Raw genomic sequence first — 72,089 nt, 5'->3', positions numbered from 1 at the left:
AGGCCGAGCCTAAATTTTAGGCTTTAGGCTAGACCTCCATTTAACACACACACACACACACAAAAGACTATAAAATCATAAAAATATCTCTGTTGCCTTTGCAAATGATACAATGAATTCAAATTAAAAAATTTTCGGATTCAATTTAATAATAAACGTTAAAAAAGAGAAAAAAAAAAGAAAATACCCTAACGAGAAAATATAATATTTTAAAATTTAATCACAAAAAAAATTGTTAATATATAAATAAAATATTTTTAATATATTTCTAAAGAGTGATTTTACTTTTGAAACTCCCTTATTACAAATAAAAGTTTGGATTTTCCATATTTAGTGGATATTAACTAGGGAATATAATAAACCTTGGGTGGGAATAAGTCTTTTGGCCTTTTTTATATTATCTAATTAATTCATATTGATAGTTAAAGCTTAATAGAAATGAAAATAATCCAAATTTGGCTCTTGCACCAGAACCAGACTCGCACTAAAAGAATTTACCGGGCACGGAACCTGCAAAAACTTTCTTATTTTACCATGTTTAGCAAGCCTCACCAAATGTGTCACAATGAATCCTCTTGCACCTTAGAACAGGTAGACATTGCAGTTAAATACAATGCCATCCCACAAGCAGGACTGAAGCATTCGCAATGGCACAAACCCAGAAACAAAATGACCCAACTTTACACCATCTCTCAGTTTATGATGATTTACAGTTCAGGCAAGTTGGATTGAAGATGTATGACTGAGACTGATGAATGTTCTAACAATGGTACGTGAGACCACTGAACTCTCTGTATCGTGCATCGATATTAAGCTGGGATGGCATATGAAAATGAACATCCTGTGTTAGCTCTCACCTTAGATCAATTCACTAAAAAGTAAAATATGCATGGAAAACATACATTAAAGCCTTTGATACTGCTAAAATACTATATTTTGAAAGACGATAAAGAAAGAAAGAGTGATTGTGAAGCCACACTAGATAAAAAAATCTGTACATCTGAGAGTACATATAAACATGAGGGCAGTTCACCTGTATAATTAGAGAAGAGAGCCTTACTACCACATGAACAATTATTCATATGGGATTTAGCAATTAGTCAATACGTTTGGGCCAACTGGGCTAAAAAAGGGAACTCATGAGCAATTGCTGCAAAATTTCGATAACATCCAAGAAAGAAGGACGGCTGGTGGGGTCACTGCAGTATGATAAAAGTGCATTTATCAGAGAGGTAAAGCATCAAATTATTGTGTAAAATTGTGCCTAATCCAGAGAAAAAAAAAATTGAAGATGAAAGTTTGGCAGTCAATTCAAGTGGCTGTAAACTTACTCTGCCCAGCAACTCTCAATCAAGGTAGCCAGTGCAGGATGCACGCTGTCTGGAATCTCAAGCCTTTGACCCCTGAAGGCAACAGCTCCAATAACCTGAAAAAATGATATGCCGTATTTAATGAGCTACATTTCTATGACAAAACAAGTTGACTCTTCTGCATCACCTCACTTTCACAATGCAGTACTTTGAAGAATGGAAAAGCTAGATGGATAACTAATTGATAAGTCAAAGCAGGTAGAGTTGGATCCCTCTCCACTGACAAGCCCGATTTATCAGTTGTTGAGTCAGTTACAGTCGTACTCTTTTGAAATTACATGCTTCCATTTCAGTCTGGGCCAAGATTTATCAGCAAGTTGCGGAAATGGTGTTCTAGTTTATTTTCTGATAAGCCATGTGACATCAAATCTTCATACAGATTGAACCTATTGTTTCTACAGAATCCATTTTTGGCCATCAGCTTCCAACTGCTCCAAAGTAACAGTTAATGACCTAGTAACTAATCTCCCTTTAACTCCAGTGGATTTTGTTTCTTACAGTGCCACATTTATATTACAGTCATCTTCAAAGAGCTTATTTACACTGATTATTGGTTTATGAATCTAAAATCATCAATGGAGATCAATTTCTGCTGGTTTCCTTTGACCGTAATATATTCATTAAGAAATTATGATTAGGAAGCCACACGATAGATGAATGACCTGCATAGGGGTTAAGTTCTTCCAAGGTTGCTGAAGAGTTACAAGTTCCCACAAGATCACGCCAAAGCTGAAGACATCTGATTTTTCATTTGATCTCTCCTCACGGAGAACTTCTGGTGCCATCCACTCCGGCTAATAAAAAAGGCAGGTTTCAGTATCTGAACTCATCCATGCTTCCTTTGTCTAACAATTACAGAAATCTGAGAGTAACATTCCTAAAAGCTTAAAAATAACTTACAGTCCCTACAGCAGTCTTTGATGAGAGATAAGTGTTTGCCTTTGAACGAGAAAGACCAAAATCACAGACCTGGATGATATATTCACCATATTTAAAGATAAGTAAATGCCCAAGTTACCATGTTTCAAAGTTCAGTTTAAAGAGCATTTGAAGTTCTCCATTTTCTACTGAAACAGACAGACTAATTAGTTGACACATGGTAGAGCACCATTTAAGTTTCAGCAGTGAGATTAATGGATTATTTCCTCAGATCATAAAGACAATATTCATGAATGAACTGTAAGCATTTTCGTCGAAAACTTCTTCAAAGATCCTAAACTCTGTTTTAGAGGCCAAAAGGAAAGTTAACAATTGAATTCTATTTCATGAAATATTAGTAATTTCCTCAGAAACTTCTGCAGTTCTTTCTTTGAATCAATAGATATAGTTGGATGCTTTTAGTGCATTTTCACATGAACAATATTTTCTCACTTAGCATTAAAACTTCTCAAATTCAAAGCAGAACAAATTTCCCATATTGTGATTCAATCTCACAAACAATAGCAAAAACTACTTTTATAGTTTTTACATTTTAAAAATGAATTTTGGATCCCAAAATTTTTTAAAACTCCCAACCAAATGCATTTTCTAAGAGACAGGTAGACATGCACAGGTTGGATTCCCTGTTGAATTATCAACACAAACAAGAATTGTTTCACCTTATCTACACTGTATTTTGACTTAAAAGAAAAAGATAAAGGTCTGAAGTTAGAATGCTTTTCTAACACTCACCTTAACAGTGTAATTACTGCCAACCAAAAGATTTGGAGACTTTAAATCTCGATGTACAAAAGGAGGCCTACACTGATGAAGATAATTCATCCCGTTTGCCTGTACAGACAAATAACCATTCTCAATTTAAAGGAAACTACAGATTCATGTCTAATGTGAAACAGAATTAAACAAATAATATAACATACCACATCATAAGCCATATTTAAGCGAAGCTTCATATCCAACACTTCGGGCATCTGCAATAGATTAAACAAGCTGCCCCTGCAATCCAAAATATAAAATTCAATCAGTGATAAATAAAACTGATATAGGAGCTTCATTTCTGATGGCATAAATGAAGAAAATATAAAAGAAAATCATTACAAAAAATCTTGATACCTTGATAAATATTCTGTAACTATTGACAAGTTTGGGGGCTGGGTAACAGCACCCATAAAGAGAACAATATTAGGATGTCGTAATCGTTTCATGATTGCAACCTAACAAATAATTACAGAAATAAATGATATTAAACAACTGGCAAAAAGTAAACATTATTAAAAAGAAGAAAAGAACTAGAGTTATATCCACGTTCCAAAGTGTTTCCATATTTCTTATATATTTTCCCAAAGCATAAAGTAGCTTCAGCATACCTCCCTTAAAAATTCCTCAAAACGATCTGCATGGAATTCTTGCTCCACAAGAATTTTGACAGCAACATCCTAAGAGCATGAAATGTAAAATTAAACAAGTGAATTCTCTGCTGCACTATAACCAGGACAAAATCTAAGCCTTATTATTCCACTCTCGGAAAACATCAAAATGCATTGTCTAAACATCTGCATTCATTATTACAGTAAACAGATAGGCAGCATCATGAGAAGGAACATAAAAAGGAAAATCATTTGGTAAGCCCAGAACTTTGTAAACTACTCCAAGGATGCAAGCAAATAGAGAATATTCACTACAGTGTTTAATCTCAAATTTAAATGATAAGTAATTTGATATCACCTTAGAATTAACAAAACAAATAAAACAACTGTTACTTAAAGAAAAATAATTTAAGAAGACATGCAAAGATGGAACCATAAAAACTAGATAAACATTCATGGATGCAAGTAGAGATAGAAAGTGTCGTGTTGTGCCAGCACTGCACTGCCTATACAATTCATCAAACATAATATTAGACATCACAAATAAAAGAAATATATAGTTTGTTTTATGCTTACAAAATTACGCCATTCAGCAAGATGGACAGTTCCATAAGAACCTGAAAAGCATTCCGAAAAAATCAGAATCCTGCATGTGAAGTCTCTTACAATATTTATGCATCCTGAAGCATAGTCATGCATGAAAAGTTATTTGCATGCATCAACTATTTCTATAGCCTAGACTGTTGATGTCAATGTAATAACACAAACCTTTCCCAATTTTCTTCTTTAAAACAAGTTCACTCCATGGGATGTCCAAGCCTTCCTCAAGATAAAGTTCACTATTTGATGTAGACAAGACTGACTGAGTTGCTTCCAAACTTGGCGGAGCAGGACCTCTCTCAAAGTGCAATGACTTAATGGCATTCGAATTAAATAAGTTTAGTACCTGCATATCTCTATTAGGGGTAACATTGCAAGCAGCTCCGTGGAACAGCGGTGACACTGAAGATACAAGATTCTTGCCTGAAGCAGAAACAACATTATGCTTGTCATAAAATTTCAAGTCAAATGTTTTAGCAAACCATGGATGAGTTTTATCATCTTGACCACTAGCAGCACCTGTCATGATGAAAAGAAAGGGCAGAAATATATCACTAGTGGAGCATGTCAACTATAGGTCTCATTGTTCATGTTTCAGTTAAATCTTTGGCTGCCAAGTGTTAATGCTTCAAGCCATAAAACACAGAGACATAGGGCATGGCAAAAGCAATCAAAGATTCACCTGACAAAAAATCATCCTGTGCAATGTCGAGTGATTGGTTGTCAGAGAAATACAGTTTGGCTAATGTCCTGAAGTTCCCGGCGGTCTTTACGGCTTTAAACCTTGGATGACATAAGGGTGAAGAAACTAAGACAGAAGCAGAACCGTTGAGAGAGGAATCAGGCTTACTTAAGACTCCAGGCTCCCCAAACAAATCAACCAAATACTCCCTAGAAAGAATATGCATTAATATACTTCCACAAAGAGACAAACTAAAGTTCCTATTAAGTCTAACTACTTCATATGTTTAGCCTTTTCTAGAAATTTGGTAACGGATTTAAAATACACACACACACACATACGTATTATATTACGATTATAATAGTCAAATCGTGTATTAAAAACCTAATTTTCTATATCGTATATCGTATTGTATCGTATGATATATCTTTTAAAAAATAAAATGATAAAAAAATTATAACTAACTCGCTATACCTTATGATACGTATGGTTTTTCACCTGTATCGTATCATAGGATACACTTATCGTAAGATAATAATGACTATGATTACAATTGTATTGAATTCTTGTTCATGCACATAATTTGTAACCTTTATCAGCTAATAGACAATTACTTCAGCAAAATTAAAAACCAGGCAATGTTAACACAGTTCTGAACAGATAGGTCTTTTCACATATATGGTGTATCTTCAATTACTTTCGATAAGTAAGTGTTTATTCCCCTTCAATTATCAACCTTTATCCTCCAATATGGTAAACAAGTCAATAAATTAAGCTTTATCATCTTATAATATGGCTCGGGTGAAAATAATCACAACCTAATAATCTGTATTGTTAACTTCTCCAAAGCAATATAGCTCTAAATATCACCTATTCAACTTCATAAATTGCCCTTAGATTTTTTTAACCTATGAATTTTTCAACAGCTGTAAACCTTTGTTGTCATGCATTTTTTATATGATTTAAATAATATGCACCCTTTTAACTCATCACAGTTTAGTCAATCAAATCAATTTTATAAGTTTTTTTTACTGATTGTCATCCTAATTACCTCTTCATTCCTATATGTTTAAACTTCCTTCTTGTACTTTTGAAGCATCTCTATTTAATGATCAACTTCCCTGCACTGCCTAAGCTCGTTGCTCTGAAATGTTCGGATACTTATGATGAATTTCAACACAACATACCTGTTACAACCAATTTTTACAAGGCAGGAGGAAGCATGATCCCTCCGACAATATTTGCAGCCCGTAGCAATTCGGCAAGGTAAGTTAACTAAGTCAGCTAACACCTGAAAAATTAAAATTACTGGAAAGTTTCATCCCATAAGACCTCTTCTTGAGCTATTAGTCATAAAGAAATTGAAACATAGGGTGATACTCATGAGCCGGTAAATAAAAGTTAGGATTTACTTTAAATAACAGTGCACGATGGACACAGAGGCCAACCGACAAGCTTCCAATAGGAAGTATTACTGAGCTTAGGCAGTCTTTCAGAGTTTCAGCATGCTCTTTCCACTGTTTCCCAATTTCTTCTTCATTAGACGCTGCACCCCTTATGATAATAATGAAAGCTTGTTCAGAAGAAAAGTAGGATGAAGAATTCAAGATGAAGTCAGTGATAACAGAAAGCAGACAACTTACCCCAGCTGATTACAAACAAGATTTGCGAGGTGATGAACAACATCTTCAGCAGTGATCCAGTTACACGAAGCAGACAGCACTCTGTTATGTATGTCCCTCAAACCAGTATCCCTAGATTTATCGATCAAAACCACTTTTATTGACAAATCGTTACCAGGATGAACAGCCTTCAACGATTCATAAGATGGGATAAGACCAATGTCGTGTTGATCAGTACTAATGGTCCATGCATATGGATCCATCCCATGTATCAGGTAAAAACCATCTGGTATTCTGTCAAAATATGACAGACAACCATTCACCTGAAGCAGACGACCATGTAAACAGCATAAATATGAAGCATAGAAATTGCCAAATCAAGGCAAATGTTGATCACCAATCATAACCATTGTATTGAAAATCCTGCTGTACCGTTTTCCAAACATTATAAGGAAATCTTAAGAACAATATGATAATGGCTATAACTAAATTTAAAAATCATATGTTGAACAATCTGGCGATACAAAAAATCAATTAGAGCAATGAATACAGTTTATGTTTCTTTGTCTTACATGACAAAAATCAAGTCTATGACTAACCACGGTTATCAAACCCAACATTCAGCTGTCCAAAAATTGTAAATTCAAAATTGTGATTCTTCATTTGCTTCATTTTTTACATTCAATTACTGTCTCTTCCTTCATAACAATTCTCCACAACACTCATTTTCTTAAACGGGACCACTTAAATCAAGAACTAAAGACAAGCAACAATTAATAAATAATTTATTACCACTTGCCAGACAATGGAAATTCAACTCCCCCTCACTTTCCCAGAATTTAAAAAAAAAAAATGGTCTTTCTCACCAAAAAAAAATCCAAAACTAGAAACAAAAACACAAAAATCACTTTAAAAAATGTCATTTTCCGAGTCCAGATTTTCTCAACATTCAACATACTAGAAATCGAAAAGTATTCTTGAGTCCTATGCAATAATATCCCACATCTTCTCGGCTAGCCAAATAGCATATTAACCCAAAAAAATTGGGGAAAAAAAAAAACAAAAACAATGACAAAACTTCAAAATTACAGAAAAAAGCAAATACCCAGAAGCGATGAGAGAGAGTCTCAACAGAGTCAGTTGCATTTTCAGCGGAATCAAAAACTAAGAAATTAGGATCAACAGCAGAAGCAGCTTGAGCGGAGAGCCGAAGAGCCAGAGCCAACTGCAACTGATAACTCTCTTCAGTCTGCAGAGCCCAGCTCTTAAACGATGACGCGGTAGTCGTCTTCCCAACCCCCTCCAGAGACTCCATCAACAATCAACAATTCAAAATTCAACAATAAGAACCCGTTCATTCTTCAGCCAACCCCCAAAGCCAACCATAATTAAAAAGAAAAAGTGCTTTTGGAAAGTAAAAAAGGAGACTTTAATTAGTGTTGGCGTGTGGTGAGGAACGATAATTTTAGAAGAGGGAAAGAATTTGGCTGAATAAAGGAGTTTTCATTATGATTGATTTCAAAGCAAATGTAATGAAGCATATGTCTTGTTTCCGTGTTAAGGTGAGTTGAGTCCAAGTCAAGTGTCCAATCTGAACGAGTTTGTCAGGGACCCAGCCAGCTTCAAATCTGTCTTCGTGCAGTGCATCAGGATAGGATTTTATCTGCTGCATCTCTCCCCATCTTCCTCGGTTGCTATTAATTTGATATCACCCGTTTGATGTCAAAATTTGTAATGGTAAAGTTTTGAATGAGATCTGCATATCACAATTGATTTTGTGTGAATCATAACCCCAAAGTATAATTTTTTAAAGAACCAAAGATTATTCTACTTTTTAAATTGTATTTTAACGTTGAAAATTTATTTTCAAATTAAAATTTAAAAAATGTAAAAAAAAATTATACCCCCTAATAAATATTTAAATAATTTTAAACTAATAATAAAATTATATAATAATATTTCATCTAACGAACTAATTAAAAACTCAAAATCAAGCATATAAAATAACACAAAAATATTATAATAATATCCTTAAGCAAGATAAAAATTATGTGTACAGTGTTATATGGTAATTAGGGGGAAATTAATTAAAATAGGTAGTCGGTTTGCCGCATAAACTTTTTTCAATAGCAATTCTTACTTTTTATCTTTTTAAGTAAATTATACTTTTTATTCCAAAAATACTCATCATTTAATTTCTCAACGTTTACGTAGTTTTTCACCGATTAATTGCTTACATTTCAGACGATACGCATTAAGATTAAGTTTTCTATAATGAATAAAATCTACAGATGAAAAACAAATTAATTTTTTATAAAATAATTGATTCTTATATACTTTTATAAGAAAATACAAACGGGTGCGTAAAAATATAAATGGGTACGTGAAAATGTAAAGGGGTGAGTAAAAATACAAACGGGTGCGTGAAAATACAAAACGAGTGCATAAAAATACAAACAGGTGCGTGAAAATGTGAAGGGGTGCGTAAAAATACAAACAGGTGTGTGAAAACATAAACGGGTGAGTGAAAATATAAAAGGATGCGTAAAATATAAAATGGGTGCGAGAATTATAAAAATGGTACGTCAAAATAATGAACACAAAACGAGTGCGTAAAAATATGAATGGGTGCATGAAAATACAAACGAATGCGTGAAAATATGAAGGGGTGCATGAAAATATAAACGGATACGTAAAAATACAAACAAATGCATGAAAATATGAAAGGGTGCGTAAAAATACAAACAGGTGCATGAAAATGTGAAAAGGTGCGTAAAAATACAAACGGGTGCGTAAAAATGTGAAGGGATATGTGAAAATATAAACGGGTGCATAAAATATAAAAAGAGTGCAGGAGAAACAAAATGGGTGCGGGGGGCGAGGGATCTCCCGCACCCCTTTATAATTATAAAAGGGTGCGGGAGAATATATATTATATTATATTAATATATAATATATATTAATATAATATATATTAATATATATTATAACTCCTGCACCCTTTTTATAATTTCTCCGCACATTTTTTATATTTTACGCACCTGTTTGTATTTTTTCGCATCCGTTTTGTGTTCATTAATTTCACGTACCCTTTTATAATTCTCATACCATTTTAGAAATTGTTGCACCCTTCCACGCACCCGCAATGCTTGTCGAACCCTTTCAGAAATGGTCACACCCTTCTACGCACCCATAATACTTTGTCGCACCCTTTCATGCACTCGCACTTGTGTCCCTTCCCGCACCCCTTTCAGAATTCTCACACCCATTCTAGCACCCGTACCCCTTTCCAAATTCTTGCACCCCTTTCAGAATTCCCGCACCCATTCCCTTCCCGCACCCCTTTTGAGAAAACGCACCGTTTATATCTATTATTTTCCATATATATCAATCAATTATAAATTTAATTATTTTATAAATTTATAGATTTTATAAAATTTATAGATTTTATTCATAGATTTACATTTTCAATTTGTAGATTTTATTCAATCTAACCTTAATACGTATAGTAAAGCATAAGTAATAAATCGGTGAAATACTATGGTAAACGTTGAGAAATTAAACGAGGGTACTTTTAGTATGAAAAATTCAATTTGCTTAAAAATGTAAAACGTATGAATTGTTGCCGAAAAATGTTTAAACGGGAAAGCGGTTGCCTATTTTAATTAATATCCCGTAATTAGGAGAATGATTATTGCCATGTTTTTCTGTATTAATTAAATGGGTAAATTTGATAATAATTAGAATTACAATCACATACATTAATAATCACTATATTAGATAAATTAAAATTCTATAAATATGAAAAAAAATTAAATTATAATTTCTTCTTGAAAGTTTTAACATTCTACTAGTTTTGTTAACTTATAAAATTATTTTTATTTGCAATGCGTATAGTGAAACATAAGTAATTAATCGGCAAAATATTATGGTAAATGTTGAGAAATTAAACGAGAGTATTTTTGGAATGAAAAATTTAATTTGCTTAAAAAGGTAAAACGTATGAATTGCTGTCAAAAACTGTTTAAGTGGGAAAACAGCTGCCTATTTTAATTAATATCCTGTAATTAGGAGAATGATTATTGCCCTGTTTTTCTGTATTAATTAAATGGGTAAATTCGATAATAATTAGAATTACAATCACATACATTAATAATCACTATATTAGATAAATTAAAATTTATAAATCTGAAAAAAAAATTAAATTTAAATTTTTTTCTTGAAAGTTTTAACGTTCTACTAGTTTTGTTAACTTATAAAATGATTTTTATTTCCTATTTTAAAAATAACATTTTCTCACCTTTCGTTTAGGTGTGAATTTAAACAAAATTAAGTTCAAATTTAGGTATGTTTGAACTCAAATTTGATAAAAAGATGTCGAATTTAAACTTAAATTTAAGTTTGATCAATTTTAAAAATCATGGGTTTGAGTTTAAACTAGACTTAAATATAATATAAAGAATATTTTTTAATTTATTATTTTTAAAAGTTTATATTATTTAATAAAAGAAAATATCATATAAAAAAGTTAAAATTGTATAAAAAAAATATAATTCCTCATTGGAGTATGAGAAGGGGGATTGAGTTTGTTAATTAAAATAAACACACAAAAAATTTGCTCCTAAACCTGTTTAGATAAATTTTTAATAAATTTATATTTTTAAATAAATTCAATATTTATTCTTATAATATCTTCACTATATGGTAATTACTTTTCTTTAGTCATATTTTTTCTTTGGTAGTGTTTTTTTTCAGCCTTTTTTTAACAGTATACTCCAGTATCATCACATTAATTATAAGTTTGACAACTTATTAATCGAAACATTCATAGACTTGTTTTAAAATAGGTCAATTTTTTGTTTGATTATTAATATGTCTAGATTAGAACGAAAAACAGAAATAAATACAAATAAAATGCTAGTGCGAGTGTAAGTAAGAGAAGGAATGAGAGTGAGAGCGAGAGCACAAGTGTGAGTAAGAGTGAGAGTGGGAGTAACTCACTCTCACTCACACTCCTCTCACTCTTACTCACACTCGCACTTTATTTACATCTATTTTGTTTTTCCTCCTGATCTGGATATATTAACAATCAAACAAAAAATTGACCTGTTTTAGAATAAGTTTGTAAATATTTCAATTTATAAATTACCAAAAATTAATGTGATAATGTTGGAGTGTGTTACCGAAAAAAAACCTTGTTGAAAAAAACATGACTAAAAAGGTAATTACCAAAGAGTAAAAGTATTATTAAAATAAATAGTGAGTTTGCTTAAAAAAGTAAATTCATTAATAGTTTGTCTAAAAATGTTTAGGCACAAATTTTTTTTACCTATTTTAATTAATATTTCCAAATACTATAATAATATTGTGTGAGTGAAACATATAAGCAATTATAATTCATTTATATATTTAAGGTCAAAGGACTTATTCCCACCCAAAATTCATTGCATTCCCAAATTGAAACATTTTAACTATTAAAAACTCAAACACCCATCTATGAACGGTTAATATTAATGCACAAATTATATTTTAGGGGTGAAATCATCATTTAATATTAAAAATAATAAAATATTATCCAATTTTCTCTTAAGTTTAAAAAACTAACAATTTTTTTTTATTTTTTCGCTATCATCACCAATCGATTCTCTCTCCCCCCCGTTTTTTCCTTTTTTCTAACAGCTTCTCCTCATTTTCATTCAGTAACGAAGTGACAATTCTTTGCAGGACAAAAATCCAATGGCAAAGATGAGGAGAAGCCAAATGACAAGGGGAGAAGCCAAATTAAACTGTGTACGACGCTTAATTTATTTCTAAATAGCCTTATTTAAAATGTATCAAAAACCACCTCAAAAGATTGCAACATTTATCAATAAATATTATTTCAAGCAACCTATTTATATATCACTGTATGAAATAAATTAAAATTTTATAAATATAACAAAAATTTAAACTCAAGTAAGTGATAAGTCAGAATTTTATAAACATAATAAAAGTTTGAACTTAAGCCTTTTTTTTTTAAATTCTAATACTCTATCGATTTTGTTACTCTGAAGTTAAATAATTGTTTTTTTGTTCTAGTGAGAAATAAAACATCATAATCTCCACCAAAAATTTCTCAGCTTTTATCACATATAATATCAACTCACTCAAAACTGAAACCGTATATCGAGTGAAAATCCAACACTAGAAATTTCAATTTTTGACAAAGAAAAGATTACTTCCTTCTCGTTTTACATTCCTCTCGTCCTACCAAACTAGAGGTTGAATTCAGTGTTAAAAAACACTTTTTATCATAATAGAGGAATTAAAGATTACTCTGATAATATATTTTTTACTACTTGTATTATTTTATTTTATTACCAATGATAGTGTGACAGGTAATATAAAAAATAATCTTCAACCTTAGATATTAAAAGATTATTAAGATAATTTTGATTTTATTATAACTGTAACATTATTTATTAATTTTTTTGATAAAAATAATCTCTTTTTCAATTAATATAACAAATCGCATAAAAAATATTTTGGAATAATTATACTTAAGAAAATTTAAGTAAAATGATATATTAATATTTTTTTATTACCTCTAATCAAATATAATAATTATTTATACTTATCAAATTTATCAAACATAGTAATATTTATACTCAGTAATCTTTAAAGTAATTTTTTAATTTTGATAATAAAATATTTCCTAAATTGAACGCTCTCATAGGGTATTATGTTCTTATGTGAAAAGAAAAAAAAAATTCCATATTTGAAATCAATAAATCTATGGATGCTTATAATTAGACCAATTTAGGTACTAAAAGTGATATATTTCTATATGATTGGATGAATTTAAATAAATAAGTAAATAATTATAATGATACATTATTATTAGTACATAAATTAATATTCATTTTATGCACATAACATTATTCATCCTAAATAGTACGTGTAATATATTTGTCTAGATAAGATCACAAGGTGTACAAAACAAGGATCAAAATCAATTATTGATGCCCCTGAGATAATGTTATCCCTTCCGCAGTATAATAACAATAATACAATCCTGGCAAACCCTAGACAATGTGAAATCAAAACAAAGATGGGCAAGCACTTTGTTGGGATTATGACTAGTTCCCACCCGAACTATGTCCAATTGACATTTTGCCACCCTTGAAGTTGAAAATGACATTTCTCCACCTTCCATTAAAAACCAAATATTGGTTTTGATGATCAAAAGGTATTTTTGTCAATCTGTACTATATAAAAAGTATAAGATTAATATTATATACACCATTTAGTGAATTTCATATAAATGACAATCCTATTGTCTATAAAACAAATTTTCTAATAAACAACGGTGTATATAATCCTTAAATTTGAGATCATCAAAGTGTTTTGTTCACCAATTACATAGTTTGATACTATTTAATATAGTCTTTAAGTTACAATTATAAGAATGATAGTTTTTTGCTACATCAATAAGTGTATTAAAACTATAGTAGATCAACATAAGATTCATCACTTACTAGTATAAAAGATGATATCTCATTGTTATTTGATGAATGACAATAACCATTTAAATATGTGACCACAATGGAATTGAATTGTTATTCAATCTAACACTATTCTATCGTTTTTCCAAAAATCAAATTATGTAATTCAAAGAAGGCCAAAGGACTATTTTCCATCCAAACTATGCTGAATTCTTAAAGTTCCCTCCATTAACTTTGAAAATCTCATTTACCCACTCATACGCTGTTAAACTTAATTGAGCTGTTGGTCATATCATTTCCCTCCCAAACTCTAAAAACTAACACTTTGCCCTTGGCCTAAGTTTTTAAAAACTACATTTCCCCCATAGGGTTTCCAAACTTCAGATCTATTTTTTTTGACGATGACCAGTGATCTCCAAGCACCTACTCTCCCTCTCCGATAACCCCTCCTTTTAGTCTTCATACGATTTGTCTTTGTCTCAACGAAGACGTGTCGTCTTTGTCGACGATGACGCCTATGAGGGGAAGACGTCGCACGATCGAAAAGAGGAGACGTCGAGAAGGAAAAGACATCGCTTGGAGATCGTCGATCGTTATCAAAAAATTTAATCCAAAAGTTTCGAAACCCTAAGGGGAAAATGTTGTTTTTGAAATCTTGGGTTGAGGGAAAATTGTTAGTTGTTAGGATTTGGAGGTAAAAAAGAAATTAAATTTAAGTTTATTTTTAATATTACAGATAAAATAACGATTTTGCCCCTAGATCCGTCAACGTGATGTTTTTTTTAACTGCCCATGGGTAGGTAAATGAGATTTTCAAAGTTAACGGTGGGAATTTGTAGAAAAAACATACCTTGGGTATAGTCCTTTGGCCTTCAAAGAATGTTATGTGGTAGGCACTACTTTTATACATTAAGTTTGATGAGATATTGGTTGATGTAACTAGATTATTGATAAGTTCATTTCTTCCACTAACTTTCCATCATTTGAGTGGTTATGAACTTTGTTGGAGGTCAATCTCAGTATATGAATGGACGGTTGATTGATTATAGATCAATCATGATTTTGTTCGTTAACAATATGACAAGGAACTTGTGGATCACATAGCTTTGGGTTTGCATAAAGTGAACAACATTTGGTTTCTAGAATAGTGATTTTGATCTAACTTATTGACACAAAGTGAGATTTACCCTTATTTTTAAGGGCCAAATTATAATCACCCAATATAAGAAGATTGGGATGATGTTACAAGAAGTTGACTAAGTTTTGACCAAAGATTAAACTTATTTAGGGTTAATGAATGCCCATTCTATTGATTGGAATGTCAATTCCTTCTTGTTATTTAATCTAACAATTTTGCCCTAGTCACATATTTTTTTATATCACTCAAAGTACAGTACATAAAGCCCTATACTCTTCAATTCTTTCTCTTTAGATCACCTTATTAGATGTTTATAGTCCTTTCATGGCTTCCTTCTTCATCAAAGATTGTTTTGTTGCTTCCATGTGGTTGAATAGACATCGTTCTAAGCTTTAACGAACAAGTGAAGATTCCAATAGGGCTCTTTTAAAAAGGAGGAGCCATACATTTCAATATGTTATTCCAAACACTCTTATGAATGTTTTAAATGCATTTTTTATTTGATCTTGGATGTATTCAGGTGAATTTTATATTATTTTAGCTACAATTCAATAAGACTCTGATCTCAAGTACCAACATACTATCACTGAATTCATTTTAAACAGACACCCAGAGAAGCAAGTAAAACAGACAATAAATAAAAACAAAAACATGATTTAGCATTCGTATTCAGCTGATAATAAAAGGTAATATAACATCACAATCATATGCTATGATCTCATAAACCTCTGAAAGTATATTCTTATCCAAATGGTAACAAGGAACCTTTATAGAGTATAAGAAATAACTTAAGTACCATATTCATTAGGATGTGCAACTTCAGATGATGTGCTTCAGCTTTGTTATGATTAAATTTAGATACAGGTAGTGTTGTGGTTCAACTTAAATTATTAAGGCTCTCAAATTATCTTACAAAACATGATTAACATTTTGAAATTACATAAAATAAATATTATCAATAAAAGAATCTCCCCAATGATTCTAATTGTTTTGAAAGTAACAGTAGCTCAACAAAGTCATTTACATACTTAGGTCAACATGAAAATGCAGCAGGCCTGAGACAGGGAATCATAGCTCCATATCTTTAGTCTAGCTTACTGTTAGGGTGAAGGTGTATACCAAAAAGAAGACTAAAAGAGAGAGAGTGACATGTGGCCGACAAACTGGAAGAAAGGAAGACAACCAAACAAGTTTGAAGAGTCCTTTAAGTTAGAAACAACAGAGGACAAAAGCAAAGGAATTGCATTTGATCTTGGGAAATTCAAGTGATGAGGTGGCAAATCCTAATTAGTAGAAAGGAGACAAAAGAGTGGGAGAGCAGATATAATCTTACAGAAAGGAAGTATGGGAAGAGAGTTTTTTGAGAAAAAAGTAATAGGTAGAGAGAGTACAACCTCTCGAAAGCTGTTGTGGTTCAGCAGTTGATTTGGTGAAACTACTGTAGGAGTGTGTTTTAGAATGTGTTGATTATTGTTTTGTGTAATTTTATGGAAATCAATATTGTAACATTGAATTAGAAAAATGTTTTTGTAATTGTAACTAAATTGCTGAATGAAATGAATCTATATTAATTCTAGGAATTTTGTTACATTGAGTGATTTACATTACACTGTTACATTGGAGCTATTCTGACTATATTGTGTAGCATACTGGTTCTAAGGGAGCTGTAGTCTGGAACCGGTATCTGGTAGGAGTCTACTCTTCTTTGAGTTGAAATCTCTCACTCACCAAGTCTGTATCATCGTAGTATCAGAGTATGACTTGGATGGAGACCAGGGTGGACAAAATAGAGGCAGAGTTAATGTCGGTAAAGGAAGGGATGAAGGTCATCCAATTGGAGTTGAAGGACAGTCATACCAGGATAGAAAAAATGGAATCTAATATAGAAACCATTAAAGAATTCTTAAGAGAAATGAGAGAAGCATCTGTTGCACGAGAGAGTAACGATAAGGGAAATACCCTAATGGGAACCAATCTATCACAAATGCAAACCCACCTACCAAGGGCACCAATGATACCGTCCCCTAAAAGAACTAAAGAGGTGAATATGGGAGAAAGGGAAACCAGTGAAGAAGAGAGAAAGGAAAAAGTAAGAAGGGGAGATAGCAGAAGAGATCTTCAGTACAAGCAGTTAGAGCTACCTCTCTTCGACAGTGATAAAGCGCTAGATTGGGCATCCAAGGTTGAACGCTACTTTCAAGTTAATAGGTTAATGAAATAGGAGAAGTTAACGATGATCGACATCGGTATGGAAGGAGATGTCTTGCACTGGTTACAGTGGCGCGAAAAACATCAACCGTTCACCAATTGGGAAACGTTCAAGCAAGAGTTGTTGGAATGATTCCCACCACCTGATGAGTACTCAGTAGAGGAAGAGTTGTTCACTCTCTGACAAACGAGATCGGTACAAGAATATCGTAGCAGGTTCGAGCTGCTTTCAGCGACCGTCGATGATATTTCTGAAGACACCATGAAAGTCATATTCATGAATGGCTTGTCATAGGAGATTCGATCAGAGGTGAGAATGTTTCATCCCTGGACATTGTTGGAGATGATGACGAGGGCGCGACAAGTGGAGAAGAAAAACCAGATTATTAATGAACGATATATGTTTCATCCTGAAAGAAGCTTAAACAAGGGACAAATGTAGACGACCCGACCCATATACCCAACACCTTCCAGCCCAATTTTCATCTCACCTAACCCAAACCTTCAACCATAAATTCCAGACCCAATATTTCAACGAACTTAGCCTCAACCCCAACAACATTTCGCACCTAGCCCAAAGACTCAACCAACCCATCATTTAACCCAAATTTTGGCCCAACAAGAGCCCAAACTAAGACTCGCCCACCCTTTTATAATAAAACAATTCAGCGTTCCACATAGACCAGCACTCATTCGCGCCCAACAACCATCACAGTTGCAACTTCTTTATTTCCTCGATGAGAGAGCAATTTTTAACGACTTTCAGACAAAGAATTTAGACTTAAGGTTGAAAAAGGGTTTTGTTTTCGATGTGTTTGAAAGATTTTGGCAAAAAAATTAGAATTTTTAGATCATGTTCACATCATATGTAACAATGGTAATATAAAATTTATATGTTGTTTCAAGAAATAAAACACAGAAACATGCAAACTACCTTATATCTTGTAAGTTGCCTTGAAGTTTGGAAGCTTGAATCACTGAAATAAGTGATCTCTTGACTTGCACCCTTCAAGGAAGAAAAATGGAAGAAAAATAGTGTTTTTCCTGACAAAAGAAGAAGAAGAAGAGAAAATGTAATATTTTTCTCTCTTTTATTAAACTAAAACTTGATATTTATCAAGTTAAAATATGCATTCAATTCTCATTGGTTGATAATTAAGAGAAATTATAATTTGACACATATTGAATAATTTATGCCCAAAATTATTCAATCTAACTTTCTAAACAATTTAAAAGGTATAAAATGTCAATTTTGTCTATTTTTTGAATCTTATTCGAAAAGCACAATTTTTTATCCTCGAAAAGTGCTAGCTAACCATGGATAAATATTTTCAGTTTCATAACACCATTTTCTTCCTTGAAATATGGGTGTGACCTTCAAGGTTTATAGTGACGTAGCTATGGGCCCCATATCGGACAATACGTTTCATTATATCATTGTATAACTCAAAATTGTTGTTAAGCAATATACTTTATTTTTTGCTACAAAACGAAGCTCCCACTGATCATGTGGTATCATCTAGCAATGTCTCATGACCCCTACATCATAATGAAGTACAAGCTTCACATAATGTCAAATGAACCTTTCTTACTCACACTTACTATGTAGTCTAATCCTTCCGTTATATTAAATCTCGATTAAACTTAGATTCATGGAATGTCGAAATCCAATATTTAATCTTTTTGAATATCAAATCGTACATCATAACGTGTCACATCGAAACTCTCTTCATGTGATTTTTTTTTTACATTGGCCAATGTATTAGATTTTCATATTTTTTGATGTTCGTATGGAAACTTGGGAGCAATTGAACCGACGGATCCTTGTATGATCATCACTTGTCTTCTTGCTCAAGCAACATATGATCAAAACGACTTCTGAATGAGACATGATTAGCCTTGTGGTATACACTGTATAAACCATACGTTTTGAAATGAAACACAATTGTGATATCTCAAGTCAAAGGCTCTATACACTAGTATGATTTACGATGTATCATTGACTACATATTAATGCCCATGTGATCATCGTTCAACGGTCACGTTCGATAAATAATATAATATAATAACCTTTGATCAGTTCTCTAACCATCAAATGGTTCTATTATTTACTCGTGTATATCCACCACGTCTAATATCATCCATTGATATACTGTGGTGATATAAGACACACCCACTATACAATACTACTACCCAAACAGATTGCCTATGCAGGGAATGATTTGATGACGTTTATTAAAACTCATCCAGACCTTTCACATGTCGTATGCATATAGCTAATATGGATGTAATATACAACTACAACATTGATATAAAAGTGATGTAGAAAACATGTGAAGTATGACAAAACTCTTCTTTTATTAATAATGTATATGCAAGATATACAACCTTTAAACCAATTAAAACGATTGGTTTTTAGGGAATATTCTAACAAGAACTTCCACTTGCACTAAAGCGAATCACTGTAGTACCTAATACCCATCTTCTCTAGATGTTGGTCTAATAGTCTTTGTGTCAATGCTTTAGTTAGTGGGTCTGCAAGATTGTCCGCCGAAGCAATTTTTTGAATAACAATATCTCTAACTCCAACTTATTCTCTCAAGATGTGATATTTTCGTTGAACATGCTTTGACCTTTGATGCGTTCTTGGTTCCTTTGCCCATGCAATGACATCAGTATTGTCACAGAATATAATTATTGGTTGACTCATCTGAGGAACTGCGCCCAACTCTGTGGCGATGCGCTCTTGGTTCCTTTGCCTGTGCAATGACACTAGTATTGTCACAGAACATAATTGCTGGTTGACTCATCTGAGGAACCACACCCAACTCTATGGTGAATTTATGCATCCAAACAGCCTCTTTCGTAACTTCTGAAGCGACAATATACTCAACTTTTGTAGTAGAGTCTCTAGTAGTCGATTGTTTGACACTTTTCCAACTGGTTGCGTCTCCATTACAAACAAAAATAAATGCAGACGTAGACTTTCTATTGTCTACATCTGATTGAAAATCAGAATCTGAGTATCCTTTGAGCATTAACTTTAAACCCCCATAACCTAGTATCAACTCATCGGTCCTTCTTAAATACTTCAAAATGGCTTTTACTGCTATCCAGCGTCTTTCTCTAGGATTTGACAGATATTTGCTTACTGCATTAACTACAAAAGTAGTGTCTGGTCATGTACATAACACGAGACTTCCTACTACTGAAACATATGACACCTCACACATTTGTTATCGCCCCTCATCAGTCTTTGGACACATATTTATTGATAAATGTGTTCCATGAGGAAACGGTAGAAGACCTGTCTTAAAGTCTTGCATATGAAAGCGTTTCAACACTTTCTGTATGTACAACTTTTGAAATAAACCTATTAATCCTTTCGCTCTATCTCTATAGATGCGGATACCTAGAATATAGGTTGCTTCTCTAAGATCCTTCATGGAAAAAGATTTCGCTAGCCATAGCTTAACGTCAGTTATAATGCCAATATCGTTTACAATTAATAATATGTCATCTACATACAAGACAAAGAAGACGACAATTTTATCCCTATCCAATTTATAAACACACGACTCATCAGAATTTTTAATAAAACCAAATACTCGAATTATTTCATCAAACTGGATATTCTAGCTTCTTAAAGCTTATTTCAATCTATATATAGATCGATACAGTTTACACACTTTATGCGTCTCGGTAGTGGATACAAAACCGATTGACTGCTTCATATAAATATTTTCTTCAATATACCCATTAGGAAAAGTAGTTTTAACATCCATTTGTTATATCTCATAATCATAGTGTGCTACGATAGCTAGCAGGATTCTGATGGATTTAAGCATCACGACTAGTGAAAACGTCTCGTCATAATCCAACCCTTGTTTTTTAGTATAACTTTTAGCTACCAATCGAGCTTTATAAGTTTCAACTTTTCCCTCCTTGCTAATTTTTCTCTTGAAGATCCATTTACATCCGATCGAAACTATTCCATCAGGTAGATCAATGAGTTTCCATACTTGATTGGTATTCATAAATTCAATTTCTGAATTCATTGCCTCTAGCCATCTGCCAGAGTCAATATCCAATATTACCTCTTGGTAAGTTTTTGGATCTTCTGGATGCTCAGTTTCTCCTATTAGAAGCGATTCAAAATCCCCTTCTGTCAGAAATCCACATCTCTTAGGAGGTCGAGACACTATAACAGACTTTCTTATTTGAGCCATTGTAGTTGGTATAAATGATTGTATACCTAGAGGATTTACCTGATATGCTTGGTTACGAGCTCTCCAAACTCTTCTTTGAGCATAATTTTTCTTCTTGCACCACTTTCCTTTAAGAACTCTTTCTCAAGAAAATTTGCATTTCTACTGACCATAATTCTTTAATCAGAGTAAAAGTAGAAATAATATCCTAAACTTTCTTTTGGATACCCGATGAATCGCCATTTTCTACTTAGGACTCTAGTTTATCAGTTCTAACCACTTTGATAAATGTTAGACACCCCTAGATTTTCAGGTAGTTTACACTTGGAAGTCTATCATACCATAATTTGTATGGTGTCTTTCGAATGGACTTTGATGGTGCTTTATTTAACACATGTAGTGCTGTCTGAAGAATATATCCCCATAAATAAACTGACAAATCAGTAAAACTCATCATAGATCGTACCATATCTAATAAAGTACGATTTCTCCATTCAGACACATCATTATGTTGTGGTGTGAATGACGAAGTCAACTGAGATAATATTCCTTTATCTCTTAGGAACTCTTGGAATCTGTACTCAAGTATTCACCTCCAAGATCCGAATGTAAAACTTTAATATTCTTTCCAGTCTGGTTTTCTACTTCCTTTTAGAACTTTCTAAACTTTTCAAAAGCTTCAAATTTGTTTTTCATCAAATACAAATACCTGTATTGAGAATAATCATTGATAAAGGTAATGAAATATAAAAAACTTTCTCGAGTCATTTCATTAAAGAAGCCACACACATTAGTGTGTATTAACTCTAATATATTTTTGGCTCGCTCCCCTTTATTCTTAAACAGAAGCTTGATCATTTTTCCTCGAAGACAAGATTCACAAGTAGGATAGGGTTCTGAACCCAATAAACCTAAAAGTCCACTTTCTCCTAATTATCAAATCCGATCCTCTCCAATATGACCAAATCTGTGATGTCATAGAACTATTGAATTTATATGTTTTCTAGTTCTTTTAGATGATTTGAAATACATGGTGCTATATAAATCAAGTTCTGCCACATACAAACTATTTGTATTGATAGCATTTCTTACTAATCTATTCCCAAAATAAATAAGGCATTTATTTCCAGTAAATGTAAACTGATAACCATTTTTACACAAAACTGGAATAGAGATGATATTCTTAGTGACATTAGTAAAATACAAAGTTTTATATAAAGTTATTACATGTTTAGTAGGTAACTGTACACTAAATACATATACAGCGTCTACAGAAACTCGTGTCCCATCGATCGGTTTCAATGTGATCTCATCATGTCTCAAAGCAGAACTATTCTGCAAATGCTGTAAACAAGCATAACCATGTGAAGTTGCAGCAGAATCTAATATCTAGGAATCAATGTTTGAATTAATATTTAATTCAAATTCAATTACATAACACGGATATGTGTCTGCTTTGCTTTTTCTCAGATCATCAAGGTATAAAGGGTAGTTCCTCTTCCAATGCCCCTATTGGTTGCAATAAAAGCAATTGCTTTTCTCCTGCTTCTTTTCTTTCTGTGGAATAGATGGTCGTCGAGGCTGAGAACGTGATGCCTCGATGTCAGAACCTTTCATCCTAGAAGGACTGGTAGTGGTTTTCTGAAAACCCTTTCTTTGTACTTTTGGTCCACTGGATCCCATCTATGAAACCTTCCACCAAGGCTTTTGAGCTTGCTTCTTTTTGCCTCTCATGGCAAAAGTAGCTAGCAACTCAGCTGGTGTTTTCCCTTTCTTCTCATTATTGTAAAATTCTTGAATATTATTGAAAAGCTCAAGAAGAGTGCGCTCAATACTATTAAGATTATAATTTATAATAAACAGCTTAAAAGTTGGAGGGAGTGAATGAAGAATCAAATTCACCCGAACATTATGCGACAAATCTGTGTCCAAAAATTTGTAACTTCCCAGTCTTGTTAATCATTTTAATAACATGATCATCTGGGGAAATACCCTCCTTAAGCTGCATGCTAAATAGTGAAGTCATCAAATTATATTCCTTCACTCGAGCTTTTTCACTATATAATTGTCTTAAAATAGTGATAATTTCATACGCACTCTTCACGTTCTCAAACCGAATTTGAAGTTCAGAGTTCATTGATGCCAGTATATAACTGCGAACTCGTAAGTCAGCATCTACCCATTCAGCATAAGCCCTTTGCTCTTCTTCAGGGGCATCAGGGTCCACTGTTGCTGGTAAAGGTGTCTTCAAGGCATAAGCTGACTTTTCAAGATTGGGAACAATGATCAGATTTCTCAACCAATCTTTAAAATTGGGGCCAATAAGCATATATGAGTCCATCAATTTCAAGAGTATATTGTTTGTTGTTAACACTTTAAGATTCTAGATTACAAGAGAGAATGTTGCAAGAAATAACAAATTCATTAGAAATTACCAATAAACCTAATTTTATTAGCTCCCACTATTTTATTCAAATCTTATACTTCCTCAGCTGAAGATTTGAAAAGTTCATTGGATCACTTTCTAGTGGGGAATCAAGTTCTTATCAAACTTGACAAACCGCACATAATAGATCTAAGTCCATTAAGCTCAATAAGTAGGAATCAATTTCCTTTTACATTCTAAATGCAAACTATGATTATTGTGAGCCTTTAGCTTTGAGCACTGCACATAATAAATCTAAATTAGTCAAATTCAACCCATTGTACTTTTCAGATATAATACCTCTTCAATCCCACACATAATAAAATCTAGGAAATGACAAAAAGAGTACACTAGACACTAATCGACTAATTTTACGTTATATGACATAGTATCCGTCACATAATGGAAATATAAGATTTCTACCTTTATGACGTAACCGTAATCAACCCACAATGAAAGGCTCAAATTTGATATTGAAAATTTGGGAAAAATTTTATTATTATTAATTAGGTTCATTTTATATATTAGGTAGTCTAGTATGTATCTTTGCATATATATTTGTCACCAAAGACATGTTACTAAATCACATTCTTACAATTTATGCCATTGAAAACTTTTCTAATATCCTAAATGGTATTATAAGAATATTTCATACCTAAAAGTTTTAGTTCTTTAAAATACAAAACTATGTGTTATCTGCCATAAATAAATTACATGATAACATAAAACATAAAACATAAAACTTAGGCATGTTATTGAACACATATCAACTATATTATTCAATAATAAAAAAAAGTCATATTTTTGTACAACTTAGCATATCACATATCTAAAATGTACATTAGGTTGATCTTGCATATAAGACATCTAATATTTTATAACTTAATTCTAGACTAGCAAACTTGAGTTTTTATTTATGTATCTACGACAACAAACATATCCAATATGTTAAGTCCATTTCAATATAGCATACATAATATTAAGCATTTAGATGCATGATGTTTACCATGTCACAATGTCTCATATATATCATACACATGTCACACATTAATACTATCACATATACCTATAATAACATGATATTTTGGGTTTCATATTAATATTTGTAATACCATAGTCAAACATTCAAACATAGAAATTAAATTTGTGATTTGGTAAACTTAACAAATAATTTACCATACTTCATATTTTTTATTCAAGTTTGCTAAAACCTAAACACATCAAATGTTTGGTGTCTACAAGATCAAACCATAACAAGTAAACAAAATAATTTACCCAAAATTTTATTTTGCATTTTTCTTGAAACCAACCGTAAAACTCTAACTCTTGATGTTTTCAAAACACATACCAAGTTCACCAAAATCTCACTAAACATGGTATTTTTCTACATTTCTCTATTTTTTATTAAACTAAAACTTGATATTTATCAAGTTAAAATATGTGTTTAATTCTCATTGGTTGATAATTAAGAGAAATTAGAATTTGATACATGTTAAATAATTTATGCCCATTTGAAGGATTTTGACAAGAAAATTAGAATTTTTAGATCATGATATAAAATTTACATGTTGTTTCAAGAAATAAAATATATAAACATGTAAACTACCTTGTATCTTGTAAGTTGACTTGAAGTTTGGAAGCTTGAATCACTAAAATAAGTGATTTCTTGACTTGTACCCTTCAAAGAGGAAAAATGGAAGAAAAATGGGGTTTTTCCTAGCAAAAGAAGAAGAAGAGAAAATACAATATTTTTCTACATTTCTCTCTTTTTTATTAAATTAAAACTTGATATTTATCAAGTTAAAGTATGTGTTTAATTCTTATTGGGTGATAATTAAGAGAAATTAGAATTTGATACATGTTGAATAATTTATGCCCATTTGAAGGATTTTGACAAGAAAATTAGAATTTTTAGATCATAATATAAAATTTACATGTTGTTTCAAGAAATAAAATATATAAACATGTAAACTACCTTGTATCTTGTAAGTTGACTTGAAGTTTGGAAGCTTAAATCACTAAAATAAGTGATTTCTTGACTTACATCCTTCAAAGAAGAAAAATGGAAGAAAAATGGTGTTTTTCCTGGCAAAAGAAGAAAAAGAGAAAATGTAATATTTTTTTACATTTTTCTCGTTTTTATTAAACTAAAACTTGATATTTATCAAGTTAAATAATTTATACCCAAAATTATTCATTCTAACTTTCTAAACAATTTAAAAGGTATAAAATGATAATTTTACCCCTTTTTTGAATCTTATTCGAAAAACACAATTTTTTATCCTAAAAAAGTGTTAGCGAACTATGGATAAATAATTTCAGCTTTATAACACTATTTTCTTTCTTGAAATATGAGTATGACCTTCAAGTTTCATAGTAACGTAGTCGTGGACCTCATATCAGACGATACATTTTATTATATTATTGTATAACTTAAAACTATCGTTAACCAATTTACTTTGTTTTTTGCCACAAAACAAAGCGTTCACTGCTCATGTGGTATCATCTAGCAATGTCCCATGAGCCCTACATCACAATAAAGTATAAATTTCACATAATGTCAAATGAACCTTTTTTATTTACGCTTATCATGTAATCCAATCCTTCCGTTATTACATCCCGATTAAATTTGGATTCATGGAATGTCAAAATCCAATATTTATTCTTTTCGAATATCAAGTCATACGTCATAACGTGTCATATCGAAACTCTTTTCATGTGGGCTTTTATTTACACTGGCCAGTATCTTAGATTTTCATATTTTTCGATATTCGTATAAGAACTCAGGAGCAGTAGAGCTGACAGATTCCTGTATGATCATCACTTGTCCTCTCGCTCAAGTAATATATGATCAAAGCGACTTCTGAATGAGACATGATTAGTCTCATGGAATACACCATATGAACCATACGTTTCGGAATGAAACACAACTGTGATATCTCAAGTCAAAGAATCTATACACTAATATGATTTATCATTAACTATATATTAATACACATGTGATCATCGTTCAGCGGTTACGTTCGATAAACAATATAATATAATAATCTTTGATCAGTTCTTTAACCATTAAATGATTTCATTATTTACTCATGTGTATATCCACCAAGTCTAATATCACCCATTGATATGCTGTGGTGATATAACACACACTCATTATGCAATACTATCGCTCAAACAAATTGCCTATGCAGGAAACAATTTGGTGACGTTTATTAAAACTCATTGTGACCTTTCACATGTCGTATACATATAACTAATATAAATGTAATATACAACTACAACATAGATATAAAAGTGACACAAAAAACATGTGAAACATGACAGAACTTTTCTTTTATTAATAATGTATATACAAGATATACAACCCTTAAAACCAATTAAAACAATTGGTTTTTAGGGCATATTCTAACAATGATGCAAAGTTTGCCCTAGTCCATCGTTGTCGTTACCGCCGATTGAGAATTATGATAGCTGGAGAAGAAGAAATTGAAGGAGAAATGGGATACGCTGTAGAAGAAGAATCTTCTATAGAAATTTCAGAAGAAGAAGCCAATTTGAATAGTAGTTCAGTGGTGGGATTTGATTCATCCAAAACAATGAAACTTTTGGGAGAAATAAACAACAGAAGGGTAGTCATTTTGGTGGACAGCGACGCAACTCACAATTTCCTCTCAAATAAATTGGTGCAAGAGTTGGGCTTACAAGTTTAGGGTGCTAAATACTTCGTGGTGCTTGCGAACGATCGAAAAATTTGAAGAGTGGGTTGTTGTGAGGGAGGCAAATTGAGGTTGTAGGGGCTCTCAATGTCGCTCAATTTTCTTTCTTTTCCTTTAGGATGCATAGATGTCATACTTGGGGTTGAATGGTTAAAACAATTAGAGGAGGTCAAAACCAATTAGAATAATCTTTGTATGAGATTTCGGTGGGATGGTAAAAGGGTGGAATTAAAGGGGGACTCTTCACTGGTTAGGCTGGAATCTTCTTTCAAAACTATTTGCAAACTACTGAGCAACAGAGGACAAGGATTCTGGGTTGAATTGGGAATAATGGCAAAGCACGATAGCGCTGAAGAACCTACAGTACTTCCAGAGATTTAAAAGCTTTTGGGACAATTTGAAACTTTGTTTCAAGAGCCTCAAAGACTCCCACCACAAAGAAATCATGCCCATGCTATCCGATTATTACCAGACTCCCAACTTCCAAATCTACAACCCTACCGTTACCCATATTTTCAGAAGAACGAGATTGAGAAAATAGTGAAAGAGATATTGGCAGTAAGGGTGGTTCGACCCAGTGTGAGTCCATTCTCCAACCCAGTGATTTCAGTGTGAAAAAAGGATAGGGGTTGGCGGTTCTACATCAACTACTGAGCTCTCAATTGTATCACCATTCTTGATAAATTTCTGATTCCCATCATTGATGAATTATTGGATGAATTAAGGGGTGCGAAAGTATTCAGTAAACTCGACCTAAAGTCTGGATGCCATTAAATAAGAGTTCGTGAATAGGATGTCGAAAAAACAGCCTTTCAAACCCATGAAGGGCACTATGAATTTCTCGTCATGCTGTTTGGATTAACCAACGCCCACGCCACATTTCAAAGTTTAATGAACGAGATCTTTAGGCCTTATCTACAAAAATTTGTCCTAGTTTTTTTGATGATATATTGATCTACAGTCGGATATTTCAAGATCGTTTGGGGCATTTGAGGGCTGTTTTACAACTACTCCAGGATCATGGTTTGGTGATCAACAGGAAGAAATGCTCGTTTGGACAGAATCGGATCGAATATTTGAGTCACATTGTATCAAAACAAGGAGTAAAAGCTGACCCAAAATAATAAAGGATATGGAGGCTTGGCCTGTTCCAAGTGATCTGAGGGATTTAAAGAGGTTTTTGAGATTGATAGGTTACTATCGGAGGTTTGTAAAGGGTTATGAAAAAATCGCCGAACCCTTAACGAAATTATTAAAAAAAAATGCTTTTCATTAGGGATTAGAAGCACAACGAGCTTTTGATGCCCGTAAAGTCGCCATGGTTTCTGCTCTTGTTTTGGCCATCCCAAACTTTTCTAAAAATTTGTAATCGAGACAGATGCATTTGGAGTGGGATTAGGGGTTGTACTTATACAAGACGACTGACCTATTACGTATTTAAGCAAAGCTCTTTCGTTAAGGAATCGTAGCAAATCTCTATACGAGAGAGAATTAATGGCAATTGTGTTAGTTTTCCAAAAATGGCATCATTATCTTCTCAGGGGGCATTTCAAAATTCGAACCGACCAAAAAAGCTTGAAGTTTCTAACATAGCAGAAGATTACTGGCTATGAGCAGCAAAAATGGCTAGTAAAAATGTTAGGATTCGATTTCAAAATTATATATCATCTCGGATGCAAAAATAAGACTGTAGATGCCTTATCAAGGAACCCCAAATTTGTCTCAGAATGGGGAGCTGTGACAATCATTCAGTTGGGAGGAGCCAAAGGCCTACAGCAGGAAGTGAAGAATGAAAAAAAATTAAGAGGTATTATTCAAGCCCTGTTAAACAACCCTACTTCCCATGCTGGCTATTCTTTAAGAAAGGGCAAATTGCCTTACAGAGGCAAATTAGTGGTGCCAAAATGTTCCAGGTTTATTCCTTCTTTGATTGTTGTGTTTCACTCATCATTTTATGGTGGACATTCTGGTTTTTTCAAAACCTATAAAAGGCTAAATTCTATTCTGTATTAGGAGGGTATGAAAAAGGATGTTAAGAGCTTTGTGGCAGAATGTGATGTGTGTCGAAGGATGAAATATGAGGCATGTTACCAGCGGGCTTACTGAAATGTTTTGACAAGAAAATTAGAATTTTTTAATCATGTTCACATCATAAATAACAATGGTAATATAAAATTTATATGTTGTTTCAAAAAATAAAACATAAAAACATGTAAACTACCTTGTACCTTGTAAGTTGACTTAAAGTTTAGAAGCTTGAATCACTAAAATAAGTGATCTCTTGACTTGCACCTTCAAGGAAGAAAAATAGAAGAAAATAGATGTTTTTTCCAAGCAAAAGAAGAAGAAGAGAAAAAAGTGATAATTTTTTACATTTTTCTCTCTTTTATTAAATTAAAACTTGATATTTATCAAGTTAAAGCATGTGTTCAATTCTCATTGGTTGATAATTAACAGAAATTGAAATTTGACACATGTTGAATAATTTATGCCCAAAATTATTCATTCTAACTTTCTAAATAATTTAAAATGTGTAAAATGATAATTTTACCCCTTTTTCGAATCTTATTCGAAAAACACAATTTTTTATCTTCAAAAAGTATTAGCCAACCATGGATAAATATTTTCAGTTTCATAACACCATTTTCTTTCTTGAAATATGGGTGTGACCTTCAAGATTCATAGTGATGTAGCTGTGGGCCCCATATCAAACAATACATTTCATTATATAATTGTATAACCTAAAATTGTCCTTAATAGACATACTTTATTCTTCGCTACAAAACGATGCTCCCATTGATCATGTGGTGTCCTCTAGCAATGTTCGATGACCCCTACATCACAATGATGTACAAGCTTCACAAAATGTCAAATGAACTTTTCTTAGTCACACTTACCATGTAGTTCAATCCCTCCGTCATTACATCCTGATTAAACTTGGATTCATGGAATGTCAAAATCCAATATTTAATATTTTCAAATATCAAGTAATACATCATAACGTGTTATATCGAAACTCTCTTTATGTGGTTTTTTACCTATACTGACCAGTGTCTTAGATTTTCATGTTTCTCGATATTCGTATGAAAACTTAGGAGCAATTGAGCTGACGGATCCTGATGCAGGCCTGAGTTCGTCGGAGCTGTTATGCTGCTACAGTGCTTCACCTGTGTCTCAGCCTAGTCAAGTGACCAAGCAGCAATCGACTGCCCAAGCCAAGTCCCCAGCCTCACTCTCACAAACAACACAATTTGTAAACAAGCAGAAGTGATTTGGAGCAATTGTAATTTGTAGATTGTATTAAACCTTAATGAATATAAATATTGAGTTTGGCTACATGTGGTTCCTGCCAAAATAATCACTGAGTAACTGTTACCCAATACTGTGGATAATCCACGAGAATCAAAATACAGATCAACAAAATGCAAAAATACAAAATAACTAGGCTCTCAGCCCCCACTAATCCAGCACTCAAGGGCTGGCCCTCCCTTCTTTTCCTGCTTGATTCTTCTTACCCCAGGAACGTTTCCTCTCCAGGTTTATATCTCTCTTCCTCTCTCTCCTCTGCTTGGCTGTCGGCTAACTTTGCATTTGTCGCCTAACGCTTCTGTTCTTCTGCTACAGTCTCTCTGAACCTGCTAAGGTGGTCGGGAGATTTTCCTTTCTTGTGATAGCTGACATTTTCCCACTCCAGTTTGTCTTTTCCTTTTTCCATGCTGGTTGAAAACTCTGTTGCCAATTGTCTTCAATTGTTGGCTGACCTGTATCTTTCTTAATTCACTGTCATGTGTCCTTCTTTTATCCTTCCTTCTCACAAATACTTTGGCTCTAACATTGCCCTGCCCATCTAGAGGCACCTTGTCCTCAAGGTGCAGGTAAGGAAATAGTTGTTTTATGTTAGAATAAAGTTCCCAGGAGCACTCAAAGTCAGGTAACTCTTTCCATTTGATTAGTAGTTCTAAGTCACCTTGAGCAGAATATCTATGTTGCAAGACCTCCTCTGGACAAACCACCAGCTCTCCTTCATCACTTAATCCTGTCGGTAGAGGTTGTGAATTGGTTGGAGCTCCCAGATACCTTTTTAGTTGGGACACATGAAACACAAGGTGCAGTTTGGCTGAAGCTGGCAGATTCAGTTTATAGGCCACTTGGCCTATCCTTCCGATCACTTCATAGGGCCCGTAAAAACGAGGGCTTAGTTTCTCATTAGGCCTCTGTGCTAACGAGCGAAATCGATATGGCTGTAATTTAAGAAGAACGTAATCTCCCTCATTGAACTCTACTTTTCGACGATGTTGATCAGCCAGCTTTTTCATTCTCTGTTGGGCTCGAAGAAGGTTATCCTTAAGCTCATCCAATACCATATTTCTTTCCCTAAGCAATTCATTCACTTCAGCAACCTTGGCGCCTTCTGTTTCCCAGCGAATGAGAGGTGGCGGATCTCTCCCGTAGACCGCCTTAAAGGGTGACATGCCTGCCGATCCATGAAATGAAGTATTATACCAATATTCTGCCCACGAAACCCACCTAATCCATTCCCTTGGTTTTCTATTGCAGAAACAACGAAGGTAGGTTTCTAAGCTCCGGTTAACCACCTCCGTTTGTCCATCCTTTTGGGGGTGGTATGCTGAATTGAACTTGAGAGAGGTTCTAGCAGCTCTGAATAATTCTTTCCAAAAATGGCTCATGAAAACGCTATCACGATCGGTAACTATCGAATGCAGGAAGCCATGTAATCAAACGATTTCTTTAATGAAGAGTTCAGCGACGTCTTTTGCTGAAAAGGGCCTTCGAATCATTAAAAAGTGACCGTACTTGGACAGCCTATCAATAACCACCAGAATAGTGTCAATGCCCCGAACCTTCAGCAATCCGGTAATGAAATCCATCGAGAGATCTTCCCATATTTGATTCGGAATGGGTAATGGTTGCAGCAATCTTGCAGGTGAAAGAGCTTCATATTTCATACGTTGACAAATATCACATGCTGCCACAAATTCTTTGATGTCGTTCTTCATCCCTTGCCAAAAAAAAATGGCTGCCATTCTACGATAGGTTCTGAAGTATCCTGAATGGCCTCCGCTGGGACTTGAGTGAAATTCTTTCCGAAGAGACGGAAGAAATTTAGACCTTTTTGGAATTACTAGTCTATTTTTATAAAGCAATTTACCTCCTCTCAACACGTAGTGGTTGTGTGCTGTTGGATTCTCCTTTAGTTCTTGCACCAATTTTTGAAGCTTCTCATCTTTAATAATTTCTTTCTGTAGCTCTTCCTCACCCACTAAGTTTGCTATTGATAGTGCTTGTAATTCTCTCGAAAATATAGGATTTCTTGAAAGTGTATCTGCTGCCTTGTTTTCACATCCCGGCGTATACAAAATCTCAAAGTCGTAGCCAAGCATCTTCATCAACCAATGCTGCTATTCGTGGCCTATAACTCGTTCCATGAGAAATTTTAAACTTCGTTGGTCCGTTCGCACTTTGAAATGTCTCCCTAAAAGATAATGTCGCCACTTCTGGAAGGCAAGGACAATGGCCATGAGTTCTCTTTCGTACACTGATTTGCTGCGGTTGCGAGGGGACAATGCCTTGCTAAGGAAAGCGATAGGCCGATCGTTTTGCATCAGAACAACACCCAATCCAATCCCCGAAGCATTTGTTTCAAGCACAAATTCTTGAGTGAAATCTGGCATGGCTAAAACGGGCACCGTAGTCATGGCTGTTTTAAGTGCTTCGAAGGCTTGTTGGACTTCCTCACCCCAACTGAATGCATTTTTCTTCAATAATCAAGTTAATGGTTCAGCTATTTTTCCATAATTCTTCACAAATCGACGATAATATCCCGTGAGTCCTAGGAAGCCCCTAAGATCTCTGATCCCTCTTGGTGTCGGCCATAATTCCATGTCTCTAACCTTTCTGGAATTTACCTGAACCCCATTTTTGGACACCACATGGCCCAAATATTCTATCTCAGTTCTGCTGAAACTGCACTTCTTTTTGTTGACCTTAAGCTGATGATCTCGAAGCAAATTTAGGACAATTTGAAGATGCCATAAATGATCCTGAAACCCCTTGCTGTAAACTAGAATATCATCGAAAAACACGAGCACAAATCTCCTTAAATAAGGCCTGAAAATCTCGTTCATGATCCCTTGGAAGGTGGCTGGTGCGTTCGTCAATCCGAAGGGCATTACTAAGAATTCGTAGTGTCCTTCATGAGTTCGAAAACTTGTCTTCTCAATATCTTCTTCCTTCACTCGTATTTGGTGCTATCCAGATTTTAGATCGAACTTACTAAAAATCATTGCGCCAACCAATTCGTCAAGTAATTCATCTATCGTGGGCATAGAAAATTTGTCCGAAATGGTTAAATGGTTCAATGCACGATAGTCGACGCAGAACCTCCATCCTCCATCTTTTTTTTGAACTAGAATAACAGGGCTGGAAAAGGGACTGATACTAGTTCTAATCACTCCAGCTGTAAGCATTTTCTGCACTATCTTCTCGATTTCGTTCTTCTGATAATAAGGATATCAATACGGCCTAATATTTGGTGGTTGGGCTCCAGGTATAAGTCTTATAGAATGGTCGCCATTCCTCTTGGGTGGCAACTCGGAAGGCTCTCCGAATATGTCTTCGAACTCTTTTAATAACTCCATAATTTCTGGACATTGTTCTCTTTCATCCGTGGTTTCATTTTTGGAAGGTATACTTCTTTCTACCAAAAATCCTTCACCACAATCTCCCACTGTTTTTATCAAGGATTTGAGTGATGTTTCTAATTTAGCCAAAGACCAATCCCCTGTCAACTCCTTTTTCTCCCCTTCCCACAAAAACTTCATGGATTGATTTTTCCAATTTACCTTAATGTCTCCCAACCTATGCAACCAATCCACCCCACTTAGTTTGAATGGTAAAAAGTCTTGCCTAATAGTGAGTCCTAACAAGGCCAATGACAACCCTTCACATTTACCTAGCCCCTGCACCTTTTGGTCGTCTCCTAACACAACAGCAAACTTGACTGATTTCACAGGTAGCTTCAATTCTTTTACTAACCTGTCTGAGAGAAAATTATGTGTTGCACCACTGTCTATCAGAACCACTACCTTCCGGCCTTCCAGCTCTCCCATCATCTTCATTGTTTTTGGGGAACTAAAACCTACTATAAAGCTAACATTCAAGCTTGCCTCCATTTCTTGGCCTTCGACGACGACTTCTTCTTCTTCAGATTCCACCCCTTCGTCTACGCCATCTTCGCTGGCGATCATAACACGAAGTTGTTTGAAATGGCACCGATGTCCCATAACGTATCTTTCAACATAGACCTTTTTCTACCTTGGAACGAAACTCTTCGTCGGATAGTCGTCGAAAATTTCCATCTCGCCGTTGCACGGAAGTTGACACACCAGAACTCGTGGAAGCCCTAGCTGTTGGGTTGGTGTTTATATGGACAGGGGTTGTTTGAGTTTTAAGGGACGAAGAAGAGTTAATAAGTTGCTGGTGTTGTGTTAGGTTTATGTTAGGTGAGCTAAAATTTCTCAGGTTGGATGGATTCCTGGCTGCGTTAGTGTCTGGGCTATTTATTGTACTGGTTTGTGTGGTATAATTGGGCTTGTGGTTTGGGCTAGATGAGTGGGTTTGGGTCATTATGGTGACTGGGCTGGTTTGGAGATGATACGGATAACGGGTCGGGTTAGGTGCTGATCTTGGGTTCAGTCGTCTGGAGCGTATTACATAGCGCTCGTCGATGATGGAGTTCTTCTTCTCTACCTGTTGTGCGCGATCCATCGTCTCTTCTAGGGTGCGTGGCTGAAACATCTTGACTTCCATCCTAATTTCTTCCGACAGTCCATTCAAGAAAACTACTTTAAGGGTCTCGTTCGTTAGTCCGTCGACCGCTGCTGATAACCTCTCGAAACGGCAGCAATAATCCTTAACATAATGGGTCAGCCGTAGTGAGAATAGTTCTTCCTCCGGGGTTCGATCGTTTGCGGGTGGGAATCTTTGCAATATCTTTTCCTTGAATTCCTCCCAACCGCGAAACGCTTGCCTTTTCTCTCGCCATTGTAGCCAATGGAGGGCGTCTCCCTCCATACACACTCCTGCCGCTGTCAACAGTTCACGCTCTGTCAGTCGGTTCACCTGAAAATACCTCTCGACTCTCGCCATCCAATCCAATGTTTCCTCTCCATTAAATAAAGGTAGTTCTAGACGCCGATATTGATAGTCCCGCCGATTCTCTGCATTCACCTCTTCCTCCCTCTGTCCCAGGTTATTGCCCCTTCTTTCGTCTACCATCTCTTCGGGTCTCTCAGGTGGAGGGCGACTCTGCTCTCCCATAGGTGGTGAATATGAGGGGGAAGGTTCCGGTTCAACTGAAGCCTTACCCTTGTCATTCGTCTCTCTACCTAGTGTGGCTTCTTTCAGGTCCTTTAAATAATCTTTAATGGCTTCCATGTCAGTACCTAGGTTATTCATTCTGGAATGCATCTCTCCCATATGTGTTTTCATCTCCCCTATCGCCTCTTTCATGGACGTCATCTCTTTTTCTAACGTTTCCACCCTCGAATCCATCCGCGTCATGCTCTGATACCAAATGATGCAGGCTTGAGTTCGTCGGAGCTGTTATGCTGCTGCAGTGCTTCACCTGTGTCTCAGCTTAGTCAAGTGACCAAGCAGCAATCGACTGCCCAAGCCAAGTCTCCAGCCTCACTCTCACAAACAACACAATTTGTAAACAAGCAGAAGTGATTTGGAACAATTGTAATTTGTAGATTGTATTAAACCTTAATGGATATAAATATTGAGTTTGGCTACATGTGGTTCCTGCCAAAATAATCACTGAGTAACTGTTACCCAATACTGTGGATAATCCACGAGAATCAAAATACAGATCAACAAAATGCAAAAATACAAAATAACTAGGCTCTCAGCCCCCACTAATCCAGCACTCAAGGGCTGGCCCTCCCTTCTTTTCCTGCTTGATTCTTTTTACCCCAGGAACGTTTCCTCTCCAGGTTTATATCTCTCTTCCTCTCTCTCCTCTGCTTGGCTGTTGGCTAACTTTGCATTTGTCGCCTGACGCTTCTGTTCTTCTGCTACAGTCTCTCTGAACCTGCTAAGGTGGTCGGGAGATTTTCCTTTCTTGTGATAGCTGACATTTTCCCACTCCAGTTTGTCTTTTCCTTTTTCCATGCTGGTTGAAAACTCTGCTGCCAATTGTCTTCAATTGTTGGCTGACCTGTATCTTTCTTAATTCACTGCCATGTGTCCTTTTATCCTTCCTTCTCACAAATACTTTGGCTCTAACAGATCCTTATATGATCATCACTTGTCCTTTAGCTCAAGCAACATATGATCAAAGCGGCTTCTAAACGAGACATGATTAGCCTCGTGGTATACACCGTATGAACCATACGTTCTGGAACGAATCACAATTGTGATATCTCAAGTCAAAAGATCTATACACTAGTATGATTTACGATGTGTCATTGACTATATATTAATACCCATATAACATTGTTCAACGGACACGTTTGATAAATAATATAGGCCAAACGACTATTTCCCACCCAAGGTTTGATGTATTCTCAAAAGTCCCCCCTTTAACTATGGAAACACCAAATACCCACCCATGGCCGGTTAGATTTAACCAAACCCTAACGCCTGAAAATTTTATCTCCTTTTGCCCCCCTAAACTTTAAAAACTGAAATTTTCCCCCCGCCTAAGTTTTAAAAAATTGCAGTTTCACCCTAGGGTTTGGTTTTGAAATCTCCGGCGACCTCTCCGGCTCCGTTGCCGACGGCCGCTCCCTCCCGAAGCAACCTCTCCTTCCGGCGATCTCTTTCCTCCCATTTGGAGGTCCGTTCGTCTCCCACGACGTCTCCGGGCGCCGATCGGACCTCCAAATGGGAGGAAAGAGATCGCCGGAAGGAGAGGTTGCTTCGGGAGGGAGCGGCCGTCGGCAACGGAGCCGGAGAGGTCGCCGGAGATTTCAAAACCAAACCCTAGGGTGAAACTGCAATTTTTTAAAACTTAGGCGGGGGAAAATTTCAGTTTTTAAAGTTTAGGGGGGCAAAATTAGATTCTATTTTAGTTTATTTTTAATATTATAGCAAAAATGACGATTTTACCCCTACCACCTTTAGGGTTTGGTTAAATCTAACCGACCATGGGTGGGTGTTTGGTGTTTCCATAGTTAAAGGGGGGACTTTTGAGAAAACGCTAAACCTTGGATGGGAAATAGTCGTTTGGCCAATAATATAATATAATAACTATTGATTAGTTTTCTAACTATTAAACGGTTCTATTGTTTACCTATGTATATATCCACTATGTCTAATATCTTCCACTGATATACTGTAGTGATATAGCACACACCCACTATGTAATACTATTGTCCAAACAGATTGCCTATACAGGGAAAGATTTGATGACGTTTATTAAAACTCATTAGGACTTTTCACATGTCATATGCATGTAACTAATATGGATGTAATATACAACCGCAACATAGCTATAAAAGTAACGCAGAAAAATGTAAAGTATTATTAATAATGTATATGCAAGATATACAACTCTTGAAACTAACAAAGCGATTGATTTTTAGGGTATATTTTAACACTTACTACAACCACTACCTGTCCCGTCCAATACGTGGGATGACTTAACTATGAATTTCATCAAAGGCCTTCCGAAGGTAAAAGGAAAGAGTGTTATTTTGGTGATCGTGGATAGATTAACGAAATATAGGCATTTTATCGCACTACACCACCCATTCAATGCCAAAGACGTGGCAGAGGTGTTCATCAAAGAGGTGGTTCGCCTTCATGGGTTCCCATGAAGCATAATTACAGACCGAGATCATATTTTTCTGAGTCATTTTTGGACAGAAATTTTCAAGGCTGCTAGATCTATTTTAAAATATAGGACGACCTACCATCCTCAGACGGATGGCCAAACCGAAGTTGTGAATTGAAGTTTAGAAACGTACCTTCGCTGCTTTTGCTTAAGGGAGCCCAAAAATTGGCCTCGGTGGCTAGCATGCGCAGAATATTGGTATAACACGTCATTTCATAGCTCAACCGGCATGACTCCGTTTAAGGCCGTCTACGGGAGAGATCCCTCTCCCCTTTTGAGATGGGTGGAAGAAGAATCCAGGATTGAAGAAATGAATTCCATGATTAAAGAGAGGAACTTAATTCTGGATGAATTAAAAAGCAATTTACACATGGCTCAAGAGAGAATGAGGAAGGCATCCAACAAACATCGAATTTCAAGTAGGCGATTGGCTCTTCCTTAAGTTACAACCATACCGTTTTCGTTCATTGGCATCTCGTCTGAATGAGAAACGTAGCCCCCGTTTTTATGGACCATTTCAAGTGATTAAAAAAATAGGTGCAATGACTTATGAATTAAAACTATCTGAGAATGCAAAAATACGCCCTGTTTTTTACATTTCTCAGCTGAAGTAGTAGATAGGATCTGCTTTACTGCGTTAGCCCTTACCTGACTTCCTCAGTGAAGAAATAGGGCTGCAAACTCAACCAGAAACAATATTGACACATAGATATTCTGAAGAGGGGGACTTAGAGCTGGTGACAAAATGGCGAGGACTGTCGGACTGTGAGAATTCTTGGGAACTGTATGATAATCTCAAACACTTCTTTCCCAATTTGCACCTTGAGGACAAGGTGCGTCTTGATGGGAGGCGCACTGTTAGGGTGAAGGTGTATACCAAAAAGAAGACCGAGAGAGAGAGAGTGACATGTGGCCGACAAGCTGGAAGAAATGAAGACAACCAAACAAGTTTGAAGAGTCCTTCAAGTCAGAAATAGCAGAGGACAAAAACAAGGGAATTGTATTTGATCCAGGGCAAATCCTAATTGACAGAAAGGAGACAAAAGAGTGAGAGAGTAAATATAATCTTGTAGAAATGAAGTATGGGAGGAGAGTTTTTTGAGGAAAAAGTAATAGGTAGGGAGAGTACAACCTCTTGAAAGCTGTTGTGGTTCAGCAATTGGTTTGGTGAAACTACTGCAGGAGTGTGTTTTGGAATGTGTTGATTATTGTTTTGTGTAATTTTTTGGAAATCAATATTGTAACATTGAATTAGGAAAATGCTTTTGTAATTGTAACTAAATTGCTGAATGAAATGAATATATATTAATTCTGGAAATTTTGTTACATTGAGTGACTTACATTGCACTGTTACATTGGAGCTATTCCGACTATATTGTGCAACATACTGGTTCTAAGGGAGCTGTAGTCTGGAGCTGGTATCTGGTATCTGGTAGGAGCCTGCTCTTCTCTGGGTTGAAATCTCTCACCAGGTCTATATCACTTACCCTTTCACTGCAACCAATTCCAATCCATTTTAACTTTCAAAAATACACGGATAGCATATGATGCATATGTTTATGTTAAAAAATAAACACCTTGCACAAGGATACCTGATGTGTCCAATGAGGATAAAAAAAGTCAAATAGCAGAGAAAAAGACGACTTCAAACATTGCTTCCCTATTTATTATTAAAGTTGTATAGGAGATAATATGCCTATGCACTTCATATTTCAGCTTATATTCAGGATTGCTGTAGAGTTAAACATGTCTTGCAACTGCATCATGGACATGTTCTTTTTATCCAACAAATTAAAACCTTAGCTGCTTCTTCGGCCTCCTAAAGAAGAATGGAATCAGTGTTGTTGAAGCTCAGGTAAGCAACTCATAACATCTGGTTCAATGAATATACTACCGAGGAAGCCATTTCAACAGTGCAGAAATACAGGCGAACAATATTTGTAGGAAGTAGACTGAGCTTTTTTAAGTTTTCAGACTATTAGGGGTCATAATTTTATCAATATAAACTTGTTTTCCTTTTTCCACAAATCCATGGCCTGAACAGTGCTCTAAAATTCTACCAGATGCTAAACTTTTTCTCTTCAGCTTGTTCTGACTTCTCCCATTTTTGATAGGTATTTTCACGAACTGAAGATAATGAGAGCAGTGAAAACAGAAATTCTGCAAGAAGGAGATCTTGCACAGGATTGAAAGCTAAAAGGAAACCAGTTCATACCAATTAGGGAATCATCTTTGAAATGGTCAACAGAAGCAGGACCAAAAATTGGTGTGTTAACACAAGCTCTGGAATATGTTAACCTCCCACCCAGGAATGCTGCAACACAACAAACCTCTGAAATTCCTGCTGATAACAAATCCTTAACAAAGTTATGCAGCCTAATGTGACCTCATGTCTAAGAGTTATCTATACTTCTAACTTGTTGCTCTACTTTGCATGTCAACTATTATTGACATAGATATCAGCTACAATGAATTCATGTGGGCATATTTTATCACATGTAACGAGCAATTTAAGTGAAATGTATTGTCACCAAATATTTACCCTTCAAACTTCTAGGCTTACTCAAAGTGGAGTGAGAAGATGGCGTCAGGTTCATATCCTGCATCAAACAAGTGTGCTGTCAAACCATGCATAATTTCACACAGGTTAATTCCTTGAAATTGTGCATAATGACTTGCAGAAAAATAATGTATTTTGTTCTTAAGCTCAGTCCAGCTATATCCAGTATCTTTCTTCAATGCTTTTTCTTTCATTATTTTTCTCACTTGGGCAGTTTCATCCCACATTTTAGCTTCTGCATACACATTTGACAGCATGATAAGGGCTGCAGCATCTTCTGGATCAATACTCAAAATCTTCTCTGCAGCATATCTTCCCAGAACTACATCTTTGTGGGTTTTGCAACCTGACAAGAGACATCGCCAAACCACTTTATCAGGTTCTACAGGAAAACTCTTTATAAATTCATAAGCTCTTCCTGTCTGTCCACTACGGGCAAAAAGACTGACCATAACTGCCATATGATCCATCCTTGGGGCAATAAAGTGGTCAGTGATCATGGAATTGAAATGATGCCATCCTTCCTCCAGAAGTCCCATGTTTCCACAGGCAGATAATACCCCAATAAATGTAATATCATTGGGTTTGATCTTATTTCTCTGCATCAAACTATAAATTTCTAATGCTTCCCTCCCTAATCCATGTTGAGCATATCCCACAAGCATAGTATTCCAAGAAACCAAGTTCTTAGAATTTAGAAAATCAAAAACTTTACGAGCATCAAGCAATTTTCCGCATTTTGCATACATGTCTACGAGAGCAGTTCCAACAACTACATTAGAAACAAATCCGGGTTTTATAATGCAGCAATGGGTTTGCTTGCCCCATCCAATAGCTGGGACATCACTACAAATATTCAAAATGCTAGAATAAGTATAAAGATTAGGATAGTGTCCATCAGAAAGCATATTTTTCAGATGCTCAATGGCCTCTTCATAATGACCTAATCCAACATGTCCTGATATAAGGGCATTCCATGAGACGATATCATGCTCATCCATTTCTTCAAAGGTTTTCATTGACTCCTCAAGAAGTCCGCATTTTGAGTAGAAGTCCAAAACTGCATTATTAACAAATGTAAACGAACTGCATCCTGTTTTAATTATCAAAGAATGAAGTTGTTTCCCAGCTTCAACATCCTTTGTATCTGCAAAGGCTCCAAGCACACATGAAAATGTCCGTTCACTAGGTGCAAGGCCTGAAGAATACAACTTGACAAAAAGATCAATAGCTTCTCCTGCTTTGCCAAATTGAACATATCCTCCTATCAATGTACTCCAAGCTGACAAGTCTGGCTGCTCTAACCCCAAAAACACCCTACAAGCCATTTCCAATTCTCCACACTTTGAATACAAATTAATCAAACCTGTGACAATAAATTTATCAAACTCAAGACAACACTTCAACACTAACGAATGAACTTGTATCCCAACCTTCAAGTTCCCCAATGCAGCACAAGCACCCAATACACTAGCACCAGAAAACTCATTAAAAACCACTCCAGCCTTCCTCGACAACACAAAAAGATTCAAACTATGTACATGTTCTCCATGCTGGCAATAACTTGACAACAGCGAAGTCCAAGAAACCAAATTTGGCTCCAAAGTTGCATCAAAAACAAATTGCGCCGACCTCAACAAACCACATTTCCCATACATATTAATCAAACAGTTACTAACATGACTATTCAACTCCAATCCACTCCGATATAACTTCCCGTGAATCTCCTTACCAGTTCTCCCATCACTTATACTTGCACAAGCAGAAACAGCCCCAACATAAGTGTAATAATTCGGTTCAAACCCATGAAAAACCATCAACCGAAAGTAAAGTAACGCTGTATTGGGCATATGCTTTTGAGAAAAGCTGGAAATTAAGGCACTCCAAGATATGACATTTCGTTCAGGCATTCTATCGAACATCTTCTGAGCGTCTTCAATTCGGTTGAATTTTATGTACATCAACAGTAAATGGTTGTTTGCGTAAACATCTGGGTGAAACCCAGATGTGATGATATTGGCGTGAAGTGCTCGGCCTTTGGGAATGCATTTTGTGTCGCCCAAGTGGCGCAGAAGACGAGAGAGAGACATTCAGAACAACATGTCTAAACTAAACATTAGAAGATATTGCAGGGCTTCTGTGATTATGGGTTGTGGGGTTTATATTAAATTTGAATTTATAGGCCAAATCACATGTTCCACCCTAACGCCAAGTTGACCCCTTTAAGTTTAAAAAGTTTATTTTCCCCCCCTCTCTCAAAGATTAGCCAATAGTTTCAATAGCCAAATGATTTTTGTCATTTCGTAATATACGCAAACTACATTTTCATCCCAACTGCTTTATATTGATATCCAATAACTTCTTAAGCGATTTTATTCCTGAGATATTCCAAAGGTAAATTCTCACTATAATTATGTTCCTCTAATCTTTTTCTTAATGGTAATCTCATCTTCTAATACGACTGAAGATTTACTTGAGCGGTCAGCAACTTCAGAAGATGATGATTTAGTCCGCCTAAATAATTGGGATATGGGATTGCAGAAGAGTAACACTGCAACAAAATTTCTTCACACCCAAAAAATAAAAAAACCTTTATGATAAGGCAAAAATGATAGTAGAAGGGAACAATGCGAAGCTGGAGGTATGGTGGTTCAGACGAAAGCAAATGATGGAGGTGGAGTGGTGAGGTTAATGGAGTCAGGTGATGGTGGTGCGAGGGTGCAGAAGAGCGACGCACGTGAAAAAGAGATAACATAGAAATTGGAAAAGCGAGGCTCAGCTGCGCATATGAAGAGAGATGGAAAACGATAGAAAATTAGAAATATGGTGAACAAATGAAAAGGAATTCTAGTGGTTGGCAGTTGGCGTCAAACTTCGGATAAAAATGGTCGATGATGGCACCTAAGTGACAAAAATGAGAATCTGAAAAGACAAAAATGTAACTTTATGTTCTGAAAGCTTCATGATTTGAGCTCTCTCTTATCATTCCCGATGGTGAAAGCACCACCATGGTTACCAGAATGAAGTAGGTGTGATTAAACGGGTTGGTGTTTGTGTATAGCTCCAAATGCAACACAATTGTTAAACTGATGACACAATTACATTCCGTCGATCACACATTCAATAATTTGAGCGGTTAATGACAGCGCAAAATCCTGGAGTTCGACCCTCTTTGGGCCCTGCTGTTGAAAAATGATGAAAACCATCTAACTGAAACTGGCTCTACAGTCTACAAACTACTGTGATCTGAAAGATAACTACTACTTATTCAAATATCTCTTGCAATTCATACTCCCAATAGACCAAAGTGTTCCACCAATCTTTACATGTTGCCCAAATCACAAATTCATCCACATAAAAGAAAAAATACCAAACATTAAATGTTGCACAATGAGAAATACATGAGAATATCACAAGGAATATGTATTTCGTTTCAGATGATAACACACAAGAAAAACATTCAACAACTTATTGTAGTTTCAAAGTTGACGTGCACTACATATCTTACAGTCCAAATGATACTCATACTGTATTCCCAGAGAGCAAATAGGTCACCCACATTAAGAAATAGCAAGAGCTTCGTGAGGCTTTGGTTATGGTTTTGCTGGTGCTGGTGCTGCTGCGGGTGTCTCATCTCCCCAGAAGGCAGTCTTCTTCCCAGTCTTTGACACAGTCTGGAGAACGGCATCCGGCTGCACATTGCCCTGCACGGTCACTTTTTGCTCCTTCAGATTGATATCAAAATTTTCCACACCTGAAGATAGCAATGGAAAGCACATGGGCAACTGTTGTCAAACCAGATAATATAAGAACAGAAAACCAGCAAAGCACACCAAATCCTATAACAATCACCGGATACCTAATTGCGATTGCATAGCAACTAATTGAATATAAATAAATAATGAGATGACAACAAAATGTCCAGGTCTGAACCCCAAATTAAACTTTGTAATTGGAACCTTGTTAATATGCATAAGAAAAATATACAAAATAGTAAACTTGAAGTAATGAAATTTGTAGAAGCAATGAAATAGAGAAACGGCAGAGGCAATAACACACCCTCCATTTTGCCCAACACTCTCTTGACAGCTCCAACGCAGCCTTCACATGACATACCAACCTTGAGAACAACGGTCTGCAATCAAACACCGAGTTAATGTGAGGTTCGATATAAACAAAGCACAAAATTATCAGGGAAAACACTACAAAAATTAGAACATTAAAACTTGATTCTCAATCACACACATATCAAAGATCACATCAACCTTAAAAAAAAATATGTCTAAAACAAATAGATACAGAGAATGACTGAATCTAAAATGATTACTGAATTGATCAAATTTTGATTTCAACCCAGAATAAATTAAGCAAGAACAAGGTCAAACTGCACGGAAGAATCAAACATAAACACAACATATTACAAAAGAAAAACAAGAAATTAAACAACCAAATCGATTTAAAGATGAAAAAAAAAAAAAAAGGAATTTGTGGGTACCTGAGACATGGCTTTGGAAGTTTGAAATGACGAGGATCAACAGAGAAAATAGAAATATAGGGAGTGAAGATACATGGGAAGTGACGAGGAGTCATTTTGGCTTTTATAGACGAGAAAGAGAGAGAGTCGTGGTAAAAATCCTCTTCGTTCTTCAAGAAGGGTCCCACTTTTAAGTTGCGTGGCGATTTTGTTTTCTTGTTCTTTATTTTTCCCATCCAGATTTTAACAAAAAATAAATATATATTATATAGTTTGAAAAACCTAAAAATTTATTTATAATAAAATTTTAATTAAAATAAAACAATTATTTATTAAAAATTAAAATTTTATTGAATTGTCACGACCAACTCTCTTAGAAGAAGATATAAGTTGGTGTGTCAAATCTTATAATTTTTCAATGCTTTAAAAGGAAGCATTTACAAAATTCGGTTGTACATGAAAACCACCATTTCTTTAAAGAATATTATTTTTGAAATAGCTCGATTCTAAATTAAAAATTATTTTTCTGTGCAGGCTGAGGTCAAATCTTTTTATACACTAATAAATACAAATTTTTTGGTAATTACTATTTCTTTATGATAACTTTGTTTCATTCCAAAAAGACAATATTTATCAACTTCAAAAACCACTTTTTAAGACAATACTTTTCAACAGTGGATGCCACGTGCATCATAAACACCTTTTTTATTTAATTTGGGAGCCACTGTTTTATGCGGATGTAAAGGACTAATATATATATATATATATATATATATATATATATATATATATATATATATATATGTGTGTGTGTGTGTGTGTGTGTGTGTGTGTGTGTGTATGTTGTAAATACAATTAAACAAAATTTTAGCAGTGGAAGGAGATAAAGATAGAAGAAAAAGAAGATGTATATATTGGGGAAGAACAATCCGCAATTAAGTGAGAGAAAGACATGTGTACAAATGAGAGGAGAGAGTTTTTATATAGAAACCCTACTGTTCCCCTTTTCTGGACTATAATGCATGTTTATATTTTTGCATTCACACATAATTTGTCAACTTGCCTATGTGGTGGAAAATATACCATATATAACACTCCCCCTTAGATTTCTATCACTTACAGATAATTATATTAACCTTGTTAAGGAAAAATCCAATGGGATAAAAACTATAGCAAAGAAATATAATTATTTAATGTCCTGTAAGTTGGTGTTGAACGTGCGTAAATTGCCTCATTAAAAACCTTACTAGGAAAACCTAATGGGACAAAACCAAGTGAAGGAAAAAAAAATATAGTGCACATTTTGTCTAGTATGTGATAAACCTCAAAAATTTGCCCGACAAATGCTTCCCCTGATAGATGCTCCCCCTCTTTATATTAGGATTAATTTGGTTGCTTGTTGAGCTACTGCATACCAATGTTATACACTAACTTCTCAAATGTTGATATCGGTAGGGTCTTGGTGAACAAATCTATAAGATTCTCATTAGATCTATAAGATACTCTGCTGGATCTCATGAGTGTAAAAGAACTTCGGTGAGATATGTTTGGTTCTGTCTCCTTTGATGTATCCACCTTTAATTTAGGCAATACATGTTGCCTTATCTTCATATAATATGGAAGGAGTGTATGTTATAGAAGGAAGACAACATGCATTACGGATATGATGGATAACAGATTGTAACCATATACATTCTCGGCTGGCTTTATAGAGAACTAAAATTTCTGAATGATTTGAAGAAGTTGCAACCAAAGTCTGTTTAGTGAAGCACTATAATATAGTTGTGTCGGTATAAGTGAAAACATATCCTGTCTGTGAACGGGCCTATAGGGGTCAGAAAGATAACCAACATTTGCATATTCAACCAAACTAGGATTTTTAGGGGATTTGACAAAATAGAATAATCTCAAATCTCTAGTTCTAGTGGCATTGAGTTGGTGCAAAGCTAAATCGGGCCAATAAATTAACTGCGAAGGATATATCCAGTCTCGTGTATTGGACCAAATATAATAAGACTCCAATGTCATTAAGATATGATATTTCAGGACAAAGTATCTTTTCATCTTCTTTTTTATGACAAAATAAATCCTTTTTTGGATCAAAAGACCGAACAACCATTAGGGTGTTCAAAGGATAAGTCTTATCCATATTAAAACGTTTTAATAATTTTTCAAGATACGCTAATTGATGGATAAATATTCCATTTGAATTGTGCTCGATCTGCAGGCCAAGATAATATTTTGTTTTTCCTAAATCCTTTATTTCAAATTATTTTTTCAGATATTCAACAGTTTTTAAAAGCTCTTTAGGAGTCCCAATTAAATTTATGTCATCAACATAAACTGCTATAATAGCAAATCTCGATTCTGACCTTTTGATAAAGACACATGGGCATATAAGGTCATTCACATAGCTTTTTTTTTTCAAATATTCACTGAGATGATTGTACCACATACGTCTGGATTGTTTTAATCTGTATAATGATTGTTGTAATTTAATTGAGTACATGCCTCTTGAATTGACTCTTTTTGTTTAAAGCAATTTGTATCCTTCAAGGAGTTTCATATAAATTTCAGTGTCTAAATTTTCATACAAATAAGCAGTAACTACGTCCATTAGATGCATATCCAGTCCTTTAGAGATTGTTAAACTGATTAAATATCTTAATGTGATTATATCCATCACAGGTGCATATGTTTTATCAAAGTCTATACCGGGCCTTTGGGAAAAGCCTTGGGCTACAAGTCTGGCTTTATATCTAGTAATTTCATTTTTCTTATTTTTTTCCTTACAAATATCCATTTATATCTACCGGATTGTACGCCTTGAGGTATTGGAACTACAGACCCAAACACTTGATGTTTTGCTAGAAAAGCTAATTCTACTTGAATTGCTTCTTCCCATTTAGGCCAATCATGTCTTTGTTTGCACTCAGCTACAATACGTGATTCAAAATCATCATCATTTAGAATTTCAGAAGCTACTACAAATGAGAATATATCATTAATTATAATTGTATCATGATTTCACATCTCTCGTGTATGAACATAATTTAAAGATATTTCAATATTCTCATTTTCTTGTTCTTCAGGATTTTGTACCACTTCAGGGGCTTAAGTCTCTTCAGAGACCATAACCTCTTTTGGAGAAATATTAGAAAGTGTGGATTTTTAATTATCTTAGGATCATCATGATTGATATTTATTTGATTATTTGCCTTTCTTTTTCGAGGAACTGTGTCCTTCGATCCAATAGGTCTACCACGCTTCTGGCGTGTAGTAGATTGATCAGTTATGGCATGAATGAACTGTTCAGTAGTCACATTGATTCTTGCTAGTGCATTAGTAGTTGGAACATATGATTTTGTCACTTTTGCTATATCTACAAATGCATCAGACATTTGGTTGGCAATAATTTGTAAATGCACTATCCTCTATACTTCAGTTTCACTTTGGGATGTGCGAGGATCTAAATGAGACATGGTAGGTACATACCAAGTAAGTTCATGTCTAACTTCAGGAGACATTTTCTTTTCCCCTAAAGATGAGAAAGTTATCTCATCAAAATGACAATCTGTCAATCGTGCAGTAAAAAGATCACTTGTTAATGATTTCAGGTACCTGATAATAGATAGTGAATTATATCCAATGTATATTCCCAAACAACGTTGGGTCCCATTTTTATGCGTTGAAGAGACGCAATAGAGACATATACAACACAATCAAATATTCTCAAATGAGATATATCAGGTTGGTAACCAAAGACCAATTATAGGGGAAAATATTGATAATAAGAAGAAGGTTGTAAGCGAATTAATGCTGCAGCATGTAATATAACATGTCCCTACATGGAAGTAGGTAATTGACTTTTTAGTAATAAAGTACGTGCAATTACCTACAATCGTTTAATAAGAGACTCAGCTAATCCATTTTGTATGTGGACATACGAGACTAAATATTCAACCTCAATCCCCATAGACATGCAATAATCATAAAATGTTTTGGATGTAAATTCACTAATATTGTCTAGTTGTATTGACTTAATCGAATAATCTGTGAAATGTGTCTTTAATTTGATAATTTGTGCTAACAGTTTAGCAAATGTAACATTTCGAGTAGGCAATAAACAAACATGAGACCATCGTGCAGATGCATTAGTTAAGACCATAAAATATCAAAATGGCCCACTTGGTGGATAAATGGGTCTACATATATCCCTTTGAATCATTTGTAGAAATGATGGGGATTCACCTCTAATTTTGAACGATAAAATTTGCTTTGAGAATAGACAGTGTAGAATTATTCACTGGACGATAAAATTTTATGATTCTGTAATGTATGTCCATATGAATTTTCAATAATCTTATGCATCATTGTAGATCCTGCGTAGATTTCAATTGCCTTTATGATTGTATAATACAATCCATATGATAAAACAATAATTTTTCTAGTATAAGCCTTCTTCCGAAGGCATTATTAGTTATATAGATGAATTCTGCACTATTTTTATTCATGGTTTCAAGATGATAACTATTTTTTTTTATATCTTTAAAACTCAGTAGATTTTTTCTAGATCTACTTGAATATAATGTATCATTGATGTTTAATTTGGTCTTATTGTTTAACATAATTGTGGTTCTTTCGGAGCCCTCTATCAAATTAATTGATCCTGATATGGTATTTACTTTAGTTTCAATTAATGCTAAAGTTAAGAAAAATTTTTTTTCCTTGAGAATTGTTTGCGTTGTTGCACTATCCACCAAACACATGTCTCTTTTGTTAGCCTTTGAAGTCAACGCTTCAATTTTGGAGTCCATTTCCTTTTTTTAAAAGTTACATTAGTTACAACGTACACACAATATTGAAAAGAAGAAAACATGATACTAAAAGATAAAATAATATTTATGACTCTAAAATAAATATATATGATGGACTTATAAAAATCTTGGGCATCCTTATCACTATTCAAGTTACCCATATTGTTATTCTTTGAAAGAAGATTTGAAACATAAAAAATTATTAGATCGATAGGATTTAACTTATCAAAAATTTAATTCTTGTGGATGTTTAATATAGATCCACCCAATGTTTGTGCGTACTACAGGTACACCACTAATGACATTTATAACCACACTTATTGTTTTGTGGTTTACTCTGCATTATAATTTACTTCATCTTAGTCTTAGTCCACTTCTGGTGGTGTGACTGAGATTTTCTATTATTTCTCACATCCATGATAACTACTTCTAATAGTTGCGTTCACATCAAGGAACGATGTAATACTTATGGAGTGAGTTACTTATACTCATGATAACTACTTCTGATAGTTGCGTTCACTTCAGGGAACAATGTATAACGAGAAAATATTAATTCAGAATTTTCTTTTTCGATATTGCTACTACAGGAGCATAAAATAAAGTGTGGAAAATATTTTATCTTCCACATTCAGGAAAAGATTTTGAACATTATAGAGTTATACTAAATTATAGAGTCATTGAGAGTATTATTGAATCTGATGTTTAAATCCATCTTTCAAATTTCTCTACAAATTTAATAGATTTATCATTATATCCATATCTCGGCTTGCAATCCTTCAGGGATATGATGTCGAAAGATAATAGCCTTGTATTTGTCATTCTAGGACATTTTATTTAGTTACTTTTTAAGGCTAATAAATTCTAAGTGGAGGCTCATGCAAAAAGCCCATTTAATATTATTCATTCAATTTTAGGAACTTTAGGTTCAATTATTGTTATATTTACAAAATAGATAATTTTGTAGGAGAAATATTGAGATTAATTTTGGAAGCTTCAGGTTCATATATTATCCCATATCTACAAAACTCCTGGTTTTGTAATTAGTATTCAAAATATTATAATACGTATTTTGATTATATTTTGGATTTCAAGTCCATATTTTTCATACTTTATGCAAACTTCAGGTTGCAAAGGTAATATCATTATTCTAAAATAAAGATTTTGATAAAACTTAGGACTTTCGACCCATATATATGTATTCTCATGATTTTTACAAATTTCAAGTTGCAAATCGTAAAACTTGGGACTTTAGGCCCATATATATATATATATATATTCTTACGATTTTACAAGTTTTAAGTTGTAAATCAAATATAATTATTATAATAAAAATAAATATTCAGATAAATAAAGATTCAAATAACTAAAGATGCAAATAAATAAATATTCATATAAATTGAATACAATTACTATTATAAAAACAAATATTCAAATAATATCAAGACTTTTGGTCCAGATTTTTGGTTTTGGTAAGCTTTAGGTTACAAATGATATTTATGACTTCAGGTCTAAATTTATGATTTTGTAAACTTTGGATTACGAATGATATTCAGAATTTCAGATCATGATTCATGATATTCAGGACTATAGGCCCGGATTCATAATTTTGTAAACTTCAAGTTACAAATAATATTCAAAACTTCAGGTCCAAATTTATGATATTACAGACTTCAGGTCTAGATGAATAATTTTGTAAACTTCAAGTTACAAATAATATTCAGGACTTCTGGTCTAGATTTATAATTTTGCAAACTTCGGTTGCAAATATGATACAATTATAAAGAAAAATTAAATAGAAGCATAACAGAAATTAAAAGATAACTGGGATATCACAATTGTGATATTTGTATTTATAATATATCAATAGTACATAACGAAAATATTATAATATACCTGAATTGATCGTGTTGATAACGTGTTGTAAATACAATTAAACAAAATTTTAGCAGTGGAACGAGATAAAGGCAAAAGAAAAAGAAGATATATATATATATATATATATATATATATATATATATATATATATATATATATATATATATATATATATATATATATATATATATATATAGGGGAAGAACAATCTGCAATTAAGTGAGAGAAAGACGTGTATACAAATGAGAGGGGAGGATCTTTATATAGGAAGCCTACTGCCCCCATTTTCTTGACTATAATGCATGTGTATATTCTTGTATTCACACATAATTTGTCAACTTGCCTACGTGGTGGAAAATCCACCATATATAACAATATATAAAATATAGGTAGGTATATTTAAGAGTAAAATACAGACTAATAACATTGCTTTGATCTAAAGTCTAGTGATTGAATCTCCTTTGATTATGGAATGAAGAGTCAATCTTTTTTTGATCGTGGTTAATTATGTCAATTTTATTAATCTTATCACTAATTCCTTTGATTTTATTATTCTTGTTGTTATTAGTTTTATTTAAGGTTTCTATGTTTGAAGAGTCAATTTTGTCAATCTTATGACTCCTTCTCAAGCTGTGAAAGGGAACTTGATGAACTCCTAGGTTGAACCGACGAATTTTAAATTGTTGGCAAGATAGTGGTTTTTAGGGCTGGGTTCGAGCCGAGCCAGCTCGAGCTCGAGCTCGGCTCAGCTCGGTTCGAGCCCAAAACGAGTCGGGCTCTGCTCTGCTCGATCGAGCTCGAGCTGGCTCGGGTTGGCTCGGTAATTTTTTTTTTTAATTTTTTATACAAAACGACGTCGTTTTGATCCATATATATATACAAAACGGTGCCGTTTTGATATGAAAAACGAGCCGAGCTGAGCCATAAATGAGCTGAGCCAAAAACGAGCCGAACTCGAGCCGACCATAAAAAAACCGAGCCAAGTCCGAGCTGGCTGCGAGCCGAGCTCGGCTCGGCTCGAATCCAACCCTAGTGGTTTTGTAAAGATATCAACTAATTGATAATAATTGGGAACCAACTAAGTAACCAAGACACCAATGGCAACTTTTTCACAAACAAAATGATAATCTAATTCAATGTACTTTGTTTTTGCATGAAAAACTAAATTAATAGACATACGTAGAGCACTCATATTGTCACAAAATAACTAAGGAGGATAATGGAGAGAAATCTCAATCTCACGTAATAGATAAGAGATCTACACTAGTTCAACAATAGTGGAGGCTATAGCCCGATATTATGCCTCTGTAATGGATCAAGCAATAGTAGTTTGTTTCTTAGAAGAGCAGGAAATACAATTAGCATATAAGAAAACACAGAAACCCATGGTGTTGTGCCTTGTTATTGGGCAACCTACATAATTAGTGTTATTAAAAGTTGTAAGAGAAGCCATGCTTTGCGAAAGAAAACGAACACTATAATTAAGTGTTGCTTTAACATATCATAAAATACATTTGACATGCTGAAGATTGGCTATTGTGGCAGTTTGCATAAATTGACACACCCAATTCACAACGTGTGTAATGGCAATGCGTGTGATAGTAAGATATTGTAAAACACCAACAATAGTTTTATAAGTGGTTGCATCAACAAGAGTAACATCTGAAGATGTATTATTATCCTTAATAACAAGTGGCGTAGAGATGGATAAAGCTTCTAACATGGCAACTCGAAGAAGAATGTCACGAGAATATTTTGCTTGAGATAAGGAAATGCCACTAGGAAAATAAGAAATTTCAATCCCAAGGAAATAATGCAATTTTCTAAAATCTTTCATTGCAAACTTTTTGCTAAGGCTATTAATGATATTTTGCAAGAAAGTCTCATTATTAGCTGTAAGAATAATATCATCAACATAAAGTAAAAGCACAACAATACCTTGTGATGAATGCAAAATTAATAAGGCCAAATGACTATTTCCCACCCAAGGTTTGATGTTTTCTCAAGTTTCCACCATTTAACTATGAAAACACCAAACACCTACCTATGGCCGGTTAGATTTAACAAAACCCTAACGGTGATAAGGGTAAAATCGTCATTTTTGTTATAATATTAAAAATAAACTAAAATAGAATCTATTTTGCCCCCCTAAACTTTAAAAACTAAAATTTTCCCTCAGCCTAAGTTTTAAAAAATCATCGTTTCACCCTAGGGTTTCGTTTTGAAATCTCCGACGACATCTCCAACTCCATTGCCAACGGCCTCTCCCTCCCGAAGCTTTCTCTCCTTCTGATGAACTCTTTCCTCCCATTTGGACGTCCGATCGAAGTCAAAAAAGCTATAAAAGACGAAGAACTTCATCGGGGAAGACGAAGTTTTTCGTCTTCCCATTCGTTGTCGTCTGGGAAGACGATCGTCTTCCCAGACGAAGACGAGACGACTCGTCGTCCTCTGGAAAGACAAGTCATCTTCATCTGGGAAGACGATCGTCTTCCTAGATGATGAAGACAAGATCGATCGATCTCGTCTTCGTCATCTGGGAAGACGATTTCTCTTCTTAGACAACTTCTCTCTACGTCGGATGCGTAGTACAAGAGTTGAGGGCGGCCGTCGGTGGAAGAGAAACCGTCAGGAGGGGAAGACGACTAGTGATGGCATCGGAGAAAGTGAAAAGGGTTTGGAAATAAACCCTAGGGGGGAAATGTAATCTTTTCAAACTTAGCTTAGGGAAAAAATGTTAGTATTTAAACTTTTAAGGGGGAAAATGAGATTAAATTTACCATCGTTAGGGTTTTGTTAAATCTAATCGGTCATGGGTGGGTGTTTAGTGTTTCCATAGTTAAAGGGTGAAAACTTGAGAAAACATCAAACCTTGGGTGGGAAATAGTCGTTTGGCCAATTAATAAAGTGGAATTTGCTTGACTACAAAAAAATCTCATGCATAAGAGATAAAATGTAAATCGATCAAACCAAGCCCAAGGGGCTTGTTTAAGGCCATGAATTGAACAATTTAAATGACAAACATAATTAGGATGCATATGATCCATAAAGCCCAGTGGTTGTGCCATGTATTCAACTCCTTCAAATTTCAATGGAGGAAAGCATTTTTCATATCGAGTTGTCACATTGGCCATGATAACATAGTAGATAAAGCAAGAACCAAATAAAGAGTTGTCGGCTTAAGAGCAGGGATGAAAGTTTCATCAAAATCAACATTAAGAATTTGAGAAAATCCTTTTACTACTAACTTGGTCTTGTATCACTTTATAGATCTATCTAAATGGAGCTTTATTTTGAAAACCCATTTTGATCCTCCTACATTTGCATCTGAAAGGCATGGAACAAGGTCTCATGTGTGATATTGTTTCAAAGTAGTCAATTCCTTACACATGGTAGCATGCCAATATGGAATTTTAAATGCTACTTGTATTTACTTTGGTTTTGCAATATCAAGACCTGGAATGTGATTAATAGTCTTGAGAAAAATTTTTAAAATTTGTTTGAACATGTCTAGTGTGTTTGCCAGTACGAGTTCTAGTAATAATTGGATAAGTAGAAATAGAGGTGTTGTCATGTGATAGTGGCTGCACTCCAAGAGAATTAAATGTAGTATTGACTTTTTGTGTGGTGTCAGGATCATTCAGTATAGAAATTGCAATAGATGTGATATAGCCAAAAAAAGTGAAGCTTTATTCAAAGAGTTTGATGAGATATGCTCAACAGGAATTAAATTAGTAGGCTCAATGGAATGATTTCTTTTGGTCTTTTAACCTTCAATGCCATGTGTAATATTGGTGTCATGAGATGCATTCTCATTTTGAATGGGCCCACCATTATCTTGTATGGACACGTTCTTACTATTTTGAGATATTGATATTTTGGTGCTCTAAAGCCAATCTCCATAGTGATACAAGTTTATTAATAAAGGTCACGTTTGTAATTTTTTAAAGTTTTCTTTGTCTATTATAGTATATTAATATATGCTTAGACGAATGTCCTAAGAATAGTTAAACCGTAATTAGAGGATCAGTGCATGATACCTGATTGTGAGAATCTTATATATACATTAGGTGGATTGACTTAAATCCATGTCATCTAATTTGAATTTTAAATTAGAATTATGATAAGATTTTATCCTATCTTCACTAATATAATAATCTTCTAAATTTGGGTTGAATGCCAAAATGGTAAAGAAATAATTGGATATTAATGAGTGGATATACGTATTGAGAATCTTTCCATACAAGTCGTGTCTACTTGGTACATTCATTTGTGTCAAGCGTGCATGGTTATGCCACTTGGGACATATTTAAGTCCCAAGTGGTAGACGTGTGCTCTCTGTGTGTGTGTGTTGATAAGAACTTTTTTGTGACCTCTCTCCACTCTTCATCAATGAAAGACAAAGGAGTCACCTACACAACTATATCTATCAAACACCCTATGTGTGTTTTATATATTTGTAAATTAATTGTATTATGAGGATGATATTAAATTAAAATTTTAATTTGTTATTCACTTGTTAAAGACTACAAAACCCTACAATTAATGAACTTGCTTGCTTGGAATGTGTCAACAAAGGCCAAGTATCAACAAGAGATGCATTTGGACTAGATGACCATAGTTGAGATGGAGCAAGAATTTATTTATCAGAATCTAGATATCTTACAAACTCCCCTTACGTATCAAAATTCTTAGATAAATAAGTGATATTAGTATATGGAAAAAAGTTTTATCAAAAACATGTCGAGAAAAACTCTTTGTGTAGATGAATAAAGATATCGATATTCCTTGTGAAAAGTGTTGACTGAAGGAGTCATTATACTCTTATTTTGACGATAATAAACTAATATGCCTCTAAGCATATTGATTAATGATTTTACTAGATTGTGATTTTAGATTGCAAAAATTCATAAAATGCATTTGAAAAAATTTCAAGATGAAAATGAAAGACAAGACTCAAGTAAACAATTCTTGAAGATTTGAAGAAAAACTCAAGTTTAGGTAGATATATTTGTAATTTTGAAATATTTGTTTTTATTAGAATATTTATTTGTATGTGAAAACTTACTCAAAAACTTATTTTTATATTTTTCACATTTTGGGTTAAAATATTGTTTTTTAAACTTCTTGGGTTAAGCAAAATTTTTATCAAAGTTTATTAACTCATTAAAAATGATAAAGTTTTGTGAACTACGTTTTCATATCTCAAAGTTGGTTTTGAAATAATTTTCAAATATGGTTTAAATGGTCACTTTTCAAAGGTTTAAGGGATTAATAAAGTTTTTAAAAATTCATGGGGTAAAATATAATAAAATTTGATTTATTGAACTTGACTAGTCAAATTCTTCGATGGTAGCTTTCGAATTACCTAGAAACCATGTATTTTGGCTTACAAAGATTCGATTGAGCAAATTCAATCTGATCAACCAAATTTTGCTTTGAATTTTCTAATGACTAGTGCCACGTCACATCTAGTTGACCAAATTACATCTGATCGACCAAATTTTACGTTTTCTGGAAAATTAAAATGACTAGTTTTTATGCATAATAGTAACTTTCTTCTTTTTCCCCTATATAAGCCCAATCAAATTCACTTGGGATAGTATTTTGAAACCAAGAACTTTCATATATTTGAGAGTAAATCAATTTTGAGCTATTTATTTGCAAATTCTCTTCTTTATTCCAAACTCTTGCTCACATACTTTTAGATTTCATTTGCATTGGATTGTACTAAACTTAAATTTTCATATATACTCTTTGAGAGAGATTATATTTCAAATTCATAAAAAAATTCGTACTATAAAAGAATAAGGTTCACTCTTGATGAGACAGAGAAATTTTTAGTGAAAGAAATTAAGTTATAGTACTTGTAAAGGTTAATAGCATCTTGGAAGTTATTTTTGTTGTGAAGAAAAGTTTGGTTGGGATTTTGTCAACCAAGGATTAGTAAAATACTTTAAGCGAAATAGCTTGAAGGAGTGGATATAGGTCAGATTGTGCCAAACCACTATATATCTCGTGTTTGATTTTCTCATCCTTCAAATTTATATTTTATATTATGTTATTTTGATTGTGTTGATTATTCAAATATCTCTTATCATTCTTATAAATTGTATTAAAATAGTCAACATTCATTAAATCAAATAAATTAGTTCATTTCTTTAATTTAATAAAGACCGTCTTAGATTGTCTAATTTACCCCTCCTTTTAGCCCATTTGATCCTTCAAAGAGGACTATATCCCATAAAAACACATGACAATGATCGAGGTTGCAATTTATTAGATGTGTAATTTCTAGGATAAGGAAAGCATCGACATCCAAAAACCTTCAAGAATGAATAATCTAACTGCTTCCCAAATAATCGTTGGAATGGTATCTCTAAATTAAGAGTAGGTGTTGGCAATCTATTAATTAAATAAGTTGCTATAGAAAAATTCTCAACCTAGAAACGCATTGGCATATTAGCATGAATGAGAATTATGAGACCTGTTTTAACGATATGGTGATGTTTTCTTTCTGTAATAGCATTTTGTTTGAAAGTGCCCAAACATGAGATTTGTTGTCTAAAATTGCAATGACTTAAATGTTTAAGGAATTCAGTTTTTGTAGATTCACCTCTACCATTACATTGGAAAATTTTGATAGTGCTCTCAAATTGATTCTCTACCATTCTTTGAAATTTTTGAAAACAATTAAAGAGTTAGATATCCTTTTTAGTGGAAAAAACCAAGTAAACCTAGTGAAACCATCAACAAAGATAACATAGTATTCAAAATGTTGATTGGATCGAATAAATGAAAGACCTCACAAATCACAATGAATCTTTTGGAGAGGAAATTCAGTTATGTCATTATTTGGATAGAAAAGGAGTTTATAGCTTTTTCCCATTTTACAACTAATACATAATCAAGTTAGTCTAATTTAAGAAGTACCTTTGATGATATTTTTTGAAACCATGGTCTCCAAAATACGAGTATAAGGGTGTCCTAGTCATTGATGCCAAATAAAATCTTCTACCTTGCCTACTTTGTACATTGTAAGAGCATGTTTTGCTCCTTCATCCAAAGCATATAGTTTGTCTATTTTAGTCCCCTTTGCTAGAACTCTATGTGTTGTTGGATCTTTTATCAAAAAACCAGAAAATGAGAACTTAAATATACAAACATTATCTTTAATGAATTCACTGACAGGGAGCAAATTTTCTTTAACTTAGGAATAAACAACATATCATTCAATTTAATAGGTCTAATCAATTTAATAGGTCCAATAGATGTAGTTCCTGTATGAGTAATTAGGAGAGTAGTTCCATCACTAGTATACACTTTCATGTTGCCTTGATAAGGAGATATGGAATGAAGAATACCTAGATTTGATGTCATATGTGCTGTTGCAGCAATGCCTACAAAAAAGTTTTCTCACCATCGTCATATATAGTCATTGCCATAAAGACTTAAGGCAGATGTTCGCTTTGATAAGCATGATCAAACCTGTATCAACATTTTAAAGTGCCATGACCAATAACACTACAAATTTGATATGGATTTCCAACTTGAGATATTTGTTTAGGTTCTTGATTTTTCCTTTGAACATTTCCTTGTTAAGGACATGGATTATTATTATTGTTTCCACCATTTTGATTATTGTAATATCTTGCTTGAACAAAGCCTCTATCTTTTGAACTAAAATTACATCCTCTATTGTTCCTACCATGACATCCTTGTCCCCTTTGTGCAAAAAAGGCATGAGCATAAGTTGTCACTTTTGCTTTCTCTTCTTCATCATCAAGAATTAGTTGTTGTTCAAATCCTTGTAACCCCATGACATGCTGATTACAGGTAGGATATAATGGTTTTGACAACACAACCAGATTATATGCTTGGTAATGAGATCTTGGGACTCTAGACAATTAGAAGACTTTGTCCACATCTTCCAAAGGTTGTTGTATTGCAACAAGACAATCACATGAGTGTTTGAATTTTCTAATAAAATCATCCAAAGGTTGTGTACCATTTTTAAATTACAACTGATTCTTTAGTTGCATCTCTTTTTTCTTGGTAGAGGCAAGAAAATGTTCTTTAAGGTATGCCCAGATTTGTCATGATGTGCTGCAACCAACAACCAAACTAAGAACTTCTTTTAACATGGTTCCTAAGAGCTAGCCAGTGAGAAGCCTATCATTGTTGATCCATATTTTGGATTCTAGATTTTTTATTTTAGTTTCTCCTTATTGAATGACCTTTGTGGGTGCTTCTCCTTCAATATAGTGAAAAAGTTGTGCACCATGAATAAGGCGATAAACTTGTGATTTCCATAGCAAAAAATTGGTCGAGGATAATTTGATTGATATTAAGCTTGCTAGCTAGTGGAAGCTTCAAATTGTCAATGCAGAATTTTCTTTTGTCATTTAGAAAAAATAATTTTTTTTTTGTCTTTGTCACAGATGCAAAGAGCATACTGTTCTGATATTATAAAGAAGACAAAACTATTCGAGGAAAAAAATGCGTGGCTGTGATTATATTTTTTCAATTACAAACACAAATACATATATAATACACACAAGTATTTTTAGAAGGAAAATATAGACTAATGACATTTCTCTAGCCTAAAGTTTAATTATTGAATCTCTTTTAATTGTGGAATCTCTTTGATTGTGGAATGAAGAGTCAGTCTTTTTTTAATTGTGAAATGAATAGTTAGTCATATCAATTTTATTAATCTTATCACTAATCCCTTTAATTTTGTTATTCTTGTTATTATTAGCTTGGTTTAAGGTTTTCTAATTTAAAGAGTCAATCTTATCATATTTACTATTTAAAAATTTTTTTTTTAAATTTTTATGTTTGTGTTTCTGGAGGTGTTCTATGTATTATAATATGATTGGATCGAAGCGAGTTTATTCGGATTAAAAACGAGTTTCGCTCAAATAAGTCCAAACACAAACATGAGATAACGAGTTCAAACCCAAACTCGAGCTTAAAGTAAGGACAAAAATGATCCCAAACCCAAATTCAAACCCAAACCCGAACAGTAGCCATGCTTGATTCGCCCAACTTGCAAATTGAGCACGACTCACTTTGTTTGTTAATAAATAAGAAAACTGTAAAACGATGTTGTATAGTGTATTCAATAATCTTCACTTTATATAGCAATTTTTTCAAACGCACTAACTAAAAGAAAAGTGAAAACCTAAATCTAAACTCACTCACCACCATCGCCTCTTCTCAAACTCCAATCATCGCATCCTCTCAACTCTAATGCTGCCGGCGACACAATGCTCCCATTTGCCCTCCGCACTAGCTAACATTGCTCCACCGCTACAATTTTCCACATAAACAAATAACACGATTCACCTCGTCATTTCTTTGACGTTGCTCTATCGTTTCTCCAGTGATTCTCTGATAATTTTTATTTCTTCTATTCTTATATTAAAAAAATTATTTGTTAAATTTTATTAAACATGTCATTGTTCCTCGCTTTTATGTTTTGGCATGATTAGTTAGTTTTCATTTATTTTTCAAATGTTGTATTGGAGCCATATGCATAAATGCATATGCTTCTTTCATTTGTTTTTCGAATGCTATAGTATGAAGGATGTAGTAAATTTAAAATGATATACCTGAAATAAAAGCCAACTGTGCCACCCAATTCTCAAATATAGAGCCTATTCAGACCTGTACAAGATTAACCTAAAACTCCTTCCCACTGATGTATGAAAAATATATAGACGTCATGGAATTCTCTTGAAGTGAGCCTTATAACTGAGTGAATCCAAGCAAGTACACACGAACCCAAGCTAAGTAGAAAATGAGCCAAGCCCTTTGGCTCGGCGTGTTTCCAGCCCTCCATTATGGATTAGTTATCTTCCTGGATGAGATTCAATAGTCTTAAGTTGACATTCAACTCTCCTTTGTTTTGTTTTTTTTTTATAAATTTAGAGGCAACTGATGTAGTTTTAAAGCAATAATTCGGAAGAAATTTCCAAGGAAATTTGTGTACTCAAAACAATGAGATAATTGCCTCAGAACAGTATCTTTCAGCAAACTACTTGAATTGGATATAATTACAAGTAGCTTCAACTTAAAATTGGTGTCTCAATATCTTCTTCCTCTTTGTCTCTGGTTGAATGATTTTCTGTTTTGAGCATGCAAGCAAAGACCAACGCAATCATCTGAGAAAATTAAAATGCTCGTTCAATTAGCGAACAAGATAGAAGAAAGAGAGACAATGAAGAGGCGAAGAGAAGTCTCGTAAATTCACCATGCATATAGATGCGACGACAATGCTGAAACCTTTGCAGTTGAAAGGGGCATTGCTTGAAAGGAACCATGCTGATGATACACATTTTAAGAGATTAAGCTGTATAGTCCAAATTGGTTTTGTGTTTACTCAAAGAATAAGAAGACAGTAACTTACAAGTCAAGGGACTCATTGCAAGTGGTGATAAAAAACTTGCTATTGCTTCTATGCCAGCAATAAATCCTTGTGACTTTCCCTGTAGCAAAATACATTCATACAACATAAAGAAATGGTAAACATTCGATATATCAATAAAATCAGAAAGGTTGAAGTGCGTTAGAATAATTTTTTAAACTTTCTTTCCCAAAATGCAACAAGGACTATAACTAGATAATAGGAGATAGTTCCACAAACCTGATTGTTTAAACTTGAAGCCTTTGAAATGATGGCATAAGTCTGCATATTCAGAAATTGATCAAGTCGGCCGTTAAGATTGGACTTAGGGAATTGCTTTGTTAGAATTGAATACTATTTCTAATGTTCATGGAAATGGAAACAGAAATTTTGGGATTATATTACTTACAGAAGGTTTCACAAGGACATAAATAACACCAAATGAGGCACTTAGGTATGGTACCTGTAGTATGGCATAACTTGCTGTTATTGATGTTAAACAAACTTACATGGAACTTCAACATCATTTTGATGACAAAACTCTTGAAAAGTTTGTCAGGATGTACTTCTTCTTATCACAAAGTTGAGCAACAATCTAGAAAACAGCCTAGATCTGTCAAATTTATGTAAGATTGCGCAAAGAACAAACCTACCAAGTTTGTATAAGTAAACCATGAAGATGTACCAAAAAAACTGAAACCTAGACTATTTTGCGAAAGCATTCGACAAGTGCTCTTTACTAAACCAATTGTACCCTCATAAGAGAATATAAAATTTTAAAGAATGGAGAATACATACCCAAGATGCCCAAGCCAAGCCATAGAACAATGCCTGTACAGAAAAAGCAAATCAGTAGATTTTTCTTCTCTTAAAAAAAAACTGTTTTCCTCATATTGCTAATAGAGTGAGGATACTTACATAAGCTATTGACGCAAGCAAGGCTATGCATAGTATCACCTTTTCTCCGACCAAAGGATTGAGAAGAGGTAGCACCACAATCTAGTGAAAGTCAATGTAGAAGAAACTATGGTAAGCAAGATTTTATTTTATTTTTTTTGTTGAAGAGAAATAAACAGGAAAACTGATGTTAGTGATGAGAATGAGAAGATAATGACCATAATATTATGTGTCAGACATTTATTAGAGCATGAACAAAAGAAGCTCCATAAAAGCATATACCTGCGATGCAATAGCACCTACTCCGACTATCATTAGGATTTCTGAATATTGATGCTTGCTAAAACCAAAAACTGCCTTCAAATAATACTGCACAATAGTAATACCGAGTCAAACATCAATAGCATACAACTTAAACAAGTTCCACGCATCATTGTTATTCATTATATTAGCCAGATTGTGTCCAAATCTAGAACACTAACCATGATATGATCGTAGTGTTCGGTTACACAACAATTGTCATCTCAAAAATTTTCAAGGAAGCAACTCTGGAACAAACTGGAAAATTTCCTTTCTGTAATCTTGTTATTATCACATAGTTAAAGATTATTTTTTTTGTTTGAACAACACTAAGTTTTACCTATCGGGAAGACTTCACTTCTCAGGAATAATTATTTTTTTCCAAGTGTGGACATTAAGATTGTTCTAGTTAAGTAGCTTAATGCTTTTATTTCAAGGAATGTGTCCCAAGCATCCTGTTATGTGTCAATTCATAAGCATCAAATTTATATTACAAGTACCTCTTTATCCATGAAGGAAATCTATGTCAAATTTGAACTAAAGATGAATAAGATAGCATTTACTAAATTGACAGGGAGCTTACAAATAAGACACTGCTGATGCCGGACATTCCCAACTCATAAAAAAAGGAAACAAAAGAAATTCCTTTGAGTGTTGGACTGAAAAGCAGTAGGAAAAGAAATAGAGCTCATTAACCAGAATGCAAAATAAAATTTTTGGCATCATAAGAATCCTTAAAGAAAGAATAAGAAATATACATTAATTTTTGACAAAGATATTGTTATCCAAATGTTATCTGCATAAAACATGAAAGAAGAAGTACCTGCTAATAACTATAAATGCAGCATTTCGCATTGATTTGTATCTTTCTTCGAGGACCATAACTACCTTGTGCAAGAAAGTTGATTCTTGGTCTCTCCTGGGAGCTGATTCAACTGTCTCAACCAGAAAGAAATGCATGTAAACAGGACAAAAGATCAAGAGAGCTGTTGACACCTGAAACAAAACCATAATGAAAAAAGATTAACAATGACCATATTAATTTTAAAAAATAAAGAACATGACTGAGGCCAATGCTAAATTTACAGCAGTAACGTGCCGGGAAAATGCAGTTGTCGGGAAGGAGAAAAGCCAATAAATTTCCTAAGACATGCGATGCAGAAAGCAGGCCTGTAATCCAACTAAATGCTGCAGCTCTTTTGCTGTCACTCACAAAATCTGCCTGGAAGTAGTGAAAATTGTGAGATTTAACTTTCTTCATCCACAAGTACAATAATTACGATGAATAATTATTACCGCATAAGCAACAGCGACGCAGAAGAGGCTCCCTTGGCTTATAATATTTGATATAGTTCGAAGTGCATAATATGCATAAACAAAATCTCTGGACTGATTAAAAACAAGTAAAGCTGAAAACACACAGAAGTGTAAATACAAAGCACAATCTTGATTGTATCATTTATACAATGCAAAACACAGGAGTAGATGATATAGCATGAAAATGCTCTGTCAAATTCATTCATTAATATACTTGAGTAATTAGAATGAACTTTTAATGAAAAAACATGAGTAAAAAATTCAGGGATCCAAAAATGAAAAACTCCATTCAGTGAAAATGGTCAGAGAAAAAAAGATCACAACAATTGTTATTTCTTATTTTATTTACATGAAGAAAAAAGTGACATTAACTGGTATTCAAACTTTGGACTGTATGTCATCCCCCACCCCCTTCGATCTCCCCTCTCAATAAGAGAGAATTCATTTCCAAATCATTAATTTTAAGTTTACAACAAGTGAATTCTCACAGCATTATGCAAGTTTTATGAATCCTGATAGATGTACTTTGGCAACTTACAGAAAGGAATTATAATGGAGGAGACAGTAAGAAGGAGCAGTGGTTTACGGCCATACTCATCTGCAAGCTGGCCTATAAGTGGTATTGACACCATTTTGAAAATTCCAACAACCTACAAACAGAAGAATGCGTGAGATTTGTTTCTCCAAATAATATGAAAGAGGAATTTATAATATAAGTTTATTATTGACATAATTTCACTCACCGTACTTATTCAGTGTCATGAACATCTACCATAATAGCCTATTATCAACTACTTGTTTTATGACACTACCAGTATACTAACTAAAGAGTATACCACAAATACAATCAGAATCAACATAAGGCCTAATGTTTTAATGCAACAGCAAATTCAAGATTAAAGACCAGGTTCATTGTCAATGCAGGAATGACTTGTATCGGAAGAAATGAAAACCCCTCCAATCGTTAAACTCAGTAAACTTGGGAATCCCCACTTTCTATCTATTGATGAGAAAATTATCTGTTATTGATACAACATAAAAAAATCAATATTATCTAATGGGGTCTACATCATACGTAGACCACCCAAGCACTTCCCGGGCCAGCTCAGTTCTCTTATCCAAATGTCCCAATGCATTGGGCTCATCTCATGGAGGGAAAAAGAAAAAATGTTGTTGTGTTGTGTTGTTTTTCGACACCTTGACACATCCCCTTGTAGCCTTGGTATCGTCCCCCATAGAAAGAAAGAGCGCGGAGTCACGGCCCGACTTGTAAGCAAGGAGTTGAGCCTAAACTGTTAAAAATGGCATCAGCATGTGAAAAGTCAGTGGGAGAAAAGGAATTAGTGACCTAGAACATTTTATTATTGTATCCATTCCCCCTTGCTGAAAATGTTTACCAAATTCATGTCCTAAATAGTCTGCTGTCCCACATTTTATGACCTGATATGGCCTATTTAACTGTAAAATTAAAGACATAATCATGACTCCCATTCTTTAGTTAATAGCAAAGGGAAAACCTAAAGTTATAGCAACTGAAAAACAAGTTATACGAAAGAAACTTAGCTGGTCACAGGCTTATATCTTTGGGACTCAGCATCAATAATAGTATGTAGTCTCTTTCAAAAAGATATTCCACCCATGGCTCATCTAAATTCTACACAAACACTATAGTGTGCAAAACATTCATTAAGTATCAAGTAACCAGCCCACTTCAACACATTTACCATTCTTATTTTTTAGCACATATTTAGGAACCAATCCAATGAAATCTCTGCTAATGCTTAGCCTAAATGGCAGACGAAAGGTACTGAAAGCACTACCTCACTAGACTAAGAAATTCTACCTTGTTAACAAACTTAAAACAGCATAAAATCTCATGCAAACTTCTGAGAATTCGGAATCAAAATCTTATTCTTTTGATGCATTGTCTAACTCTAAAGTTTCTTTATGGCATATATTTGCCAATAATCATACAAATCCACTGTCAGACTTTTGAACTTAATGTCATTAGATATTAATAATTCAGGTAAATCAAACTGCTGTTGTTGAAAAACTAATTCAAGATAAACTTGACCATCAATAATTTTAGTTTATGGGTTGTTTTCATCAGTCTCGTTTCCAAGTCAATCGTCACAAATTATCTTCTAAAAATAAAAATAAAGCTTGATGTTAACAAGTTCAGAGAAGATATTAATACATTCCTATCTCCAATTCAATTATTGATGGGAAGAACCTGAAGTTGGACACTGCTCTAGAAAAATAAAATGACAGCAAAAAATGCAATGATCATGCAAAAAAATATATCACTCCTTAGCAGAAATTAGAATCTAAAGCTTTATAGAAATTGAACCACAAAAAGAAGAAATAAAATGACAAAAATGGTTCTCTCACCTCTAAGAAAAGTAAGCAGCTATCATGATCAACTCAATAATTATGAAAGCAAAAGATGCAGAAACCAGCGAAATTTCAAGAAAATTTTCTCTGTCAAGGAAGAAAAACATAACACTGTTTGGTTTCCTAGAAAACACAAGAAAAAGTAAAATAGAAACCATAAACCTTGAAGCCCACCTCGCCAAAATAGAGCCTAAAAGCTCCATCAGTCCCATCAAGCAATAAATTCTACTGAAACTTTCCATAAACCCAGACAGCAAAACATCTCAAATTTCGAACTTACAAACTAAAAAAGTTCAGAATTCAAAAGTCCCTTACACATTGTGCTCTCTTTCCTCCATCTTCTGACAAAGGAAACTAACACAGGAAAGCTCATGCAAACAACAACATAAATTCAATTCAATCCCTTACCATTTGTTGAAGACCGCTAAAGTAAATATCTAACTTTCAAGGAAAAAACACTCTGTCAAGAACGTAAAACAGAAAACTCTGTTTGGTTTTCAAGATAACACAAGTAAAATAGAAAAACCAGAACCTTGAAGCCCACTTTGCCTAAACAGCTTCACCAGTCTCACTCAAGCAAAAAAGCTTCATTTTTTATTTTTACCATAAAATATCAAATTTCAAACCTTTGCGTTCAAATTCCTCCATTTTCTCACAAACCAAACAAAATAGACAATAACATTAACTCAATTCCTTTCCTCACCGTTTGTTGAAGACCACTAATGTAAATAGCCTCAGAACAAGTGGACTCCCCGGGACACAAAGCATTAGTAATAACATCAACAAGAACAGAAACGGTCATCTCCTCAGCAATCCAATGAATGCAAAGTGGGAACAACAAGTGAACCAGAGGTCTTAACTCCAACAACCCACAGCTATCAAAGGCCATTGCAGTCCACCTGGTGGGGAAAAACTCAATCATCAGAATGTTGTTGTCATTTAGATAACTGAAGGAACTGAAGAAGAAGTTAATAAGTTAGAAGGGAATTGAATAAGGAGAGAGAAAGAGTTGAATTTAATGTTGGTTGTTTGATAAGTTCCTTCTGTTGTTGGAGATAAAGAACGTGAGATGAAAATGAATTTGACTGGTTGGTTAAGAGTTCTACCACGGAAATGGAAAAATCGATAAAGCGGCTGTTCATGTGGAGACATGTGTAGGAGAAGACAAGTGCAAGTGCTGAAGTGTGTCATGGCTCTTCAATCGTGCTCGTGTTTTGTTTTTGTTTTACCCCTATTGCCACCTCATCTGCTTTCCCAAGATGACGTAGCCTTGGTGCATTTTAATTGAACAATAAAATTATAGGCAAAACGACAATTCCCCACCCAAGTTTTGTTAAAATGATAAATATATATAAGATAAAAAATCTAAATATTTACTTAAAATTTAATCTATTAAGATACATTCATATATTTTCTATTAGGGTTGAATGACAAATTCATTATTTTATTAATAATATTAAAATAATTAAAAATTTATCTCATTTTTCTTATTTAATTTGAAAAACTAATATTTTTTTAAAAATTAAATTCTAAAAAATTCACTTTTTTCCCTTGAAATCCAATCATTTTCTCCTACGATGGGCAACCAACGATGAAGAAGTCTTCATCCTGTAGACGACGAGCGTTATCCAATTATGACAACCGTCATCTAGATCTAAAAAACGCTTGTCGTTTACCCTTCAACCACGTTGGTCACCAGTAGTCGGAGGGAGGGTAAAGAAAAAATTAGGGACTTGGGGGGTGGGCGAAATCACTTTTCAAAGTTTAAGTGTGAGGGTTAAATGTTAATTTTTAAAATTTGAAGGGAAATGAGATAAAATTATATACATTTTAATATTACTATTAAATAACGATTTTACCTTTATATTTAACAGAAAAGTTAATGATAGTTTAAGAGTGGGTCAGTGTTTAAGTTTTTTATCTGTCACAAATATATTTTTTAAATTGAACTAAAATTTGGGTGGGAAATAGTCTTTTTCCCTAAAATTATATACATAATTTTTGTATATAATTTTATGTACAAATAAGACATGTTATTATCTAATTGAATATTATTTTATTTTTAATTTTTTAATTATCCAATTATATGATAACACATCATTATATATATACAAAATTATATATATAACACTAGTCTTAATAAAAAAGGTGGATGATTATTGATTTTATATTGTTTTGAGTTAAGTACATGGCTTAGGTTTAAGGGTTTTTTTTTTTTTTTTTTACAATTAAATACAAAAATTGTTATATAACATATCGACTTAATTTTTAATCTAAAACAGTTACAGCTTATAATTTCTTAGTTTTTAATATTATTTTCCTCACAAATAGTATTATTATTTTGCTTATTATATCATATTAATTTTTTAATAAATTTAATTTATTTAATATTTGAATTTTTTTAATATGAATAAAGTAAATTACTATGCAATATTTCATAAATTAACATATTATTTAACAAATTTTGTGTTAGTCATACTTCTTATCTTAAAAAACTTTCATTCAACAGTTGATATTATTAGTTTAATAATAAATTTATAATATTTTATATTTTATTTTAACGTGTTTATGTAATTTATAATAAATTAATATTCTTTTTACTTTATTTTTATTATTAATTTTTTATCATATCCCAATTTAACTATAACATAAATATGAAAAGATTAAAGTGTTTTAAAACTTTATGATCTGAATATTATTATAATAAAATTATATGATTAAACATTTTTTTGTTAATTAATACATAAAAATAAATTTACATAAATTAATTATTAAAAAATTAATTAGTCTTATTTCTATTATTCATCTCAACCAAAATTTCTATCCATTAAATTGATTAAAAAAAAAAGTTTTAAAAATTAAAATACATGAGAATGAGAGAGTAAGGAGGGAATGAATAATAAGGGAACTATTTTTTTTATATTTTTATATAAAATTCCCGCATATAAAAACTATTATAAATTAATATTAATTTGAATTTTTATTAATATTTTAATATCCAATAATATATAATAATTATTATAATTATATTATAATTAAAATAAAAATAAATTGCTTTTGGAGGAAAAATGAACAAAAATAAACAGAGGCAGGAAAGGAATTCCGCACCCTTCCCCAGTCCTAAATTTGGGAGGAACGGGAGCTGCCCATTCCTTTGAGAAATCTGCAAAGTAAACATGCCATGCCATTAAATTTGGGGCCAAGCATAGGGACGAAATAGTAATGAAAGTAGACTTACTCGGTACATCTCTTTCTCTTTTTAAGTTTGACGTGAAATATAATTTGTCTGCTTCAGGAGAAATGCGGTTGGATGACTCTTACGAGAATATTTTGGTGAGAGGAAAGTGACGGATGACTCTTACCAGAATATTCTGTTGAGAGGAAAGTGATGGAGATGGAGACAGGTTTAAACAGAAAAATGAAAAAAGAAAGGCAAATTCCTTCACTTTAAATAATTTATTATGAAACTGATTTTCCCTGGGTTTGTCTTCTAGACCAAATTTTAACAATACATAAAATCAATGTGAAACTTGTAAACCCAAAAAGTGAAATTTGTAATTCCCACTTTTCCACAGCATTATAATAGCCCTAACCCCTAAAACTGCTGAATATACTTGCAATCTATGAGCATTACATAAAAATACACCAAGTCCACCAGCATCCAATAAACTCATGCATATTAGGAATCAAAATATAATCTAACATGAATGCCACTAGCCATGAGATGTTGAAACCAGTATGCAGTCATCATAATATGTTTTCTGACAACATGGGACAGTACAGGAAACGTCTCATCAATCATGCTAAAAAATTGGCACCAAGTTTAAGGTGAGTCCAACAGATCAAGTAGTTGCAACTACCAATCCATCAAATTATTTCATTCATCTATGTAATATGCATAATGTGAGAACAATTTAGATCCAAAATTTTGGTAGCTATGTGCCCCAAAAAGATACAAAGTAATCACAGAAAAATCAGACATTTTTTTCACAAGAGATGAAAATCATACAGCACTAATTCCCTATCCATTGCAATTAGCAGCGCAGACAACACAGAATACCTGCACTCGTAAATATTAGCCCACAACCTTTATTTGCTCATGTATAGGAAGGCAGATAAGAGACCTTATCCATCCAGCTGTTAATCAGAAATGCTATACAGGAAACAAAATTTAAATGGCTTGACTACTCCATCCGACCGGTTAGTGCTGCATCTTCAACTTCAGTATCTAATTCTTGCTCTACACCTTTGACCTGCATAAGCAGAAAACTTCTGCAGGTAATTAGAAAAGCCAAGAGCTGAATTTACATGCAATCACCAAACAAAAGTCTAGCTTATGTCACAAATAATGGTTGGCCAAGGAAAATGCGCAGGCTAACTATGACAGTATGGCAAATCTGCCTAGAAAACAAGGACAAATT

At 33.8% G+C, this 72,089-nt stretch overlaps 5 protein-coding genes across 12 annotated transcripts in view; all 5 read right to left on the bottom strand.

Moving 5' to 3' along the window:
• Window positions 1-493: 493 nt before the first annotated feature.
• On the bottom strand, window positions 494-8,112 carry LOC123206007 (serine/threonine-protein kinase CTR1-like). Of its 2 annotated transcripts, XR_006499936.1 has the most exons (16): window positions 7,686-8,111; window positions 6,602-6,903; window positions 6,371-6,512; window positions 6,146-6,249; window positions 4,959-5,167; window positions 4,445-4,795; window positions 4,253-4,293; window positions 3,677-3,745; window positions 3,423-3,523; window positions 3,230-3,305; window positions 3,042-3,140; window positions 2,271-2,339; window positions 2,033-2,164; window positions 1,332-1,426; window positions 1,034-1,199; window positions 494-814 (listed from the first exon to the last, which is right to left on the bottom strand). XR_006499936.1 is itself a non-coding variant. In XM_044623098.1 (15 exons), exons 1-15 carry the CDS (start codon window positions 7,893-7,895, stop codon window positions 1,124-1,126), a joined length of 2,076 nt encoding a protein of 691 aa, XP_044479033.1. In that variant the 5' UTR covers window positions 7,896-8,112; the 3' UTR covers window positions 963-1,123. The 2 variants fall into 2 exon arrangements, 1 of the variants encoding a protein (XP_044479033.1); XM_044623098.1 differs by lacking the exon at window positions 494-814 and having other exon boundaries at window positions 963-1,199; window positions 7,686-8,112.
• Window positions 8,113-39,905: 31,793 nt separating this feature from the next.
• LOC123205999 (pentatricopeptide repeat-containing protein At2g27610-like) lies at window positions 39,906-43,410 on the bottom strand. 2 transcript variants are annotated; one of them, XR_006499935.1, is made up of 2 exons: window positions 40,216-43,410; window positions 39,906-40,117 (listed from the first exon to the last, which is right to left on the bottom strand). XR_006499935.1 is itself a non-coding variant. In XM_044623091.1 (2 exons), exon 1 carries the CDS (start codon window positions 43,271-43,273, stop codon window positions 41,183-41,185), a length of 2,091 nt encoding a protein of 696 aa, XP_044479026.1. In that variant the 5' UTR covers window positions 43,274-43,410; the 3' UTR covers window positions 39,906-40,937; window positions 41,166-41,182. The 2 variants fall into 2 exon arrangements, 1 of the variants encoding a protein (XP_044479026.1); XM_044623091.1 differs by having other exon boundaries at window positions 39,906-40,937; window positions 41,166-43,410.
• A 1,181-nt stretch (window positions 43,411-44,591) lies between these two features.
• Window positions 44,592-45,798, bottom strand: LOC123205998 (copper transport protein ATX1-like). Its single transcript, XM_044623090.1, has 3 exons — window positions 45,679-45,798; window positions 45,243-45,318; window positions 44,592-44,937 (listed from the first exon to the last, which is right to left on the bottom strand). The coding sequence occupies exons 1-3, from the start codon at window positions 45,685-45,687 to the stop codon at window positions 44,777-44,779; spliced, it is 246 nt and encodes an 81-aa protein (XP_044479025.1). The 5' UTR covers window positions 45,688-45,798; the 3' UTR covers window positions 44,592-44,776.
• A 16,494-nt stretch (window positions 45,799-62,292) lies between these two features.
• LOC123205987 (hippocampus abundant transcript-like protein 1) lies at window positions 62,293-68,859 on the bottom strand. 6 transcript variants are annotated; one of them, XM_044623074.1, is made up of 15 exons: window positions 68,775-68,859; window positions 68,372-68,567; window positions 65,813-65,924; window positions 65,254-65,366; window positions 65,057-65,179; window positions 64,781-64,953; window positions 64,541-64,616; window positions 63,940-64,026; window positions 63,679-63,759; window positions 63,559-63,591; window positions 63,170-63,223; window positions 63,001-63,042; window positions 62,764-62,842; window positions 62,608-62,678; window positions 62,293-62,518 (listed from the first exon to the last, which is right to left on the bottom strand). In XM_044623074.1, exons 2-15 carry the CDS (start codon window positions 68,555-68,557, stop codon window positions 62,423-62,425), a joined length of 1,326 nt encoding a protein of 441 aa, XP_044479009.1. In that variant the 5' UTR covers window positions 68,558-68,567; window positions 68,775-68,859; the 3' UTR covers window positions 62,293-62,422. The 6 variants fall into 6 exon arrangements, 4 of the variants coding, with proteins under 4 accessions (XP_044479009.1, XP_044479010.1, XP_044479011.1 ...); XM_044623075.1 differs by lacking the exon at window positions 68,775-68,859 and adding an exon at window positions 67,666-67,755 and having other exon boundaries at window positions 68,372-68,719; XM_044623076.1 differs by lacking the exons at window positions 68,372-68,567; window positions 68,775-68,859 and adding exons at window positions 67,666-67,755; window positions 67,843-67,943.
• A 2,620-nt stretch (window positions 68,860-71,479) lies between these two features.
• Window positions 71,480-72,089, bottom strand: part of LOC123205997 (nifU-like protein 4, mitochondrial) — a 4,733-nt gene continuing 4,123 nt past the window's right edge. Inside the window, exon 6 of the mRNA XM_044623088.1 lies at window positions 71,480-71,921. Within this exon, the coding sequence (XP_044479023.1) occupies window positions 71,853-71,921 (69 nt within the window). The 3' untranslated portion in view covers window positions 71,480-71,852. The remainder of the gene's footprint in view (window positions 71,922-72,089) is intronic.

Source organism: Mangifera indica, unplaced genomic scaffold, assembly GCF_011075055.1.
Source record: "Mangifera indica cultivar Alphonso unplaced genomic scaffold, CATAS_Mindica_2.1 Un_0021, whole genome shotgun sequence".
NCBI lineage: Eukaryota > Viridiplantae > Streptophyta > Magnoliopsida > Sapindales > Anacardiaceae > Mangifera > Mangifera indica.
Note: the sequence above shows the minus strand (reverse complement) of the source record. Positions and strands in the feature narration are given on the sequence as shown.

Excerpts from the sequence above, each read along its gene's own strand:
- LOC123206007 (XM_044623098.1), bottom strand. The coding sequence starts at position 7,895 with ATGGAGTCTCTGGAGGGGGTTGGGAAGACGACTACCGCGTCATCGTTT. Across the intron at positions 6,513-6,601 it reads CTTGTTTGTAATCAGCTGGG|GGGTGCAGCGTCTAATGAAG; the intron begins GTAAGTTGTCTG and ends TATTATCATAAG. Across the intron at positions 3,524-3,676 it reads TTGAGGAATTTTTAAGGGAG|GTTGCAATCATGAAACGATT; the intron begins GTATGCTGAAGC and ends ATTATTTGTTAG.
- LOC123205999 (XM_044623091.1), bottom strand. The coding sequence starts at position 43,273 with ATGTCTCTCTCTCGTCTTCTGCGCCACTTGGGCGACACAAAATGCATT.
- LOC123205998 (XM_044623090.1), bottom strand. Across the intron at positions 44,938-45,242 it reads AGTGTTGGGCAAAATGGAGG|GTGTGGAAAATTTTGATATC; the intron begins GTGTGTTATTGC and ends TGCTATCTTCAG.
- LOC123205987 (XM_044623073.1), bottom strand. The coding sequence starts at position 68,590 with ATGATTGAGTTTTTCCCCACCAGGTGGACTGCAATGGCCTTTGATAGC. Across the intron at positions 64,027-64,540 it reads GCATCAGCAGTGTCTTATTT|TATTATTTGAAGGCAGTTTT; the intron begins GTAAGCTCCCTG and ends ACTATTGTGCAG. Across the intron at positions 62,843-63,000 it reads CTTCAAGTTTAAACAATCAG|GGAAAGTCACAAGGATTTAT; the intron begins GTTTGTGGAACT and ends ATTTTGCTACAG.